This window comes from Triticum urartu, chromosome 5 (genome assembly GCF_003073215.2).
Source record: "Triticum urartu cultivar G1812 chromosome 5, Tu2.1, whole genome shotgun sequence".
NCBI lineage: Eukaryota > Viridiplantae > Streptophyta > Magnoliopsida > Poales > Poaceae > Triticum > Triticum urartu.
Window position 1 is genome coordinate 585,875,936 of NC_053026.1, and position 71,903 is coordinate 585,947,838.

Here is a 71,903-nt window from a genome sequence, read left to right on the forward strand (position 1 = left end):
GTGTTTCATTGATGATCAAATGATGGGCTGTGGGGGTGGTGATGTCCTGGCTCACTGGCTGAAGCAATAGCGATTTGACCAAGGTCTGCATTTTGCTCTGTCAGAAGGCTACCAGCGAAGTGATGATTCTGGTTTCAGATTGTCTGATGGTGGTGAACAAGCTACAGGCCGCAGCTAGTTGCTGATTCGACTTCCATTGCTCTTCAGATTCTGAGTTGTTTCATCTCTCATGTTAATCCTATCTGCAGTGAGAATGTACGAGAATGTGTCGTGTTACTCCAAGCCCTCAGCGCATTTGAAACCATAGGTGCAGAACTTGAAAGTGGCCCTTCACTCTATGATCTCTATGGACTCTGTTCAGGAGGTTTAGGGCAAGCACCGTATCTTCGGAATTCACCTTGGCAGTGAGATCCAGTGGTTCCGAGGTATGCCCTTTCACGACGATGGTGATCAGGCAGGGCTTTGAAGTGCTCAGAGTCTCGCTCCTGAGTCGCCTGCATATGCCGGGGGCGTCATCGATGCCAAAGGCCACCAGCATATCCATTAAAACTAGGTGGACATTGGCGTTGCTGAGCACTTTTGACGCAAGAGCCTGGGATACTGCAAGGTTCTTTTCGGTGCAGTCTGCACTCTCTTCGGTGTGCTTATACTTTTGAAGATGATCTTTGAAGGTGCACCTGTTGCAATTCCAACAAAATTACTTCCAACATATATAGTCGATAGATAAAACTCATGAAGCCTAATTGCTTGTTGGTAAAATGGTCAAGCAACTGATTCAGCAAGCATGGAATGAAAGAAACAACAAATAAAATTCATACATCATTTTCTGATGTTATGAGCAGAATTACATGAGTTTATGATATTGTAGGCTCAGGTTATGCAACAACAACAACAACAACAACAAACAAGTTGGGGTAGGCTAGTGGTGAAACCCATAACATCTCGCGACCAACTCATGGCTCTGGCACATGGATAACAAGCTTCCATGCATCCCTGTCCATAGCTAGTTCTTTGGTGATACTCCAACCCTTCAGGTCTCTCTTAACGGACTCCTCCCATGTCAAATTCGGTCTACCCCGACCTCTCTTGACATTCTCCGCACGCATTAGCCGCCCACTATGCACTGGAGCTTCTGGAGGCCTGCACTGGATATGCCCAAACCATCTCAGACGATGTTGGACAAGCTTGTCTTCAATTGGTGCTACCCCAACTCTATCTCGTATATCATCATTTCGGACTCGATTCTTCCTCGTGTGGCCACACATCTATCTCAACATACGCATCTCCGCCACACCTAGCTGTTGAACGTGTCACCCTTTAGTCGGCCAACACTCAACGCCATACAACATTGCGGGTCGAATCGCCATCCTATAGAACTTTCCTTTTAGCTTTTGTGGCACTCTTTTGTCACAGAGAATGCCAGAAGCTTGGCGTCACTTCATCCATCCGGTTTTGATTCGATGGTTCACATCTTCATCAATACCCCCATCCTCCTGCAGCATTGCTCCAAATATCGAAAGGTGTCCTTCTGAGGCACCACCCGCCCATCAAGGCTAACCTCCTCCTCACACCTAGTTGCACTGAAACCGCACATCATGTACTCGGTTTTAGTTCTACTAAGCCTAACCCTTTTGATTCCACCACCAGGTATTCTTATCTTCGCTTCTCCTTGCCCTGGACACTTCAAACTCCTCCGAGGCCACTTTACGAATGCAAGTCGCCATCTTCATCCACACATTTCCGCATCCCCTCCTTCCTCCCAAGGGCCCTCCTTAATGACCCTCTCCTTGAATGCCTGAGCTACCTCTCCCTTGAGTTTCCACCACTTCGTTCTAGCGACTTTGGCACACTTATCCCGCTGGACACGAATCCGAAAGCGGAAGTCAGCAACCACCAGCTTATGCTGAGGTACAACACTCTCTCCAGGTATCACCTTACAATCTAGGCACGCACGCCTATCTTCTCTTCTCGAGAGGATGAAATCAATCTGGCTAGAGTGTTGGCCACTACTAACAGTCACCAGATGTAATTCTCCCTTTCTAAAGAGGGTGTTAGCTACAATCATGTCGTAGGCTAGAGCAAAGCTTAAGACATATTCTCCTTGATTCCTGATGCCATAGCCAAAGCCCCCATGCACCCCTTCAAAACCTGTGTTAGATGTACTCCCTCTTGGTGTTCTCATTGTGGCCTACTTGCGGGGCATACGCGCTGATAACATTGAGAACTAAGTCCCCGACTACCAGCTTGACCAGGATAATCCGGTTCCCACGTCTCTTGACGTCTACCAATCCATAATTGAGGCTCTTGTTGATCAAGATGCATATGCCATTTCTCTTTGCAGCCATCCCCGTGTACCACAACTTGAAGCGGGTATCCTCCTCCGCCTTCTGTCCCCTCCATTTGGTTTCTTGGACGCAAAGGATATCAACACCTCTCCTCACCGTTGCATCAACTAGCTCCCAAAGCTTCCCTGTTAGAGACCCTACGTTCCAGCAACCTAAGTGAATCCTCCTAGGTTCGGCTAGCTTCCTTAACCTTCGCACTCGTCGAGTCAAATGCGAAGACCCTTCCTCATTTTCCAATACATCCGGGCGCCGATGTAGTGCGCCACTAAGGATGCGACGACCCGATCCTCGCCCACTTGCCACCGTATCCAGACAAGATACGGCACGCCACCAAGGGGGTGACGGCCCGGCCCTTGCCCATTTGACACCACACCCGGGTTCTGATGTGACGCGTCGCTGAGAGGGTTACGCCCAACGAAAATCTTTTTGGTTTCATCTCCATAAGATTGGCTGAGTTTTTACGTTGGCTCACGAAGCCTATCACAACCCTCCTCCTTTATCCGTGCTTGGGATCGGCTATGTTGAGACAACATAGGCGGAGTTATTCATCATGAGGATGCACAATCAGATAATCTACTGCACATGAAAATAATCTTAATTCCTTGCTTAAAAAACTTAATTTAGATTTACATTCATATGCATGGTGCAAACTGCAAAATAAGTACCATGTGCATTACTTTCAGTCTGACGGCACTCATCAAATGCAAACCAAATTGCCTAAAATGTTACTTATCTGTTAGCAAGATGAAACTTGCTGGGCACTCATCAAATGCAAACCAAATTGCCTAAAATGTTACTTATCTGTTAGCAAGATGAAACTTGCTGGCAGATTAGAAGTCCTGATTTTTTTTTTGTGTGAGTGGTTGTACTAAAATAGAATTGAGAACATATTCCTAGTTTCTTACTCCAATTTTTCTGGGCACTATCAATTGGAAACATCATGAAGATATTCTTTTTGATAGTATGATATGTTAGAAACACTGCTCTTTGCTGCAGTTCCTCTCAACTTCTTTTGGTGTTATTAGTGACCAGTGACCACAAAAATGATTTGTTTTGTTACTGTATCTATTTACTTTGCTGAGATCATGAACAAAATCCTCACTTTTAAAAGATAGCACAGTGAACCTTTAGCAAAGTAGCCAGGAGATTTTCTGTAGTTATAACTATCTCAAATTACTTTTGTATTGATCAAATATACATATGATACTGCTCATGAGGGAGGCTGCAACATCACTGCATCATGCTATCAAGTTCAGTAGAGATAAGATGAAGCAAAACAAAGAAGCTGTTGATTCTGACTTGTATATACCTATTTATATTTCTTCATTAGTTACTATAAAAGTTGTTTCTTTAGTTCTAAAACCTGTCTTGGCCTCTTCTCCAATGCGATTTGCTACAAGTCAACGGTTTTCAATGGCTTGGGCTATGTAGCAACATATACATGGGCCTTTGACGTTGGCTCTGCTTTTCATTTATATCAATGAGCATTTTACCGCTGCCAATATGTCACTTACACTTACGAAGCCTTTTATCCCAAACAAGTTGGGGTAGGCTAGATATGAAACCCTTTCACAAGGACTTCCCAGGAGGTCGCCCATCCTAGTACTACTCTCGCTCAAATGGGTTTCATACCTATGGGACTGGCTAGTTTTTACGTTGGCTCGCCAAGCCTATCACAACCCTCCTCCTTTACCCGGGCTTGGGACCGGCTATGCCTAGAAGACATAGGCGGAGTAATGCACATGCTACTTATTTACCTCAGAAGTTTGCCAATATGTCGTTTTAGTTATTTACTCTCTTTCTCAAACTTGTTTGTATCCTATCTATGCAAAGGCCGAGTGTCGCTCAATGTGATTGTATCTGCTTGATGAAACATTTTGAGTTAATAAAAGCGCCCCCCTCCCCTCCCCCGACCATACCATCAAGGCCGTCTTGGTCGGATCCTCGGAGTGCACTTGGAACTTTTGGATCTCCTGGTCGGCAGGAATGACATCGACTTGGTGCGCTTGGTGAGTATAATGTCGTCCTTGGACCGCATGTCGGCAAGCTCCTCAACTGTCAGGGCTCCAGCAACTGCCTCGGCTGCCTAGGGCCAACTGGTCTGCTCAGTCTTCAAAGACCGCTCGATGTTCCCGTAGATGGTGATGACACTATTAGGGCCCGACATCTTGAGATTCAAGCAAGCATAGTGTGGTACAAAGCTGAATTGAGGTCCGACCTAGGAGGGCGTGGTAGCCGCTTCTGAAGGGTGACCCTTTCGATGCAACGGGCCTCCATGCCTAGGATGATACCCTTGAACTGGGTCGTGATTGTCTCAATGCGCCACTCGTCGAACTGCATCTTCTTCAATATTTCGGCATAGATGAGGTTCAAGCTGCCGCCGCCGTCCATCAGGACCTTGGTAAGGTGGAAACCATCAACAATTGGGTCCAGAATGAGTGCGGCAGTTCCACCATAGGGGATGATGGTCCGATGGTCACGTAGATCAAAGGTGATCAGAATTTCCGAAAAAGGGTTGTGCTTCGGCTCAGCGAACTCCACGGCATATACCTCGCGGAGGGCGCACTTTCACTCTTTTTTTGAGGTGTGAGATGGATAAATCATATTCAGATACTTTATTGCAGTGGGAACTGCTTCTGACCGCCCGTTGCCTTTTCCGGGCTGCGGGTTGTCCTCGTCATCATTATTGCAAGGATTTGGCTTGTCGGCATTGCCCTTGCTGGACTGCACGGCCTTCTTGTGGACCCAACGGTTCTGGTTTGTGTGGGTTGCAGGAGGGTCACCGTCCTTCGGACCATGGGTGTTGCAGGGTCGATCTAGGATCTTATCCAGGGTCGAGTTGCTGCCCTCGCCTTTCTTTCCTTGAAACAACCTCTCCACCGCCAGCCTGACACTTGTTCCTGCGGTTGTGCCTAGACTTCCCGTTCCCGTCCTTCGTATCGGACGGCCCGGGGGTCTTCTCCACGACCATTTTTTTGGCGAGCCATGTGTCCTCACCAGCGCAAAATCTAGTCATCATCTCCATGAGATCTAGCATGATCTTGGCTTTGAAGTGACAGAAGTCCCAGGAGAGGAACTCATCATTGGAGCCGTGCTTAAAAGTAGCGGTGGCCTCGACATCGTTGCAGTCAACGATCTCGTTTTTCTTTTCCAAGAATCAGTCTAGCAGCTACGTACTGACTCATTCTTCCCTTGCTTCATGATGCTCAGGTCGCTGGCATCAGCAGGCTGGACATATGTACCTCAGAAGTTTGCCATGAACTCAACCCGAAGGTCCTCCGAGCTTCTGATCAACCCGAAGGGAGGGTGGGAAGCCAAGCTCGTGCTAGTCCTTTCAGCATGACGGGAAGATGCTTCACTACATGGTAGTCATCGCCGTTAGCAACCTGGATTGCAAAGATGCAATCCGAGATCCAAATCGCGGGATCCGTGTCACCATCGTACTTGTCACCATTGGTGATCTTGAAGTTTGACAGGAAGGGACGAACAATGATCTTATCCGAGAAGCAGGGCGGATACATCATAGATGGACCCGCCGTTGCTGATCAGATGGCTTCTATGGTATAACGTGCATCGTTTAGGCCGGCTGCCTGATCATTCTTGCTGAAGGCTGGCCGGTGTCTGTCCACAGCTTGGACACGCAGCCAAGTTGATATCTCTCTAAGGTCTCGTACGAGGCGAACCGTGTGGTACGTCGGGCCGTGTGGCGTGCCCCCAAGCATAATTGGGCTGGTAAATCGTCTGAGGAGCCCCCTCGCCGGTCAGAGGCCGATGGCAATCTTGGTGACGGGACTTGGACTTGTCAATACGCCGGGAGGCCGTGCTGGCCAGATCGCCAGAAGTTGTGATCTGGCTCGTGGACCAGGCATAAGTTTTTTGCCGGTGCGCCGCTGTGTCCTGGCACATAGATTGCGCTGGATTCATTTTGAACACCCATCAAGCCTCTGAGTTCACCTAGCAGGCTGGCATGGGCCACCACTATCGGAGACAATTTCCGCAGATTAGAGTATCCCGGCTAGGCGATTAGGCTGGGTAAGAGGAGGCGAGCTTTTACCCAGGTTCAGGCCTTCATGATCGAGGTAATACCCAACTCCTGCTCTTGTATATTGCGATTGGGGTGTGTACAAAGTACAAGTGAACACCAAGGGATTATATTGTGTTCTATCGATGAGCCCGGTCCTAGGGTTACAGATCCTAGTTGGCTACATCAGTGGAGGTAGGGGCCCCCGGGCTCTGGCATCTTCGGCTTGTACTACAAGTTTCTAGAGTCTTCCGTATAATAGTTATGGGCCGCCAACGTGGCCCCAGGCGGAACCTACCTAGGGGTCCTCAGCCAAGCCCACGAGGCCGGGAACCGACGTGGTGAGAGATCCCTAGGTTGGGACATCGTCACCCTTTATCATAAAAATATATGTGCTTTTTAACATCCATTTTGGTTGTTGAAGATTCTGTTTCATCTTTCATAATCCATCATGAAAATTGGTTCAAGATCACAATCACCTAACTAAATCCAAATTGTTCCAAGATTAATTAAAAAATTGTTTATCCACCAATATAATAATCATCATGCTCATCTACTAGACATAAATTCTCATAATCCATCGAACTTATTTGACCATCTCCTCAAGATAATAATCACATAACTAAATCCACCTAAAACCTCATAATCCATAGTGAAATTTGGTTCACCCTAACCAAATCCAAATTATTCCAAGATTAATTAATGATTATTTTATCCACCAATATAATAATCACCATACTCACCTACTAGACCGAAAATCTCATAATCCATCAAACAGCTTCAACTATCTCCTTAATAACAGAGGTACTCGATGATGCAGCTTCTGACATATAGCTTTAGCAAGGACAAGAAGTCGAGATCTCATGTAAGTTGGATAGGTGTGGGGGTCGACACCTCGGTGGTTGTCTTAGCAGAGGTCGGGTTTGATGAAATATTTGATTACCATAGCTTCTTGGGTATCTCCAAGGTCTGAAGGTAAACTCGGTACCTGTAACAACCTTCTTGAGAACTTCATGGAGAGTTAAAATCTGGAAGAGGTTGTTATCAGCCAGTCGGCTCGCAAATGTTTGGTGTGAAGTCTTAATGGGAGGATGACAAGCTTAGGCAAATGGTCAATTATGACCCAAATAGAATCATGGCCTTGACTTGACATTGGTAAGTAGGGGGGCTATATAAAACTCCATTCTGTCCAACCAAGAACTCCTTGAGGTCCTGGTATAACTTGGGTACTCCCTACGTGGATGGAATAAAGTGGTGCCACGAGTTTCTGGTAGATTCCACTTCTTCATACCTTTTTGGTTAGGTACGCAGATGCGACCTCCAAACCAAAGAACTCTGTGGCCGTCTTTTGAGAATCCAGGGCTCTGCCTTACTTGATCATTTTCTTGATTTCTTCTATTCTTCTTTATTCAAGTGGGTCTAATCTCGAAGTTTGCGAGATGGGCACTACTGACTAGCTCTACGCCAAATTTCTCGAAGCCTTAATGTAGCACTGGTTGCTTTGCTTGGTCAAGGTATAGCAGGGACATGGCTTCCTGCTGATGGTATCCATGGCGACATTAGCCTTATCAAGATGGTAATAGATACCAAAGTCATAGTGGTCAAGTCCATCTGGCAGAAGACAAACGTAAAGCTATTGCATTCCGTGTAGATCTTGAAGAGATTACCTATGAAGTACTAATGCCATGTCTTAAGAGCATGCACTACTGCTACTAGACCCAAATCATTGTTAGGGTAGTTCTCATCATGAGGACGATGTTGCCTTGATAGATAGGCTACGACTCTTCCTTCTTACATCAAGACAAAAAGAAGTCCATGCTTAGATGCCTCACAGTAACTTCAAAACTCCGGCGGTGGCTACGAACGAAGCGGCAGTTAACCTTTTCTTGAACTCTCGAAAGCTCTCTTGACACTTGGACGTCCATTCAAACTTCTTACTCCCTCAGTTCCATAATGTAGTGCGTATAGATTTTTTTCAAAAGTCAAAACTTTTGCAAAAGAAGAGCCAGGTTTGGTGTTTACAGGACGACGTGTGGAGCTTGGTGAGCATGCTCCGCTCCCACCCCCACCTAGCTCTCTCCCACCTCTAGCCCCGTTGTCATTGAATCCTCGTCGGCGGCCCTTCACCCAACCCCGAGCCCCTTCCCCAGCCTCCTCCTCAGCCCCCGCCATGGCGTCTTCCGGTGTTGACCCTGCTGGGCGCCGAGCGACCCTCTCCGACGGCGACTGCGTGTCCTCTGGTGGCAGCGTGTTCGACTTGGAGAGCGAGCCCTCGCCGCGTTCCTACAGCAACGTCGCCCGGACCCCGCCGGCCCCGGCGCCCCCTCGGCACCCCGCCTCGACCCGCCTCGGCCCCCGTTCCGAGGTGCACCGCGTCTCCGGCAGGGTTCACGTCGATGCCGACGGCTTCCAGCAGCCACGATGCAGGCACCGCAGTAGCCGCCCGCGCACTCCGGCCGAGCCAAGCCCTCGCCGCTGCGCTGGTGCAGCCCATCGCCAGAGAAGGTCATGGGGCTCTGCTTCCGCTGCCTTGACCATCGTCATTGGGTTCGGGACTGCCCCAACGACATCCGCTGCCGCCGATGCCTCGAGTCTGGCCACGACTCACGCTCCTGCGGAAGCAGGCGCCACGACGCCGCTGGACGTGCCCGCACCACCAACAACCGCGTTGGCCCCTCTGCCATGGACGCCGCCATGCACCAGGCCGCACCTCCGCCGCCACCCCCGCCGCAGGCGATCGCCCTGGTCGTTGCCCCCCCCCCTCGCACGCCGGAGCCCGAGCCCATGCGGGTGATCATGGCACACTCCGTCGAGATGGAGGAGGCTGAGGAGGTCCTAAGCCGCGAAATGGTCGCCTCCATCATCGGCAACCGACCACGTGTATCCAGCGCAGAGGTCTCCGACGTGCTCATCAACACGTTCGAGCTGGACGACGACGACTTCACCGTGCACGAACACCATCCCGAGGATTTCTTGATCCTCTTCAGCTCCCACACCACCAAGCGCCGCCTCGACGGAGAGCACTTCATCAACTTGCCGCGGCTCTCGCTCTCCCTCAGACCATGGAGTAAGCTCGCCCACGCTGGCTCCGGCGAGCTCGAGTACTGCGTTGAGCTGGAGCTCCGCAGCGTTCCGGCACAGGCTTGGCACCTGTCCAGCGCCGAGCATGTCCTGGGTACGAGCTGCTGGATCGAACGCCTCCATCCCAGGACGTGCTCCAGGGCCAATCTTGCGACGTTCAAGCTGGTTGCGCGCACACACCACCTCGACAACATCCATCACGCCGCCGTTCTGGAGATTGTTGAGCAGATCCCTGCACGCCTGAGCTCCGACAAGCCCACCATCAGGACCCTCACCTACCCTATCGCCGAGAGGATTGGCTGCGAAAACAGCTCAAGATCTCATACTTGGGGCTGGCTTCTATCGAGCGCACGATCGCGAGGCAGCGAGCGCGGATCACCACGCTCAAGGACGGTGACGCTAACACGACCTTCTTCCATCGACAATGCTCATTCCGCCGACAGAAGAACCACATATTCAGCCTCGTGGTCGAAGGACACGCGATCACTGACCAGGAGGGAATGGCCCAAGCGGCCTTCACGCACTTTGACGAGCTACTTGGCTCCTCCGTCGCCCGCAACCACGCGCTGGACCTATCGCAGCTCATCGAGCCGCATGACCTGACCGACCTCGAGGCACCATTTAGCCCGGAGGAGATTTGGGATGCCGTCAAGCGCCTCTCGGCCCGTAAAGCGCCGGGACCAGATGGCTTTACCGCGGAATTCCTACGGGCCTGCTGGAGCATTGTTAAACACGACTTCATCGACGTCTTCCAGCAACTTTTTGAGTTGCGCGGTCGCGGCTTCAGCAAGCTCAACCAAGCCCTCTTGACATTGCTCCCGAAGCGTGCAGACGCCTGCCAGCTCCGCGACTACCGGCCAATATGCCTCATTCACCTCGTGGCGAAGATCTTCGAGAAGGTGCTATTGCTCCGCCTCGCGCCCAGATTGGGAGATATGGTTAGCCGCAACCAAAACGCTTTCATCCCGGGACGAAGCCTGCACGACAACTTTGCCCTCGTCAAGCAATCGATGAAGCTGCTGCACCAACTAGGAGTCCTGAGAGTGATGCTCAAGCTTGACCTAACGCGAGCCTTCGACTCCCTATCTTGGCCCTTCCTCTTTGAGGTTCTTGGCCAGTACGGATTCAGGCCTCGCTTCAAGGAATGGCTTGTGATCTTGCTATCATCGTCGAGCACTCGGATCATGATCAATGGTGAGCCGGAACCGCCAATTTGGCACCGCTGCGGGCTGCGTCAGGGCGACTCCGTATCATCGCAGCTCTTCGTGCTCGCCGTGGACATCCTTGGGCGCCTGATCAGCCGCGCCCACGACGCCGGCATCCTAGAGCGGCTGCACCCCCGACGTGACATTCCGGCCATACCTTTGTACGCCGATGACGTGATGCTCTTCTGCCATACCACGCAAGGCGACGTGGAGGCCGTCCGTGGGATCCTGAACCTGTTTAGTGAAGCAAGCGACCTCCGAGTGAACTATACCAAGAGTTCTGCTACTACCCTCAATGGTGACCCCGAGGCGGATGCTATAATTGCTCAGGTGGGATGTGCGAAAGCGAAGCTGCCCATTACTTATCTCGGGATCCCGCTCACGCTACGCCGCCTCTCTGCCGCCCAACTACAACCCCTCGTCGACTCGGTGGCCGCCCAGCTCCCCGCTTGGAAAGCTTGGCTCATGAACAAAACCGGGCGGCTGGTTTTGGTCAAATCGGTGCTCGCCGCGATCCCGATACATAAACTGCCCGCGTTTGCGCCACCCAAGAAGACCGTGAGGCAGCTCGAAAAGATCCAGTGCGGCTTCTTGTGGGATGGGCGCGTTGCTGCTAACGGCGGACACTGTCACGTGAACTGGCGCCGTGTGTGCCGTCCGTTTGAGTACGGCGGGCTGGGGGTCCAGGACCTGGAGCGCGCTGGCCTCGCGTTGCGCCTGCGCTGGCTGTGGTTCTCCCACACGGACGCCTACCGCGCATGGCATGGGCTCGACCTCCAATTTTCCCGCGAGAAGCGCGCGTTGTTCTTCGCATCAACGACCATGGCGCTTGGCGATGGATTGACGACACTGCTTTGGGATGACAGATGGCTCAACGGTCAGTCCGTGCGTGAACTCGCACCGACACTCTACCAGTGCATACCCAAACGGCGACGCAAATCAAGAACGGTGGCCGCAGGCCTTGCGTGCAACGCTTGGGCTCGTGACATTCAAGGAGTGCTCGGGATTCATGAGATTGGCCAATACCTGATGCTATGGCAGGCCGTGCAGCAGATCAGCTTAACACACATGCCTGACCGAATGATATGGAGATGGACTACAAGTGGCACCTACATGGCATAGTCCTGCTACGCTGCAACCTTCCACGGGTCCATGAAATGCCCCTCCTGGAAGCTTACCTGGAAGAGCTGGGCGCCGCGCCGTGTCCGATTCTTTCACTGGGTGGCTAGCCAGAAACCGATGTTGGACGGCAGAACGACTCGCCCGTCGTGGCCTACAGCACCACCCACGATGCCTCCTTTGCGATCAGGCCCTAGAGACAATGTGGCACGATGTCCTTGGCTGGGCGAGGATACCTTCACAGCCGCCGAACAACGAGCCCAACCTTACGGACTGGTGGTAGCGAACGAAAGGGCAGACCCCACATGCGCTACGGAAAGGCCTGCAATCTATCGCCATGCTAGTTCCTTGGATGATCTGGAAGCAGTGGAATGAGTATGTCTTCGAGAACGCTCGACCCTCGGTTAACACACTCGTAAATAGGATTAAGGCCGAAGCCAAATGTTGGGCACAAGCCAGCGCTATGGGCCTCAGGGTAGTCCTTCCCACTGACCGGGATGTTCACTGATAGGGTGCTAGCCCATGTAACCCCCACCTCCTAGGAGGACTGTACCTTCTCTTCTTTTCAATGAAATGAAACGCAAAGACTATTTTGCGTTTTCTCGAAAAAAAAAGTTTGCAAAATTTGACCATAATTAAAGAAAAAAACATTTATATTTAGAATACCAAATACATATCATCGTATACATCGTGAGTTAAAATTTCATATTATACATGTTTAGTATTGTAGATATAGATAGTTTTTTTCTTAAACTTGGTCAAAGTTTGCTAAGTTTGACTTTTCAGAAAATTTATATGCACTACATTATGAAACAAAGGGAGTATCTTTCTTCATAACTCAAGTAATCGGTAATGCTCGAAATCCATCCATAAATAATATCCACCAATATAATCCATCGCACATTTTTTTACTATATCCTTTTCTTAAACTCAAAGACTGGTAACTTTTCATAAACCTTTTCTTCAACTCTCTAAAGCGCTCATACTCCATCGAACATGTTTGACTATCTCTTCAAGATCACAGTCACCTAACCAAATCAAATTGTTCCAAAATAAATTAAAGATCTGTTTATCCACCAATACAATAATCATCATGCTCATCAACTAGACCTAAAATCTCATAATCCACCGAACAACTTTTGACTACCTCCTCAAGATCACACTCTTCTAACTAAATCTACCTAAAATCTCATAATCCACCATGAAATTCGGTTCAATGTCACAATCACCTAACTAAATCCAAATTGTTCCAAGATAAATTTAAAATATGTTTATCCACCAATATAAGAACCATCTAAAATCTTATAATCCCCCGAATATCCACCTACAATCTCATAATTCACCGTGAAATTTAGTTTAAAGTCACAATCACCTAACTAAATCCAAATAGTTCCAAGATTAATTAATGATTGTGTATCAATCAATATAATAATCATCATGAACACCAACAGACCTAAAATCTCATAATCCATCGAGCATCTTAGACTATCTTCTCAAGATCACAACCACCTAACAAAATCCATCTAAAATTACATAATCCACCATGAAATTTGGGTCAAGATCACAATCACCTAACTACATCCAAATTTTCCAAGATAAATTAAAGATATGTTTATCCACCAATATAATAATCATCATGCTCATCAACTAGGCCTATAATCCATTAATCCACCAAACATCTTTGACTATCTCCTCAAGATCACAATCATCTAACTAAATTCACCAAAAATCTTCTAATCATAATCACCTAACTAAATCAAAATAGTTACAAGAAAAATTGAAAATCTATTTATCCACCAATATAATAATCATCATGCTCATCAACTAGACCTAAAATCTTATAATACACCAAACATATTTGATTATCTCTTCAAGATAACAATCACCTAATTAAATCCATGTAAAATCTCATAATCCACCATGAAATTTGGTTCAGAATGACAATCATCTAACTAAATCCAAATTGCTTCAAGATTAATTAATGATGTGCTTATCCACCAATATAATAATCATGATGATCACCGACCCGACCTAGAATGTTATAATCCATCGAGCACATTTGACTATCACCTCAAGATTACAATCACCTAACTAAATCCACCTAAAATCTCATCTACCGTGAAATTTACTTCAAGATGATCACCAATCACACCTAAAATCTCCTAATCCACCGAGCATATTTGACTTTCTCCTTATAATCACAATCACCTAACTAAATCGGACTAAAATGTTATAATCCACCAAGCATCTTAGACTATCTTCTCAAGATCATAACCACCTAACTAATCCATCTTAAATCTCATAATCCACCATGAAATTTGGGTCAAGATCACAATCACCTAATTAAATCCAAATTTTCCAAGATATGTTTATCCATCAATATAATAATCATCATGCTCATCAACTAGGTCTATAATCTCATAATCCACCGGACATCTCTAACTATCTCCTCAATATCACAATCACCTAACTAAATCCACCTAAAATCTTATAACCACCAGCCTAAATCCAAATTGTTCCAAATAAATTAAAATCTATTTTCCCACCAATATAACAATCATCATGCTCATCAGATGGGCCTAAAATCTTATAACCGACTGAACATATTTGACTATCTTTTCAAGATCACAATCACCTAACTAAATCCATCAAAATCTCATAATCAATCATGAAATTTGGTTCAAAATAAGACTCGCCCAACTAAATCCAAATTGTTTCAGGCCCTGTTCAAGAATTCGTCCAATTAACCAGTTAACTGACCGATTAATCCCTACTCGTAGGGTCCCCAAGTAGCCAATTAACTTGTCGATTAGCCTATTAATCCCGTACTCGCCAGCCAACCGGGCAGCTACCAGTTAACGATTTTCTCAACATTGGTTTCAAGATTAATTAATGATGTGCTTATCCACCAATATAATAATCATCATGATCACCTATCAGACCAAGAATGTCATAATCCACCAAGCATATTTGACTATTTCCTCAAGATCACAATCACCTAACTAAGTCCATCTAAAATCTCATCTACCATATGAAATTTGCTTCAACGAGATCACCAATAAGACCTAAAATATTATAATCCACCAAGAATCTTTGACTATCTTCTTAAAATCACAATCACCTAACCAATCCATCTAAAATCCCATAGTCCAACGTGAAATTTGGGTAATGATCATAATCACCTAACTAAATCCAAATTGTTCCAAAATAAATTAAAGATCAAGTTATCCACCGATACAATAATCATCATGCTCATCAACTAGATCTAAAATCTCGTAATCCACCGAACTTTGACTACTCCTCAATATCACAACTAAATCCATTTAAAATATCATAATCCACCATAAAATTCGGTTCAATGTCACAATCACATAACTAAATCCAAATTGTTCCAACATAACTAAATTCAAGATTACAATCATATAGTTAAATCCACCTAGAATCTCAAAATCCATCGTTAAATATTGTTTAAAAGCACAATCACTTAACTAAATCCAAATAACTCCAATTAATGATTGTTTATCCACCAATATAATAATCATCATGATCACCAACAAACCTAAAATCTCATAATCCACCGAGCATCTTAGGCTATCTTCTCAAGATCATAACCACATAACTAAATCCATCTAAAATCTCATAATCCACCATAAAATTTGGGGCAAATCACAATCACCTAATCATATCCAAAATTTTCACAATAAATTAAAGATCAGTTTATCCACCAATATAATAATCATCATGCTCATCAACTAGGCCTATAATCTAATAATCCACCGAACATCTTTGACTATCTCCTCAAGATCACAATCACCTAACAAAATCCACCTAAAATCTTATAATCGCCTAACTAAATCCAAATTGATTGAAGATAATTAAAAATATGTTTACCCACCAATATAATAATCATCATGCTCATCAAATGGGACTAAAATCTTATAATCCACTAAACATACTAGACTATCTTTTCAAGGTCACAATCACCTAACTAAATCCACCAGAATTCTCATAATCAATCGTGAAATTTGATTCAAAATAAGAATCTCGTAACTAAATCCAAATTATTTTAGGCCCTATTCAAGAATTCATCAGATTAACCAGTTAACTGACCAATTAACCCCTACTCGTAGGGTCACCGAGTACCCGATAAACTAATAAATCGTCCGATTAATAGATTAACTTGCCGATTAGCCTATTAATCCCGTACTCGACAGTCAACCGAGCAGCTACCCCTTAACGATTTTCTCAACAAACGTTTCAAGATTAATTAATGATGTGCTTATCCACCAATATAATAATCATCTTGATCACCTACCAGACCTAGAATGTCATAATCCATCGAGCATATTTAACTATTTCCTCAAGATCGCAATCACCTAGCTAGATCCATCTAAAATCCCATCTACCATGAAATTTGCTTCAACATGTTCACCAATAAGACCTAAAACTTCATAATGCACCGAGCATCTTTGACAATCTCCTTAAAATCACAATCACCTAACTAAATCTGTCTAAAATCTCATAATCCACCGTGAAATTTGGGTAAAGATCTCAATCACCTAACTAAATCCAAGTTGTTCCAAAATAAATTAAAGATCTATTATCCACCAATACAATAATCATCATGTTCATCAACTAGATCTAAAATCTCGTAATCCACCGAACAACTTTTGACTACTCCTCAAGATCACAATCATCTAACTAAATCCATCTAAAACATCATAGTTCAACATGAAATTCGATTCAACATCACAATCACGTAACTAAATCTGTTTATCCACCAATATAATAATCATCATGCACATCAACTACGCTTAAAATCTTATAATCCACTGAAATCTTTGACTATCTCTTCAAGATCACAATCACCTAACTAAATCCATCTATAATCTCATAATCCATCGTGAAATTTAGTTTAAAATCACAATCACCTAACTAAATCCAAATAACTCCTAAGATAAATTAATGATTGTTTATCCACAAATATAATAATCATCATGATCACCAACAAACCTAAAATCTCATAATCCACCGAGCATCTAGACTATCTCCTCATGATCATAACGACCTAACTAAATCCATCTAAAATATCATAATCGACCATAAAATTTGAGTCAAGATTATAATCACCTTACTAAATCCACCTATAATCTTATAATCATCTAATCAAATCCAAATTGTTCCAAGGTAAACTGAAAATCTATTTACCCACCAATATAATAATCATCATGCTCATCAAATAGGCCTAAAATCTTATAATCCACCGAGTATATTTGACTATCTCTTCAAGATCACAATCGCCTAACCAAATCCACAAAAATCTCATAATCTACCCTGAGATTTGGTTCAAAATCACAATCACCTTACTAAATCTAAATTGTTTCAGGCCCAGTTCAAGAATTCGCCGGATTAACCAGTTAACTGATCGATTAATCCCTACTCATAGGGTCACCGAGTAGCCGATAAACTAATAAATCGTCTGATTATGGATTAACTTGCCGACCAGCCTATTAATCCGCTACTCGCCAGCCAACCGAGCAACTACTAGTTAACAATTTTGTCAACAATGGTTTCAAGATTAATTAATGATGTGCTTATCCACCAATATAATAATCATCATGATCACCTACCAGACCTAGAATGTCATAATCCACTAAGCATATTTAAATATTTCCTCAAGATCACAGACAGCTAGCTAAATCCATCTAAAATCTCATCTACCATGAAATTTGCTTCAACATGATCACCAATCAGACCTAATACGTCATAATCCACCGAGCATCTTTGTCTATCTCCTTATAATCACAATCACCTAACTAAATCCATCTAAAATCACATAATCCACCGTGAAATTTGGGTAAAGATCACAATCACCTAACTAAATCCAAATTGTTCCAAAATAAATTAAAGATCAATTTATCCACCAATACAATAATCATCATCATGCTCATCAACTAGACCTAAAATCTCGTAATCCACCGAAAAATATAACTAAATCCATCTAAAATATCATAATCCACCATAAAATTCGGTTCAATATCACGATCACATAACTAAACCCAAATTGTTACAACAAAAATTAAAAATTTGTTTGTCCACCAATATAATAATCATCATGCACATCAACTACACCTAAAATTTTATATTCCACCAAAATCTTTGACTATCTCTTCAAGATCACAATCACCTAAGTAAATCCACCTAGAATTTCATAACCCATCATGAAATTTTGTTTAAATTCACAATCACCTAATTAAATCCAAATAGTTTCAAGATTAATTAATTATGGTTTATCCACCAATGTAATAATCATCATGATCACCAACAGATCTAAAATCTCATAATCCACCAATGTACTTCGTCTAGCCTCGTCCCATATAGGGTAATGTGCTTGCACATGTAAGGTTGATATGACTTGCAGCACTTGCGCACTATGCCTTTTTAAAAACATCTCCACTTCATCTCCATTTTGTAAAACCTTATTTTCATAATTATCCGATGGGCATTAGTGGCACCCTTAGGTTTTTGTAATACATTTATGAGTAACAAAGATTCTTCCCAAGCCTATGATTTATGTGACTAGCATGCCTAAGCATAACTATTAAATTTGCACCTATGACCACATTTATTGGTAACCAGTTGGTATTTGTAGTACTATTGTTAGAAAGTTGGGAATTGAGAATGTCAAAGAGGTGCGGCAATATCAGGAACATAGGGCACAGTTAAGCCCAAGCTAATTTACTTAGCATATCAATACTAGTAAACAATATTTTATGCATGAAAAATAATTCTAAGTGTGTGCAAATATGGATTGAGCATGATCAAAGTAGGTTGCTTGCCTCGCTCTGCAAAGTCTTCAATGCTTTTGGTCACTCGTCAAACGTCCTTGAATCTTCCAAAAAAAGTTTACTACTCATCGGAAAAAATTAACACACAATCAATAAACAATACATGCAAAGGGCTCCAAAATTTATAAAAATAGTATTATTGGAAGGAGGAAAATATTAGATGAATTTAGGAAAAAAAATCAAATGATATGAAATTGCAGTTTTTTAAATATAACTAGCAAAATGCCCATGTGTTGCAATGGAAAATAATAATAATCAATTAACACATACTACATCAGATTACGTAATTTCCTTATTAATAACTCCATGAAGTCCAGTTAACATTGCTTAGGCTCGACTTTTAGTTTAGTAACAATATACATTATGTTATGTCAAGAAGGTGTGAAGCAACACTAATGATCACATCCTAAAGTGGTCCTCAAAAACCAAGAGTGGACATCTACACTCAATCATAGGTGTCGTATTTTTCCAATGAATTAACATGCCTTTGTCAAAAGATGCTAATCATCAATGTGACCTTGTCTTACAGCATGCATGTATATTTAGTGAGCATAATAGATTGGGTCCAATAGGCGTGAGATACTGCCCAATTCTCTTTTTTTCTTGCGGGGCAGACACTACACTAACTCTAAATTTAACTCTTCTAAATTCATCATTCCTTCCCTTAAAAGCCCAAAAGATAAAAAAGAATTAGCCAAACATTCAAAAGGCCAGTAAATATATTAGTTCAATGAGAATAGACAGATGAAGCAGCAATGATCAATAATAAATACTTGGACGGGGAATGAATTACTCCTACTGAGTTAGCTATGGTGCAGCGCCGTAACCTTGCAATAGCAGCCCACATGGAGGTGATCCGGCTTGCATTCCCGGTCCACAACTGTTGTGGCCAGACGCTGCTCCTAGTGTAGGATTCTGCAATCAAATCCAGCCTTGGCAGTAGCACCTATATGAATGTAACTCAACTGTTCAACATCACAGTGTCTTCAGCAAAGGATGAATGGACAGTAATCCTCTGCTCGTGTTGCGATGTTAAAATGTGATGTCTATGAAAGAGAGACTAAGAAGAATTAGCTAATCTTAATAAGCAATCATCGATTTAAATCCACGTTGGTTGTAATGATTTTACTGATAGCACATCAGTTTCTCAATTCTAAATTCATATTGCGATCACCTACGCGTTACTGGACAATGGTTCAGACTTCAGACGGGGAGTGGCTTCTATAGCCTACCGCTCCAGTTAGTAATACTAAGGGGGAAGAATAGTAAGCGAAACGAAAATTGCTGGAGCCGAGGAAGTCGATGATGAACTGACCATGTGGTACACAGTAGGCAAAAGACGTAAATCCAAACATAGTCCATGCAGAACCGCCTCACTGGTGAGAAGGCGTTGTCTTCGTAAGTAATACTGAATGCCAGCAACTCAAAAGTACTGACAAAATCTACCTCTTGGCTAGTTAACAGAAAGGAGTACTGATAGCATCAAGGTAAAATACAACAGTTCTAATAACTTATGATTTCCAACTATGAGTTCATCAGTTAGGGGCGACAATAAAATGAAAGAGTCGTTAGTTGTTAAGTTTACCCAAACAATATCCAGACTTTTTAGTTTAAATTGTTAGACCCGGACCAGCAGCGCCGAACAGTCTCTACCACAGGTCCACGGTCGAATCAGAGCTATTAATTGTGTCATCTATGTCACTCATTAAATGTGAAATATCATCGGCCTTGCTACAACTACTCCAAAGTCAAACAATAAAGGAAAATAACATAATGCTCTTTCCAGACTACTCCATATTTGAAAACAGGAACTAAGCAGAATCTCATGAAGCAAGAACTACTTATCGACTGCACATACCACCATAACCAAGCCTACTCGAAGCAAACAAGAAACCGAGCTAAGTCCCGTGAGACGCCACCAAATCAAGTACACGCCAGCCTACCCAACTCACAGGTCACCTCAATGACCCGTCCCCGCCTCATCGAAATTCCCCAAGAAAAAACCCAGAAAGAGATTGGAGAGGGAAACAGACAGGGTGCCTCTCACCTTGGTATTCAGGTTCAGTTCAGAAAGTGTATAAGACTCGTCGATTCAGTTCAGAAAGGCTAGCATAATTCTGAGGTTATGAGCTTACTGACGCTCGTAAATTCTTTCTAGTTCAGTATGTGAGAACTGAGCTAGTGAGTTATATAATCCCAAAGCCATATATGCTACCTACATTATTGGACACAACATGCAAGCACGGTGCACTGGTTAGATCTTATCAGGTAAGCTATCTTTACCATCTCACCCTAACGAATACTCAGTAGTTAGCCATAGCCACGGACAGCGCCATCAGCCTCCCGTGCACATGCACGCGCACGCGCACACACACACAAAGCAAAGCAAAGCTGGCCGCTCGTTGCACTATACTGGGACAGGCGCAGTTTCTTCACTAGAGAAACAATGCATATGGTTGAGACTTTTTCAGACAACTCAATTGCAACATCACATTCTAATTTCTAACCTACAAGTGCAGAACATCAAGTCTGTTCAGGTAGGAGTAGAACCAGGATTACCAACAGCCAAGATTTAATTTTGTCAGAGTTTTGCACTCCATGCACTACGCTGAACGCGGACGGAAGTTTTTAACCGGAGAAGGATTGTACACGTTTCAGACTGCCTCGGACAAAATAGTTTGCCTGATTGCAACTAATTAGCTTCGATCTGTCTCAACTCACAGGGAAGAAATTGCAGACGAATCTATTTGGATTTGGCAGCGACCTATCACAAGGCAGAGCGAGGGAGAAGTGCAGATGAGGGCGGGGGGCTGAGCTTACCTCCCGGCGTAGTGGAGCAGGTAGAGCCGTAGAAGAGACGAGCTTCTTCAGCTCAAGCGACTGCGCCACCACGTTCTTGACTGCCTGCGCCGCAAGCACACACGCAATTCAGTCGCCGGAATCGGCCGGGTGAGATGGACGAGACGAGAGGAGGGGGACGCTAGTCGGACCTGCGGGGAGAGGTGGGCGACGTCGACGCCCTGAGAGATGAGGGCGAGGAGGTGGTTGAGCGCGTCGAACTTGTCGCCGTGGAAGCGGGAGCGGAGGAGCGTCGGGATGGCGGCGTCGTTCGGGTCGCCGTAGAGGTGCGCGTCCGTGGCTCCGTGCCCATCCGCGATAGAGATGCTACCGCGGTGCTCGCCCGCATTCCTAACATCCCCGACCCCTCTCTGCCCCGGCTCTCCGCGGCAGCGAGGCTGAGGCTGGGCGCCGCCGCCGCCGCGGATCTCGGCTGCCGTCGCCCGTTACAAGAGGGACGCGGTCCTGGTCCGTCTCGTTCACGGTCACGGGCTCACGCGAGCACACATGATATGTAACCTGGGCCGTCAATGGGAGGACCCGGCCCGTATTTTCTATGGGCCCATATCCATCCACCTGCACGGCCGTGTTATAGAGTGCGGAGGTGCATCGACCTCAAAAAAAAAAAGTGCATCAATCTCAACTCCGGCCGTCTCCTCTCCCAAATCCCTCGCCGAAGTGCAGCCTCCTCCGCCGCATTCCTTCCTTCTTCCTCCCTTCCAGCCTCGCCGCGCCATCCCGCGAGTGTAGGATAGGATCACTTCGAGTCGAGGCCAGTGAGCAGGGGAGGGGACGACCGCCGGCGGCCACCGTGGGAGGAGGAGGAGGAGGAGCGCGGGGCTCCCGCATCGGCGCGTCGCCGTCGTTCCCCACGCCGGACACGAGTTCCTCGACGGCGGACGGAAGCGGGACTCGCGGTTGAGTGGGAGCAGACGCCGGCCGGCTGCTACGGGTAAGCTCTACCTGGAAAGTGGAAACTTTAGTCCCACATCGCGAATTTAGTGGGATTTCCACGGATTTATAAGCGTTTTCCTCAGCCAGGGTATCACCAAGCAGCAATACAAGGAAGTAGTAGAGTATACTGTCTGGTATAGGGTATAGTGCGGTAGTGGGTGTAGGCAGATATGGTCTAGGGTTGCAGGGGCGCAGGTATAGGTGGGAGGTATGCCCGGCGGGGGACGGGTGGGGCGGTGGGGTATAGTGGGGAGGTATGTCCGGCGGGACGGGTGGCGGTGGGGAGATGGTCTGGCAGCGGGGGAGGGGGTATAGGGGGTAGCTATGCCTCTCAGGAAAAATGCCAGAAAGAGGGGGGGTTTGGGGGGGTTCAAAATTCCTAATCTGGGTTTGATTAGAGAAAATAAAGAAAAATGATATCAGGAAAAAAAATGGTAATTCAAACCCCATGCAGTCCTGCGTTTTGTTAGCTTCGATGATCTGCAGAATTTTTTTATCTACTTGGCTGAGTGCTTGTCCTGAAAACTTGAATAATACTTTCCCTGTAATATGTTTTTTGTAAGCTGCTTGAGATTTGCAAGGACAAGAACTTGTTCACATTTATTTTCCAGTAAAAAATATTTTGAACTGAGTGTAGCGCTGCATCTCTATAGCATACATGTATTCCGGAAAAAATTCCAAGACATCCCAGTAGCCCAATGGTTCATTAACCCTTTGTGTGATCCTACATGGATGAATCAAATTCTGCAGCTGATTGGATAGGTTGATAAAATTGTGTTGTTGTGTATCCAGTTGAGTACTATGTTGTGTGTTGCTTTCTAGATTTTCTTACCCTTCAGACTTTGCAATCCTGTGTGTTCATGTAACATGGACTGTATTATTTTGATATCTTTTGTTGTTTCCATGTGAGAACATTTGTGTTTTCTCATAAATGATGAAGCTGCTACAGTTCAAATGCTGTATTATGCTTGAAGCTCTGTTTGCTGTTAGGTTACCAATCCTGTTGCTGAGGGATTAGAAAGGATTCACATTCTTCTGTAATATGTATGTAAGAATTCATCTTTTTTGTCATATATATGGGAGAACTTAATTCCTTGGGTCAAGGGATGAGAGCATCAATTTAGCTTGGAACAAATCATTTCTGGTAAACGAATTGACATACTTTATTTGCCAGAGAGTAAAGGAGAAATAAACTCAGAACATAGTGCTTTGCTCCGTTCCTGGATACGGCAGTCGTGCTTAGAGTAGAGGGGTATTTTCATCATTTCATGTATTTACCCCCTGGGTAGGATAAATGGTGTATGTCCTAAAGACATAAAGCATGTGTCTTGTACTTCTTGTCACATTTCTTTTAGTACAGTTGATAATTTGGTTGTATCGGTATGTCTAGTGCACTGTATTTGTGCTAACAGAGGTTTTGCTCTATTGCTTATATTCTCCATGAATCTAAATGTAGCAGCATGGTATTTTTATTATAATGGCTATTATTTGAGTGTCTTTCATATGCTGTATGGTGACAGATTCTGATTATCATTTGCATACAGGCAATTTTAGGATGGGTACTGAAGACTCTAAAGATATGCTGAAGAATGCAGACTGGAAGACTGTGAGTGGTGCAGTTACTGAGTCAAGTCAGCCGGTTGTTAGGAAGCGCCTTCCGAAGAAAATAAGACAAGTTCCTGAGTGTTACTTTCTCCCTCGACGATCTTTGCCTTCTGCACTGGCAATCTATGGTGCTGTTTGCGCCGCTGGAGTTGGTGCAGGGATGTTGCTCGAGGTTTGGATCAACAAAAAGATCAAAGGTAAATCCTATCTTTCATGGCCGGAGCCTGGAGGAACCACTTACCTTAAGAAAACTAATCTATCTGGAAATCCAAGATCTTGGACTGTACCACGGAAATCATTAATTGCGTTATGCATATCTATTTTGCTTCATCGATTGTGTTTTCTTGCATCCTCTTACTTTTTTTGTTAAATTGCTGCATGCAGAGGATGGCGGCGTTGTCTGGGAAATGGGCAAATGATGTTCAGGCCCTTCTGTTGCTGTTAAGTTGTATCACAGAGATAAGCATGTTTTTGTTGTTTTGGAATATCTTTTAACTTGCTGACAAAAGCAAACAATGTTTCCCAGTGTAAACTTGTCCCTTTGTTCCTGGTTTGGTTGTAGAAGCTGTTTGATGCTTCAACTTTATATTAGGCAAGCAAGGTGAAAACACCAGGCAGCAACACATCTCTACTTGTCATCTTATAAGAATTATCTGAATATGTGTAACCGTGCTAAGCTGGAAGGGCCTTTGATTTATCTTGGTTACACATGCGTGAACGTTCATCGTCAAGGTGGAAACACAATGTGCTGATTTTGTGGAATTGCCATGGGCATACTTTTTTTTGTGTGGAAATGAAGTCACAAAGATTACAGCACAGGAGGCACATGGTATACGATGTACAGAATTCAACACTTGGTGTACAAAAATGTGCCTGCTTAGGGTTCGATACCACAAAACAATGATCATTTCAGACACAAAACCATTTGGTCATACAATGAAAGGGCTCATGAGGACGAGGCATTGTGTCAACAAAAACAGAGGATAAGGAACATTGTTGATATTAGGCATGGACTCTGATCATCAGAATTCAGACACTAGAGGATCGTTACTCTGAAATGTGCACCCTATGGGGTTACACCAGGTTTGTGTGCTTGAAGAACGTGTAGAACAGTATTGCCGATGTCACGAAGAGGCTCAAGAATACCAGCCAAATTTGCCAAACTGCAATGGGGAAAGCGTACACCGGAAAATCTTGGTAAATACTTTATCCAATACTTATGTGCAACATACAAGAACGCCATCTACAGCAACATGCATGTATGTACCTCTCCAGTCAGCAGGGACGTTGAGCTTCGTAATCTCTGCTCCCCATTGGTGCGAGGTGGATATCACAATCCTGCAACAACAGCAAACAAGAGGCCATTCAGTTCTTTCATTCAAGCTTGGACCATCAACCAGTGAGGATTCTTCCAAGTGAATAGCTGAATAAACTCTGACTTCACTATGAACAAATACTGAACTAGTTGCTACTTCACTAGTTTGGCAGTGCTTCAGGAAGACAGGTTATCTCTAAAAACTTCTGTTCTGGATACAGTCAGCGATTATTTCAGGTTTGTCTCGCTTCTTGTTACAGGAAATACCAGTAGTTACCATTTACCTTTCAGTAGGGCAAAATTCAATGGAGGAAATTGGGGAGCCAAGATGGACCTTCTTCATCAAGTGAGAAACTTGCATCTTCTGTACATCGGCAACACAACAGTCTCCATCACGGCTTCCTCTAGATAAAGATGAAAAATGTATCCATGTCAGTACCACTTCACAGCCAAAAGAAGGATGTCGCGTCGACGCGGAAGGCTCAGCAGATCTAGACAAGCACATTAAGTCGGACGATGAACAAGTAGTATGACATGCAGACAAGCTCTTTTTGTTACGAAATGTACGCAGAATAGCAGGTAAGTGGTTTCTTCCAGTAAAATGATTATCTCAGAGGTGACCAACCAACATGATGTTCAGTCAACTGGACACACTTCAGGTACTAATGCTGCATATTTTGAAATGTACAACTAGATGGATTGTAGCTGAGAAGTGTGAGAAAAGACGATTCAGAAATTGTTTGAATTCTGGAAAGGAAAAACTATCCTGAATACCTCAGACTTCGGCGATGCAGGTATGCCTAGGAATGCTAAATATAGAAGTACTGTCACAGCCAGTATTACATGAGATGCACCACCACATCCACTTACAGTGCGAGATACTTCCCATCCAAGCTAACTGAAAGTGTGGAAATGGGCTTTCGCAGGAGTCTTTTGTATCCAATTCTCTTCCAGTTACTTATGTTCAAAACCATAGTCACGATATCATTTCCTATTTCATCAATAAAAATTCAATTAAGTCTGTTTGGTGTTGCATTTCTTGACTTTATCGACGTGATTACCTTTTACAAGTGTGCAAAACAGAAAAGGTTTCTTTCCATCCCTAGAAAAGCGGCAACACTCAATCCTCTCATCCTGTAAAGCATTTACAGGAAGAAATGTAAACAGTATGGTCAAATAAGCAATTCAGTTTCAGTTATTGTAAAGGGGAAAGTACATGGATTTTACCGAAGATCTAGTCAAATTTACGAGTGGAGCTCCCTCATCAATCTTCCATATTCTTGCAGAACCATCAGTTGAAGTTGATACTAAAAACGCTGAATCCAAGCTACATGAGAAAGAGGCATTTCAGGATTAAACATGCTACCAAAAAGAGCTTATTTTGTAATTTAATGAACAAATAGAAATTGGCTAACTGCCCTAATTAGTAATAAAGATCTCTTGTGCAAAAGTTTGTACTAAACTATCAAGACACACCCAGCAGCTTTGGTACTCGAGGGAGTATGTACAGTTCGTCAGATCCTATTGATCCACGAGGTAATAATCATTTGTTGATTAAAACAGGCGTCTACTTTTATAGTTTCATTCACCTGATGTCCATGTCCCGGAAGGATTTATGAGCTTTAGGTTCATCCAGAAGCACGCTGAGATTTGGCCAGTGAAATATTCTGAGATGTCCATTCTGTTTTAGTGGAATATAAATATAGCAAAATTTAGTTAAGAAATCAAATATGTGATTTGCAGAATGCAATCATAATTTTACAGTTCAGCAGATTACAACATGTCATAAATTACCCTTGAAGTTGCATAACTTTCCCTACAGAAAGAAGTTACTACAGAACTCTGAACAAAAGAGACTTACCAACTAGCAGAATCATTATATACATAGTAAATAAAAATGCATGAAAAGAAAAGCAAGGTGGAATGGGCTGATGATACCTCGCCGCCAATAGCAAACTTAGTACCATCAGTACTGAATGCCAAACATCGCTGAGGCCCAACTGATTGGAGGGGCGGCGAATCACTTGAAATAAGGTTGATACAAAAGTCATCATAGACCAGCTTGAACAGCCTAAAGGTGCGATAGAATGATGCCTTAGCCAGGTGAACTTAGAATATGAATGAAAGAGTTGATGTATAGCAAGGAGAAATATCAGAAGCCTGAAGAATGCCTATGATCTCCTACTGATTATTCTCTCCTATGATGTCCTACTGATTTCTTGAACTTGTACGTTAAGATATTGGAAGTATCATACTGACTGAGGCCGAGTAATTCGATCGGCACGACAAAGCGACGAGCACGCACGCACCTGCAGCCTTTGGCGGTGGCGCAGACGAACTCGTCGCCGGCGGGGTGCACGGCGATGGCGCGCGGCGTGTCCGCGTCGGCTCCCTTTTCGCCCATCACGACCCTCAGCTGCAAATTCATTAATCCCGCGGTCAGAGACACGGCCGTAGCAGCAGCAGGCGCCGAAACCCCGCCGCGCACGGGCCGCTCACCAGGGGTTCGGAGGCGAGCTCGCACGGCCTGGTGTCGAAGGCGAGGAGGTCGAGGAGCGGCGGGGACGAGGCGGTGGCGCCGCGGCCGTACACCACGAGGAGGCTGCGGCTGCTGGACACGGCCGGCCCGCCGCCCGGGCGCCGTATCCACGCCGCGCAGGTCACCTTCCCGGCCACCCCCGCTTGAGCCTCGTCGCCGTCGCTCGCCATCGGAACCAGCCAACAGCTGCCGAGAGCTTCGGTTCTCTCCAGCTCTGCCTGCTCCTAATTGGCGCTTGTAGTAGTATTAGCTTTGCCGTAGTGCCGCCGCGGTGCGCGTTGGAGCCTGGCGCGGGCTGGCGGGCGGAGAGCGCGACGGAAGGGAATCGTTTCGTCTGGGGACAGAAGCCGGGATATTCTCAGGCGGCAGCGCGCCCGCCCTGATGTCAGCGCTTTGCAACCTCCGCCCTGATCGAAGCTGGTATCCTTGCTGTCCCGCCGGCGCCGGCGCCCATTTCGGCTGGTGACTGGCATTGCTGGTGGAGTTGGAGACTGGAGTGGGCACCCGGATGCGGATTCCTGCGCTTACGATCGACACCAGCTAGCTGTTTTTTTAAGCTACACCACCTAGTTACTACACCACTGGTACATTTTCTTTTAGAGGTATACACATGAAAACATTTACAACGCGTGTCTCAAACCCATCTCAAATGGTCGGGCGAACTCCTTAAACCGAACCAAAACGGACTCCTCAAACGTCCGGACTAACCGACACCTCTAATATCCAGTCCAAATTCAGGACGGATATAGAGTGGACCTCGGGCACGTCCGGCACGTCGGAGAGAAAAATCTATCGATTTGAATCCCTTCCAATCTACAGTCGAATCCATTATGTCGATGCATGCCCCACGGAATTCGGCTTCAATGCAGAGCAAGCTGTACCTTACACTGTCAAAGATCTCTCCGTTTCCATGTGAAGCAAAATAAACCCCTGGTTGGCAGCTTCGCCACAACGTACGGAAGCCCATGGAGATAAACTAAGATCAGGTACTTCCCTTAATCCCTTTGTTGAAACATATTCACTTAGTGAAATTGTATTCACTTACTAAGCACTATATATGACCTGCATAAGATAGCAATCAAATCTAGAAAACTGGCACTCCCTCCGTTCCTAAATATATGTCTTTTTAGAGATTCTATAATATGGAGTACGTACGGAGCAAAATGAGTGAATCTATACTCTAAAATGCGTCTATACCATCTACATGTACAGTAGTTCATATAGAAATATCTAAAAGGACTTATACTTAGGAACGGAGCGAGTATTACATACCAACAGAAAAACATCCTTGATTACTGACAGGAAACTGATATTTCCCAAGGTAGTACAACCAAGTGACACACACATAAATCCTGTGTACGGGGTTCCACACTATTACAGACCAACGACATACAAGTAAGTTCGCCGTTCAAGATTCCACGGTACACACTATATAGGATTATAGGAAAATAAATAAACTCAGAAGTCACAAGTTGTAGCGCCACGACACATGTCGCATCCTCTGAAACGTATAATAGGACAAGTGTTACCAACCACACAAACCCAGATAGGCAATCCAGTTAAGCTTGTAGATTGGCTGGAAGGCTGGCGGATTGGAATGAACTCATAAACACCGTCTCCATTGTGTTGGGGCGCTTCAAGCATCAATGATGCAATGATGGAGACATAGCTTCAGCTCCCGCCTCAGCGTGTAGGCTGATATTTAACAGGATAACAAAATAGAATAATGAGCATAAAGGTTAATCATACCGACTCTTAATTAAGATGTGTCATAGAGCTACACAAAGGAACAAAGGAATTTGCAGATGTAGTACCTTCCAACCCATGCATGTTAAAAAGGCAAAATAAGTTTATCGGGAATGTGCTGAATCTTTTGCCAGTTTAGATGTCCAATTGTTACGCATGACCTCATGAACTCCTCGTTGCCGGCCGTGAGACAAAACTTCTCAAGGGAGGAGGGCAGTGTTGGAAGGGATTGGATATTCGGGCAACGATTAATGTCCAGTAACAGGAGTGACGCCAGCCGCTCCATATTATCGGGCAAGGCGTGCCAATTGCTGAACCCAAGCCTAAACCAACGAAGATGCACCAAGACCTCAAAAAGTTGAGGAGCCGGTTCAAGTCGGCTGCAGCTGTCGAGCCAAAGATTACGCAAATGCTTTGGGCCGCCATTCTGCTGACCCACCATCCAATCTGGGTACGTCCAACCATGGTAATCCCCAACTTCCAGTCTCTCAAGATATTTCGGTGGGCAAAGGCCCTCAAGCACCTCCGCTTCAACTTCTGGACTGCAACTCGTGTCATCCCAGGATAGTGCAAGTTTTTTCAGCCGCTCCTTGTGTGCAAGACTGGCTTCAATAGATTCTTCCTTGCTTTGGACATTCTCAAGACCCGTGATACTTAGCGTGCCTTCAAGCTTGTTTAGGTCCTTCACTTGTCGTAGCTCGTACCCCTGTGTCTTGCTTATACTGAAGCGTACTAGCTTTTGGAGCCATTTCAGCCTGCCAATGTCTGGAAAGTTTTCCATGCTGCGTATACACCGCAAGTTAATGAGCTGACTAATATTTTTACTACCAGTAAAAACCACACCCTTCCTTCCACATTAAAGTCAAAATACCTTAGATGCTTTAACAGACCAATACATGCTGGAAGTGAGAAGATATAGCCATCATCTGCGGAGAAACGCAGAACCAGCACCCGCAATTTCTTCAACCTCCTGAACATTCTCTCAAAGACTTTTTTATCTCTTGAACCAATATTTATATGGCAATCAATGATGAGAGTGCGCAAATTCTGCAATTCATATATATTCTCTGTAAGCATCTTTATATCACAACTCTCGACGAATAGATGACGAACATCTGGAGGAACTTCTTCTGTGACACCTTCCTCGATTCTGAAGCAATCTCCTCTAGCAGCCTCCTCTGCTAAATCATGCAGCAGGTCATGATCAGTGAAGTAATCAACCTCACATCCATGTTCCACTTGTCTCTCTCCTAATTGCAGAAATGAGACTGACAATAATTCATCAAAGTAATTCTGACCAACATCATACAGATCCTCTGCAGCATTAGTTGTCTCTATAAACGCTTGTGCCATCCACAACTGTACTAACTCATCACGTTTGAAATGATGTCTTTTGGAAAAAATACTGCAATAAGCAAAGCATTGCCTCACATGCTCATCAAATTGCTGGTAGCTCCACCAAAGAGCTCTAGTCGTCTCGTTCAAAAGGTCCCTAACTTTGACACTCCTCCAGAACCTAACATCTTTTCTTCTATGTAGCTGTCCTCCCACGGTTCTCGCCGCTAAAGGTAACCCCTTTAGCTTCTTCGCTATTTCAGCCCCAATATCTTCCAGTTTTCGACGCTCACTGTCATCGAGGTCTGATCTTCCCAATGCATAATGCATGAACATTTTATAGAAGTCATCATCATTCAAGTCAGGTATTGGAACAGAATTGCATGTCAGGCCAGGACTTAGATCGGCAAATGCATCTTTATTTCGACTTGTGGCTAGGATCTTGCTTCCTTCCAACCCAAATTGCAATGGAAACATCAACCGTTGCAGATTCTGCTCATGGGGATCTTTGTTGCACCAGATATCATCAAGTGCTAATAGAATTTTTTTTCCACTTAGTTCATTCTTTAGTTTTGTCTGCAGGACATCAAGGCTAGTATATTCAGCCTTTTTACCTGAAGCTGCTTCCAACATCTCACTGAAAATGGCATGCACGCTAAACTTCTGGGTGACGTGAATCCACATAAAAAGGTGGAAATTGCGTTTCCTTTCCTCTTTCTCTCCCTCTTCCTCTTTCATGGCGTTACAAACATATTGTGCAAGTGTTGTCTTCCCAGACCCCGCAATGCCATAAATGCCAACTACATCAGATTTTGAAGCATGAAGCATTGTTCTTATGTCCTGACAAATCTCATTTCTGCCAATTATCTTTCCCACTGGATATGCTGTAGTCTTCTGTCTATCTCCAGTAGTAACATCTGCAGTATGCGTGCCAAGTTCGTTTCTTCTTTGCTGGTTCGCCTGCCCAATAGTTTCTTGCACTTTGTTTTTTAATGCAAAAATTTCCTGTGTTTCATCAATGAGTTTTTCTAGCTTTTTCATATTTTTCTTTAGAAGAATATATAAAGGTCCCATGATAATGCAATTTGATTCCATAATGACGGCCTGCAAAAGCAATCAGTTTCCAAATCAAAACAGTATAGCAACTTTAACGGGTGTCGCAGAGCAGCCGCAATCACAACTGCCAGAGCTTACATCACTGCTAAGCACGGATCAACAATATGTCACGCCCCCTCTGCTACAGAAGACACCGACAAGCAGGACCCAGAGACCAGCGGCTCGCACGGCTCGCCAGCTGCCCAAAGGCTACCACGAACCAGACGGCCCAACCCGCGTAACACTGGGCCGGAGTGGACCCAATGAAGCCCAGGTGACGACTGCTACTTAAGCCATCTCCTCTGACTGGCTAGGCAAACGGCGGCGGCAGCTTACCCTAGTTCTTCTCTTCAGCTATTCCCATTTTGTAATCCGAATTCCACTGTAACCGAGACAACAAACTTGAATTCGTGAGCGAGATCAAGCTAGTTCGAGTGAATCCCATCCCGTACCTTACATCTGGTATCAGAGACCACTCCACCCCACTCCCTCTCCGCCACTCTGGCCCAAATTGTCGAGACGCGGCGCGTTCGGCAAGCGAGATCGCAGCTGATGGCCATGGATCCATCGATTGAGGCCTTCCTCGATCGCCTCGACAACACCCTGAAGGCCCAGAACAAGGTCATCGCCGAGATCCAGGCGTCCACAGCCAAGATCAACGAGCTCGTCAATTGGCGGCCTGATCTGGAGAAGCGCGTCGCCGATTTGGGCGATGCGGTGGCAGCACTCCAGCTCGCGCAACCAGCACCAACTAAGGAGGTCGAGGGAAACCGGGCGCCAGCACCTTCGTACACTCCGCCAGCGACGACCGGTGCCCACATCGGGGCCGGTACCGGCACGGTTGACGCTCCTCAAGGGCCCACAGGCCACGGCGTCTTCAACATACCTCGGGGGCCCCCGGCGGCGTCGTTCCAGACGCCGCCCCCGGCATCTGAGGGCCTGCGGAAGGATATCCGAGCGGTGGTGCTAGTTCAACGCCCGCCTGACTTGGATACAGCTTGTGCGCTGGCCCTGCTTCAGGAGGAAGTGGCCGACGGCGTGTTTGGCAGTTTCTCAAGACCACCTGAGGCCGCCCCGCGCGCGGGCACTCCCCTGCCTCTACCTCCACCACCAACACGTCCTGTTCCGGCTGCACCGGCGGCAGACCGTCGCGGCACTGATGCGGTGCGAGCAGATACAACCAAGATAAAAGCGCTGCGGGACTATCGACGTGCTCGCAGGCTATGCTTCAAGTGCGGCGAGCGGTGGGGGCAGGATCATGTCTGCCCCACCATTGTCCAACTGCACGTAGTCGAAGAGCTCCAGCTCTTCGGCGTCGAGACCAACTCCGACACCGAAGAGGGCGTACAACAAGTGCACGCCATCTCGCGCCCAGCATTGGATGGTGGCGTGTCGCCAAAGGCATTTCAACTGCTGGCTACTATGCAAGATCAAGAGGTGCTCATACTTGTGGATAGTGGGAGTTCTACGTCTTTCATCAATCAGAATCTGGCGGCGCGCTTGTCAGGTGTGCAAGAGCTGCGCCGGTCTTGCAAAGTGAAGGTGGCTGACGGGGGTGAGCTCATTTGCTCTTCCTCCATTCCGAGCTGTCGTTGGTCATCTCAAGGGTTGGAATTTGTGACGGATATGAAGATCTTACCGCTGGGAGTATATGATGCTATTCTGGGAATGGACTGGCTTGAGCAACACCCGGTGACTGTCGATTGGCGAAACAAGCACCTGCGCATTCCGACAGCGCTGGGCACAGCCAGTTTGTTTGGGCATGAAGCGCAGTCAACACAATGCCATGTGATCAACAGCGCGCAATTGCAACAACTGCATCGCCAAGGGGCATTGCTGCATCTGTGTTTACTCTACCCAATCAGCGAGAAGCAAGAGACTCCGGTGCAGGATCCCCCAGAGCTGCAAGCACTGCTGTCAGAGTTCGAGGATGTTTTTGGATAACCCAAAGGCCTACCCCCGCGGCGAGCCTGCGATCACACAATCCCACTCATGCCGGGGGCGCAGCCTGTCAACATCAAACCTTACTGTCACAAGCCGGAGCACAAGTCTGAGATCGAACGACAGGTGCAAGAATTATTACAACCTTGGGTGATTCAACGCAGCCACAGTACATTCTCGTCACCGGTCATTTTGGTCAAGAAAAAAGACGGGACCTGGCGATTGTGCGTGGATTACAGGCATCTTAATGCCATGACACGTGTCAGTAAATTTCCGGTGCCAATCATTGAAGAGCTGCTTGATGAATTGCACGGCGCAGTCTGGTTCTCGAAGTTGGACTTAAGAGCGGGCTATCATCAGATCCGTTTAGCAGAGGGGGAGGAATTCAAAACCGCATTCCATACGCACTCAGGACAGTACGAGTTCAAGGTCCTCTCATTCGGACTGGCAGGGGGACCAGGCACATTCAACGGAGCGATCACAGAGACAATGCACCCTCTCCCGCGACACTGTGTGCTGCTCTTCTTTGACGATATTCTGGTATTTAGCAAGACCTGGACAGACCATTTGGCACATTTGAGGCAGGTCCTTGAGCTCCTGCGTCGTGATCAATGGATGGTGAAGAGGTCCAAGTGCGAGTTTGGCCAGCAGCAGCTATCGTATCTGGGGCACGTCATCAGCAGCCAAGGAGTGGCCACGGACCCAACAAAAATCCGAGCGGTAGAGGCGTGGCCGACACCAGTCGACGCCAAGGAAGTGCGCCGATTCTTGGGACTCGCCGGATACTACCGCAGATTTGTTCGGGGGTTTGGGATTACTGCACGGCCCCTGTTCAACCTCTTGAAGAAAGGCGTTCCTTTCGTCTGGACAGAGAACACCAAGCAAGCTTTTGAGAATCACAGGGAGAACATCAGTGGTGCCCCAAGCAATTTTTTTATTAAACTGTCATTATGTTTTTTTCATGTGGGGAGGACGTTTTGGTAGACGATGCAATGCAAACCTCTTCTATCAGCTTCTTCTAGTCTCCTAGCCAGACGAACACTTGGATCGACCGGTTCGTCGTCACTGTCGCTGCTCGATGAGTCTGAGCTATCATCCGCTGCCCACTTTCCTTTTGCAGCTGATAGTTTCTTATCATTACCATTTCTTCCGTAGTCGCAAGCTGGCCCCTGCCCCCCTTGCCTTTGCTCAGACAACATGCTATGCTCCTGGATGGCAGTAATTTTTCCGGAGTCATAATCTGGCTCCTGTCCCCTTTGCTCTTGGACGGACACCATTGCATCCTGTTGGCTGGCAGCAATGAGTTCCAGAGCTGATCGGAGCGCAGCTACTTATTCTGTTTGTGAAACAAGAAACAGAGCATGTCTGTGAGAATATATTTTTGTTTTTTCATGCATTTTTCCCATTTTTGCATCAGATATCTGACCCCGCCCCTTTTACTAAATTGATGTACCTGGTTGTTGTAGGAATCCACCATACTCTCCGACTACACCGTGCCAAACATCATCGAGCGGGTTGAACGCATCATAAGGCTTTGTCTGCAAATTTTCAAGCAACATTTGTAAGTTAGTTAGTTCTACTGATAACATATGTAACTGTTGCTCATGAACAGGGCACTCTCTTACAGTGAATATATTTGGATACTCCCTTATAAGGTAGATTAGCCTCCTGCATATCTGCCCCGTGTAAACACTGATGCGGGGGACAGTGTGCGGCTCGACATTATTTGCTCCAAAATCAATCCAATCGAGGAACCACGGCTGCAAGTATTTAAGCAAAACAGAGAGAAAAAAGCAAGAAGCATGTTAGAGCTGCAACAACTTCATTTTGCACATAGCTTAGATGTGTTCAGATACATTGAAAAGCAATCACTTACAATGAGTGCCAAATGGCTGCCGCCTACTATTAGTGTTCTCACCCCAGCCTCCAAATCTTTTTGCAATTTCTTTACAGCTGCTCTGATGATTTCAAATGCCCACTCGGCGAGATCATACTCACCAGTTCCACCGTTACAAAGGACACAGGCAAACATCTCCTAGGGGATCGACGAGTATGATTGCTTGGGGCCAACACATGTACCAGCTGCTAAGAGGGAGTAGGCCATCTCAAAGGCCCTGGGGTGGTAGTTGCCAATTCCTGAAGCCATCATTCGTGTGATGGCATCATGCACAGCTCCGATTGTTAACCCACCGTCCCTGGCGTGACTTCTAGTCTCGATCCCTAGTATGGTTCTGATGCGCAGGGTTAAATTCTGCCTATGTTTTGCGGGTAATTTTACCATACTCACTTGGCGCCCACTGTTTTTCAGACCCAAAGTCCTAACGATGGATCGGGGGCTGAAATATCTATATTCCCCGTCAGGGAACGTGAATCTCATGTCTTCCCAACTAAATCTACTAAGCAGCCAAGCATAAAACCTCCTATCGGCCTCACCAGTCCATGCAGCTGTTAACAAACTCGCCATGCCAGTTCTATCCACCAATCCGTAGGATCTTAATCCTAGATGGAGGATTTGATGACAGCTCCAAGTACATTTCACCACCCTACCACGTAATACGGCAGACTCTGCTAGGAGACTCGGGGGTTGAGCTGGGACGACCTGACCTGCAACAGCAAGGTATTCGGGCACAAGAACTAGTGTACGGCGAGATCTACGCATGCTCGGCCCCCCTCCGCTGCAATCGTTGGCTAGAACTCGCTTTCTTTTTCGCTTGGCATATGGCGGCATCTCACTGTCTTCGGAAGCCACGCCCTAAAAAATGCATTTTCAGAGATTCGCATCCATCTGGATTTATCAATCGCACCAAGTCGTATAGCCGCATTGGAATCAAGAAAAGAAACAAAACCGAAACATCACTGGCTCGATAGGAGCTGGGCGATGACTTTTCACCATGAAAGCAAGCACTCACCAATGGAGCAGCTGCGCCGGGAGCAGTGCGATGGCCTTGTGAGCCGTCGCCTTCATCGGATTCGCCGCCTCGTGTGCTGGATCTAGCTTTTTTGTTCTTTCCGCTGCCATCACCTTCCTCACATGGCAGTGTCCTTTTCCGCGGTGGATCCGGTGGTTCCATGGTCATGTGTCTACGGAGGGAAACAAGGATTGGAGTAAGAGAAGACCAGCAGCACCAACAAAAAGGGAGCAGCAACCTCAAAAGTGCAGCCCATAGAAAAAGAGCAAAAAAGGGAAGATAGGAAAGCGGAGCCGCCTCCTAGGCTGCTACCAAATCGGGAAAGCTTACCGTCGCAACTATCGGCGCCGGCTCTGCCGTTGTAGTCGCCGTCCCAACCTTCGGCCACCGGATCTTGGTTCTTTCAACAGTGGTTTGGTGGGGGGAGGGAGGTGGATGGAGCAGTGGAAGAGGATGAAGTGAGCAGTGGTGTGGGAGAAACTACAAGTCTATATGTGCGAGGTAGGCTTTTGTAAATGAGGCTGCTAGCTGTCTCCCCCCCGTGACCCAGTGTCTTGTCAAGTCACCTCTACTCCTCGCTGCCCTCGCCACCCAAAAATTCCAACGCTTGCAAATTATTTTTTTAGCACTAAATCTAGCAATGGTTCGGCGCGTACCAAAATTACGTTCCAGTCTGGGGGAGAACTCACCGCACGCCGCACGTTGACGTAGCCCTTTACTTGATGATCATGAGCCCGTTGCAGAAAAAACTTGTCACGGAGAGTATATGATCACTTTTTAAAATTTATTATAGTTGTTAAACGCGCGGAGCAGCTGAGCTGGTTACTAAAAATGGTCAACTGGGCAATCCTCCAGGTGTGACCATGCCTAGACAAGAGGACACAGCAGTTGTACCCACATCCTTTTTCGCGGAACCAGAATGGAACTCCCTGATATGCTCACCCGGTCGGAACAGTACATTAACTGTTCATTCTTTTGCGGTCCATGCCAGCGACTGCGAATAATGGGAAGCAGGGGTCCTGCTTGGCGTTGCATGCATGCAAAACGCCCACTAACCCATGCATTTATTAATTCTTCCCCACCCGGCATGCTATCTCTACCGTACTAATGACACACCAACTCTAGACCTAATCGATCACGCACACATACACCAGCCCAATACGCTGATCGTTGCGAGTGGTTTGTTTCAAAATTTTCAGTCATCACCGTCACATGGTGGAGGCCTTGATTTGTTGTTGTTACTTGTCCCAAGTTAACGTCACGAAGACCCAAAGCACAAGAGAAAATACGCTTATTTAACTAATGTAGAAACCCGGGCGCTAAGCTATTCAGACTTGTCAACTCAAGCCACAGCTCATACATGCAAAGATGCAACCAGGTACTACATGCAGCGCAGTCACGGACGAATGCGTGGAGCGTACTAATGAACATAGCTACGGTAGCTACAAAGGAGTCGATTAGCTTTCATAAATCGCGCCATCTAATCTAGAATCCGGCGGCGTTTGGGTGGTACGCTGGTAATTTCATCATCATCTTCAGAATCTTCTTCGTCGCCATAGCCTACCACACCAGACTCGTTGTCCGCGGTGGAGCTACCAGTGCTACGAGGTGAGCCTGGGTCAGCAGCTGGATCGAAATCACCAAAACCTTCCTCCCATGAAACCTGCTCCACCACGCAGCCTAATTCTTGCGTTTCAGACTCTTGCTCCTGTACGACCTCGCCCTGAAATATGATAACATCAAGACATTAGAGCGACACTCTACAGGTATGCATCTGCCACCTGCCCGAGAGTGATTTGCCGATTTGGCATTCTTACCTCCTCATTGGCGTCGCCACCCTCGGCCGGCAGATCCGTCGTGCTCCATGCGCTACTTGTGGAAATCAATCGCGAGGGAGGCGAAGGCTGCAATACGAAATGGTTTTCATGTTGGTTCAGAATAGATTTGCCACTGAATAATACACAGACATCACACTGGGAGTGTATGAAAAAGCAAGGGACAACTCACAGGAAGATTCATGCCGTCGAACTCATCTCTAGCCGCTCCCATGGTTGCGCCACTGGTCGCTGAATCAGCTACAGAAACCTCCATCAGATGCAGGACACCGTTTTTCAAAGAAATTCGAATCAGTATGGCAATGGTGATTCTCAAGGGGAGGATGCAGACCACACCCCCAACCCACTTACTCTTACTTATACCTGTGGCGTTGCCAACCCAAAGGGCCGTCTCCACATGCATTAAATCTGGTTTTTTCAAATTTCAAATATCGCCCACGCGTGCGGGGTTGGGGTGATGGGTCAGGACGCAGGGGTTCGTGGTGTGTGTGTGGTCGCGGTCTTGGGTCGCAGTGCTGTGTGGCGGGATCCACGTGGATGTGCATGCAAGCTGACTAGGTGTGTACATGTAGTAAGTAAAACGATCCAAGCAGGGAAACCAATGTGCCTTTTTTCAGGTCAGACGCTGCAAATCATAGACAAAACCGCCATTTTTTTTAGCTCCATGCAATGCGGAAAATAGTCTAAGTCTAATAGAAAATTAGATTTGTCCTCCCGTCTCGATACAAGCAGAAAACTCAGCAGAACTAGCATGCAGCAAGCAGCACTGCTATATTTGAACATAAATCTAACTCATACACCCCTCCCAGGGAAACACATACATGTTTGGAAAAATGAAACACCTACATCAGTTATCAGCAAACCCAATCGGCCTTTTGCATGTAGTACGCCGATGTCCTTCTAACCCACAGTTTTTACATTTGCCTGGTTTCCTTGGCTTCCTGGGCTCATCACCCTTTTTAGGGCATGTGGTCCTTTTATGACCTCCGCGCCGACACAGGCTGCAGAACCGGGTTCTCTTACTAAGACCTTCATACGGCGCCTTATCCCTGCTGTTTGTTGGCCTGCCTGGACCCTTCCTTTTCTCCGGCGCTGCGAGACACTGTAGGGCATTCGTGCTGAAAGAATTGGCAGCACTCTGGTTGCGATCACCCTGAACACCAGCTAATGCGTTCTCGCCATTGGCAGAGTGCCTGGCATCTGCATTTGCTATGACACGTTCCTCAAAACCCAGACCATTGTTGGGGAACGTAGTAATTTCAAAAAAATTCCTACGCACACTCAAGATCATGGTGATGCATAGCAACAAGAGGGGAGAGTGTGTCCACGTACCCTCGTAGACCGAAAGCGGAAGCGTTATAACAACGCGGTTGATGTAGTCGTACGTCTTCACGGCCCGACCGATCAAGCACCGAAACTACGGCACCTCCGAGTTCTAGCACACGTTCAGCTCCATGACGATCCCCGGACTCCGATCCAGCAGAATGTCGGGGAAGAGTTCCGTCAGCACGACGGCGTGGTGACGATCTTGATGTTCTACCGTCGTAGGGCTTCGCCTGAGCACCACTACAATATTATCGAGGATTATGATGGAGGGGGGCACCGCACACGGCTAAGAGATCAATGATCAATTGTTGTGTCTATGGGGTGCCCCCTGCCCCCGTATATAAAGGAGCAAGGGGGGAGGCGGCCGGCCTAGGAGGAGGGCGCGCCAAGGGGGGAGTCCTCCTTCCCTTGTTGGAGTAGGAGAGAAGGAAAGAGGGGGAGAGGAACAAGGAAAAGGGGGCTGCACCCCTTGTCCAATTCGGACCAGAGGGGGGGCGCGCGCCTCCTTTCTTTCGGCCTCTCTCCTCTATTCCCGTATGGCCCAATAAGGCCCATATACTTCCTGGCGAATTCCCGTAACTCTCTGGTACTCCGAAAAATACCCGAATCACTCGGAACCTTTCCGATGTCCGAATATAGTCGTCCAATATATCGATCTTTACATCTCGACCATTTCGAGACTCCTCATCATGTCCCCGATCTCATCCGGGACTCCGAACTCCTTCGGTACATCAAAACTCATAAACTCATAATATAACTGTCATCGAAACCTTAAGCGTGCGGACCCTACGGGTTCGAGAACAATGTAGACATGACCGAGACACGTCTCCGGTCAATAACCAATAGCGGAACCTGGATGCTCATATTGGCTCCCACATATTCTACGAAGATCTTTATCGGTCAAATCGCATAACAACATATGTTGTTCCCTTTGTCATCGGTATGTTACTTGCCCGAGATTCGATCGTCGGTATCTCAATACCTAGTTCAATCTCGTTACCGGCAAATCTTTTTACTCGTTCCTTAATACATCATCACACAACTAACTCATTAGTTGCAATGCTTGCAAGGCTTTAGGTGATGTGCATTACCGAGAGGGCCCAGAGATACCTCTCCGACAATCGGAGTGACAAATCCTAATCTCGAAATACGCCAACCCAACAAGTACCTTTGGAGACACCTGTAGAGCACCTTTATAATCACCTAGTTACGTTGTGACGTTTGGTAGCACACAAAGTGTTCCTCTGGTAAACGGGAGTTGCATAATCTCATAGTCATAGGAACATGTATAAGTCATGAAGAAAACAATAGCAACAAACTAAACGATCAAGTGCTATGCTAACGGAATGGGTCAAGTCAATCACATCATTCTCCTAATGATGTGATCCCGTTAATCAAATGACAACTCATGTCTATGGTTAGGAAACTTAACCATCTTTGATCAACGAGCTAGTCAAGTAGAGGCATACTTGTGACACTCTATTTCTCTATGTATTCACACATGTATTATGTTTCCAGTTAATACAATTCTAGCATGAATAATAAACATTTATCATGATATAAGGAAATAAATAATAACTTTATTATTGCCTCTAGGGCATATTTCCTTCAGCCATATGTCAACAATATGTCATTCACATATACTTATCAGAAATGCTGTAGTGCTCCCACTCACGTTCTTGTAAATACAGGCTTCACCGCAAGTCTGTATAAAACTATATGCTTTGATCAACTTATCAAAGTGTATATTCCAACTCCAAGATGCTTGCACCAGTCCATTTATGGATCGCTGGAGCTTGCATATTTTGTTAGCACCTTTAGGATTGACAAAACCTTCTGGTTGCATCATATACTACCCTCCTTTTATAAATCCATTAAGGAATGCAGTTTTGTTTATCCATTTGCCAGATTTCATAAAATGCGGCAATTACTAACATGATTCGGATAGACTTAAGCATAGATACGAGTGAGAAACTCTCATCGTAGTCAACACCTTGAACTTGTGGGAAACCTTTTTGCGATAATTCTAGCTTTGTAGATAGTAACATTACTATCTGCTTCCGTCTTCCTCTTAAAGATCCATTTAATCTCAATGGCTTGCCGATCAATGGGCAAGTCAATCAAAGTCCATACTTTGTTCTCATACATGGATCTCATCTCAGATTTCATGGCCTCAAGCCATTTCGCGAAATCTGGGCTCACCATCGCTTCCTCATAGTTCGTAGGCTCGTCATGGTCAAGTAACATGACCTCCAGAACAGGATTACCGTACCACTCTGGTGCGGATCTCACTCTGGTTTACCTACAGGTTCGATAGTAACTTGATCTAAAGTTACATGATCATCATCATTAGCTTCCTCACTAATTGGTGTAGTAGTCACAGGAACAGATTTCTGTGATGAACTACTTTTCAATAAGGGAGCAGGTATAGTTACCTCATCAAGTTCTACTTTCCTCTCACTCACTTCTTTCGAGAGAAACTCCTTCTCTAGAAAGGATGCATTCTCAGCAACGAATATCTTGCCTTCGGATTTGTGATAGAAGGTGTACCCAACAATTTCTTTTGGGTATCCTATGAAGACACACTCCTCCGATTTGTGTTTGAGCTTATCAGGTTGAAACTTTTTCACATAAGCATTGCAACCTCAAACTTTAAGAAATGACAGCTTAGGTTTCTTGCCAAACCATAGTTCATACGGTGTCGTCTCAACGGATTAAGATGGTGCCCTATTTAACATGAATGTAGCTGTCTCTAATGCATAACCTCAAAACGATAGCGGTAAATCAGTAAGAGACATCATAGATCGCACCATATCTAATAAAGTACGATTATGATGTTCGGACACACCATTACACTGTGGTGTTCCAGGTGGCGTGAGTAGTGAAACTATTTCACATTGTTTTAACTGAAGGCCAAACTCGTAACTCAAATATTTTACTTCTGTGATCATATCGTAGAAACTTTTATTTTTGTTACGATGATTCTCCACTTCACTCTAAAATTCTTTGAACTTTTCAAATGTTTCAGACTTGTGTTTCATCAAGTAGATATACTCATATCTGCTCAAATCATCTGTGAAGATCAAAAAATAATGATACCTGCCGTGAGCCTTAATATTCGTCGGACCACATACATCAGTATGTATGATTTCCAACAAATCTATTGCTCGCTCCATTGTTCCGGAGAACGGAGTCTTAGTCATCTTGCCCATGAGGCATGATTTGCAAGCATCAACTGATTCATAATCAAGTGATTCCAAAAACCCATCAGCATGAATTTTCTTCATGCGCTTTACACCAATATGACCTAAACAGCAGTGCCACAAATAAGTTGCACTATCATTATTAACTTTGCATCTTTTGGCTTCAATATTATAAAAATGTGTATCACCACGATCGAGATCCAACAAAACATTTTCATTGGGTGTATGACCATACAAGGTTTTATTCATGTAAACAGAACACCAATTATTCTCTAACTTACATGAATAACCGTATTGCAATGTAACAATGTAACATCCCAAATTTTCAATTTGGAATGTTATACATTAGGTCATCATGCATATCATATTTTATTTTGCTTTTGGTTTTGATCCTAGAAAATCCTAAGCAACTCAAGGACCCACGGAGAGAGTTGGGGATTTCGTTATTTACATATTTGAGTTTTCTCAAATTATGTAAACAGGATCATTTGATTTTATTTATTTTATCTCAATTATTTCTATTACAAAAATATGAGAGCGGGAATAAAATGACTTTCCCAAAATATAGAAATATTGAAGATTTAATAAAAAAATCAAATAAGATTTATTTCGGAGTTTTTCGGTATTTTTATTTGAATTTAGGAAAAATGCGCGTTTTTCAAAGTTGTAGTTTGGGCCCAGATAAATGTTCACTTTATCGGGCTTGATTTTAGAAACCCGGGAAAATTTATTTCGTGATTTTTGGAGTCCGTTTAGTATTTCTTTTTATTTTTCTTCCGAGCGGAATTATTTAAAAAAAACGCGGAACCGACTTTGGGCCGTACTCGGCCAGGACACCGCCGGCCGAGGCTTTATAAGCCGCCGCCCCGGGGCCCGAAAGCCCAGCCGCCCAGCCACCCTAACCCTAACCCTAGCTAGCCGCCCGCCGCCGCCGGAGGCGCGCCGCCCGAGGTTCGCCGCCGCCTCGTTTTCCGTGCCTTTAAAAAAAATTCTGTTCGTCGTTTTTCTTTTTCGTCGGATTTTTCCGCGGTTATTTTCTGATCGCGATTTCTGATCCGATTTTCGTTTTAGTATAACTTTTCGCTCGTTTATCGGAATCAGGCGATTCAAGCGCCTGGAGTTTCGTCTCGAAACCCTCTTTCCGAATAATCAACTTAAACAAGTTTTTGCTACTGTAAAATTTGCCCTAGATCCAGATTACTAGAATGAAGTTGTTTTCTTTCGCCGTTTGATTTCTTTTGCTTCGTTCGATTTGATTCTTTTTGCCAACCAGGGTTCTTAAGTTGAACTTTCTGGTTAGATCTTCTATTTGAGTTTTACCTGTGCATTAGATGAGTACTTATTGTATGCTTGATTAGATGAGTACTTATTGTATGCTTGTTGTTTGTCTGCGATAGAATACCCGGAGTGCGCCGCCTGTTACTTCGAATCTCTAGGTTTCGCGGATCATCAGCAAGGCAAGTAACACTTTGATCATACCTTTTTCTACAACCCAGTTTTATTGCATTAGATCAATCCTCACACATTGCATGATTAGGATCTAATTAAATTGTGGGATGGGAAGTAGATGAGGTAGTACCTATTACCTGTTTATTATCAAACCTTTGGGAGTTACTTCTACGTTTGCTTATTATGCCATGCTATGCTAGTAGACGTGGATTGGGTGAGTGATATCCATGACAGTTGTGAGATTGATAATTAAGGGTTTATCTAAGGTGGCAACCTAACACACATCTGGGTGGATTGAGGCACCTGGGGTTTCCAGGACTTGCCTGTTTTCTTTTGGACCGCCACCCAGGCTCAAAGGGATCATGAGATTATTCATACTAGAAACTTACGTGTGCAGCCACAAGCCATTATGGGCTCTGGCATAGTTGACTAAGTTGTGCGAACTCTTATAGTGGTAGACTAGCAGATGTAGGGGATGTAGGTGGTACGGTCTTCCCGATCCTAAGGTGCTAGCGCTTCTGAAAGACTGTGTCTCGGTCATCCGTTTCTCAAACACCATGTAGTGCGAGAAATCCAACGGAGGCGATCGAGTCTTGTGGGGAAAAGTGCGCAAACCTCTGCAGAGTGTATAAACTAATCATGGTTAGCCGTGTCCCCGGTTATGGACATCTTGAGTATCTGGTACCTGGATTATCATGTGAATCTCAACATGTTACCCTAAAATTAATATTTTTGGGTTTTAATGATGTTACTTAATTGGGATTGAGAATGCTGTCAACCATTCTCAATGTTTCACAACCACCATGATAGTAATTAAATTTATTCCTTTGAAGTAGGGAAAATTGGCTTTACGCAAAAACTGTAACCATAGAGCTTTCCACCAGCCAAATATGCATATAGTATAGCTGTTGCATTTCCATTATTCTCTATGTGTTACCTTGCCAGCATATTCCATGTGCTGACCCATTTTCGGGATGCAACGTTAATGTTGCAGACTTTTCAGATGACGATTGAGGAGTTTTAGGTCGTGGTTCTATACTCAGTGATGCCGTTGGAGTTGATGGACTCACTTATCTTCCAAGCCTTCCGCTGTTATCGTTATTAGATGGCCTTAAGCCATACTTATTGTAATAAGTTCTCTTTTGAGACACTCGATGTAATAAGTGTGTGATTGCTACTCTGCTATAAATCCTCCGAGTACTGTGTGGTGTCAGCATTACTGATCCAGGGATGACACCGGAGCAAAGAGATCAGACTGTTTGAGGTCTGGTCGCTACAGAGATGGTATCAGAGCACACACTGACTGTAGGACACGACCACTAAGCTAAAGACCTAGATCACTACTCACTCTCTTCTCTTCTGACCTCTCATCTTCTCTACTCTTTAGGATGACGGATGCAAGGAACAAGTTCACCCAACCAGATGAAGATACACCCTTTGGACGCCACTTGAAGGAAGTCACTAGATACCTGAACATAGGAATACCAAGCTTCACGGGAACCTACAACGCCACTTTACCTGAAGAAGAGCGCTGGATGATACAAGTTCAAGTTCCAGGAAGGACGTTCATGCCAGTCACTGAGCCCATAGAGTTTTCTTTTGATGCACCAACTTGGAGTCTAGGAAAGAGTATGGCAGCTCACATCGCCATGGGACGCATTGGAGAAGTCTACCGCAAGGATCTCAAGGATACTATCTACCAGATTTGTGGGCGTCGAGATGAACACTGGGAGATGATCAACACCAGGAAAGATAGATCAATTGCAGCTTTTATTCAGGAGTTAAACCAGCACATTCGACGACAGGAGAATCAGATGTGCGCCGACATGATAGATCTGAAGAAGGCTAAGACTAGAATCAAGGAACTGGAGGAAGAACTCAAGGCTACACGTGAAGATTATGAAGAAGAAATTGAAGTATTGGTGGAGAAGAATGACGATCTGATCAAGAAGATTGGAATATTTATGGGAGGCCCGACACCAGTAGATGAAGACGAAGAACCCAAGGAGATTAGCCCGGAGGACTACATCATCATTGACGGCACCGACTCGGAACAAGATAGTAGCAATGATGACTATGTGGATGAAGCAGGAGCAGATATCATGGAGTCTACAACCGTAGAATATTTCTAGTAGACCACCTCATCAGTAGTAGTAGTCCACCATGTAAATATAGTAGTCTGAGCACTTTTGCAATAGCTAGATCGATTGTATGCCTTTGTTTGATTGATTGAAGTGAATTGTTTGTTTTTGCCTCATGTGCATATGGGTAGTGTTTTCCCTTTAGACCCCCCCTCTATTCTTATATCTCATCTTTTCTAAACCCTCAGATGCCTCCGAGACGTGACCCCGGATTTGCTTTTCCGCCGGAGCTCACCCAGTTGATCCAGCAGCAGAACACCTTGATGCAGTTGCTAGTTCAGAATCAGAATCAGGGGAACAACAACAACAACCCACAACCACCACCACCTGTTGACCACTTAGCCCATTTTCTTAGGCTGAATCCGCCGGTGTTTTCCAGTAGCACCGAGCCGATAGTAGCAGATGATTGGCTCCGCAAGATAGCTAGGGAGTTAACCACAGTAGGATGCACAGATGCGGAGAAGGTGAAGTTTGCCGCACATCAGTTAGAAGGACCCGCAGCATCCTGGTGGGAGAATTTCACAGCCACCTTCCCAGTCGAGACTGTCACCTGGGACCAGTTTCAGCAGGCTTTCCGTACTGCCCATGTTTCAGCAGGAGCAATGGCCATTGCAAGTGCAACTATCCCTAGGTGGTTTTGGTAATTCATAACAACATATAGCTCATTGAGCTAATGCTATTCCAAGATGATTATTTCAGGAAAGCTCAATGATTGGCATGGCATGGATGTGAAAGTGGAACCCTCAAAATGCTAAGGACAAAGGATTGGCTCAAGCTCAAAAGCTCAAGACTCTTCATTTTATATTTTAGTGATCCAAGATCACATTGAGTCTTTAGGAAAAGCCAATACTATTAAGGAGGGATGAGGTGTTGCTTAATGAGCCTCTTGCTTCATGTGCTTAGTGATATGCTCCAAAACCCTCAACTACTTTCCCATATCCACATATGACCTAAACCCTAAGCCAAACTCGGTCCTACCGATTCTTCCTATCCGGCGCCACCGAGTTTCACTTGTCATAAGCCACTGCCAAACCCTAGCAATTCGGTTCTACCGATAAGGATCTCGGTCTCACCGAGATGGGGTTGCAAACTCTCTGTTTCCCTTTCGTAACTTTTCGGTCTCACTGAAAGAGCGAATCGGTCACACCGAGATTGCAATGTAAACTCAGCGTTTCCCCTTTGTAACTTTTCGGTCTCACCGAGTTCCACTCGGTCTCACCGAAAGAGCAAATCGGTCCCACCGAGTTTGCCTGACCAACTCTCTGGTTAGCTAATTACCAAATTCGGTCTCACCGAGTTTGTGTAATCGGTCTCACCGAGATTACGTTATGCCCAAACCCTAACCATATCGGTCCTACCGAGTTGCATGTCAGTCCCACCGAAAATCTCTAACGGTCACTAGGTTTACATTTTCGGTCCGACCGAGTTTATTGATTCGGTCCCACCGAGATTGGAAAACTGTGTAACGGTTGGATTTTGTGTGGAGGCTATATATACCCCTCCACCTCCTTCTCATTCGTGGAGAGAGCCATCAGAACACACACACCATTCCAACTCATATGTTCTGAGAGAGAACCACCTACTCATGTGTTGAGACCAAGATATTCCATTCCTACCATATGAATCTTGATCTCTAGCCTTCCCAAGTTGCTTTCCACTCAAATCTTCTTTCCACCAAATCCAAATCCTATGAGAGAGAGTTGAGTGTTGGGGAGACTATCATTTGAAGCACAAGACCAAGGAGTTCATTACCTACACACCATTTGTTACTTCTTGGAGAGTGGTGTCTCCTAGATTGGCTAGGTGTCACTTGGGAGCCTCCAACAAGATTGTGGAGTTGAACCAAGGAGTTTGTAAGGGCAAGGAGATCGCCTACTTCGTGAAGATCTACCGCTAGTGAGGCAAGTCCTGTGTGGGCGATGGCCATGGTGGGATAGACAAGGTTGCTTCTTCGTGGACCCTTTGTGGGTGGTTGCTTCTTCGTGGACCCTTCGTGGGTGGAGCCCTGTGTGGACTCGCGCAACCGTTACCCTTGGGTGGAGCCCTGTGTGGACTCGCGCAACCGTTACCCTTCGTGGGTTGAAGTCTCCATCAACGTGGATGTAGGATAGCACCACCTATCCGAACCACGGGAAAAACATCCGTGTCTCCAATTGCGTTTGAATTCTCCAAACCCTTCCCTTTACATTCTTGCAAGTTGCATGCTTTACTTTCCGCTGCCAATATACTCTTTGCATGCTTGCTTGAATTATGTGATGATTGCTTAACTTGTCCTAAATTAGCTAAAATCTGCCAAGAACTAAAATTGGGAAAATGTTAAGTTTTTATTTGGTCAAGTAGTCTAATCAGCCCCCTCTAGACATACTTTCGATCCTACAGCCATGAAGAAGCGTGAGTTTCGTAACTTGCGCCAAGGAGGACGGACAGTTGGCCAGTATGTGGAGGAGTTTAGTAAGCTAGCACGATATGCCCCAGATGACGTTGCTACGGATGCAGCTAAGCAGGAGAAATTCCTGGAAGGACTGAATGATGAGTTGAGTATGCAGTTGATGGTAGCCACCTTCAACAACTACCAGGAGTTGGTAGATCGTGCTCTTATGATTGAAGGGAAGCAGCAGCAAATTGAGAACCGCAAGAGGAAGTATGGACAAGGAAAGTATAGTTCAGGAGCTCAGCAGAAGCCTCGTTTTACCCCTAGACCGGGAGGACATTTTCAGCATACCCATGGAGTAGGTAGCTCGCACAATCACAATGGTACCAAGAATGGTTATGGGAATGGAGGAAGCAATGGCCAGAACCGCAGCACCCCATCAACCCCAGCCAAGAAGGACTTGAGCCACGTCACTTGCTATAAGTGTGCGAAGCCAGGACATTATGCAAATGACTGTCCTGAAGGACAAAACGGCAATGGAAGATCTGGGAAAAAGCCGAACCCTTTCAACAGGACACAGGTGAACCACGTTAACGTGGAGGAGGTTGAAGCTCAGCCCGATGCAGTAATAGGTAAGTTTTTGGTTAAGTCATTTACTGCACTCGTTCTTTTTGATACTGGTGCATCACATTCATACATATCAAGGGGATTTGTGGAAAAGTATAGCCTGCCCACTAGGATTCTTAAAACACCTATGCTAGTAAGCTCACCAGGAGCAGAGTACATGGCCAGTCAAGGATGTTTTCAAGTGCCATTAAGTATAGGAAGGAATGTTTTCCCAACGGATTTAATTATTTTGGAATCCCAAGGTCTGGATGTGGTTCTTGGTATGGATTGGCTGTCGATGTATGGAGGAAACATAGATTGTGCTAGTAAGTCAATTTTGCTCACAACGCCAGAAGGAAGAAGGATCAAGTATGTGTCCCAGCATGCGCCAAACAGGACACAAGTAAATTCCTTATCAGGAGTTGTGCAGGAGGAAGTACCAGTGGTGAAGGATTTTCCTGATGTATTTCCCGAAGAGTTGCCAGGCATGCCACCGGATAGAGACATTGAGTTTTTGATTGAGCTTTTGCCAGGCACTGGGCCAATATCGAAGAGACCATATAGGATGCCAGCAAAAGATTTGGTGGAAATTAAGAAGCAGATTAAGGAGTTACTGGATAAGGGATATATTCGCCCAAGTTCTTCGCCTTGGGGATCACCAGTACTTCTAGTAGAGAAGAAGGATGGATCGTTAAGGATGGTTGTTGATTATCGAGGATTGGACGAAGTAACAATCAAGAACAAGTACCCGCTACCAATGATCAATGATCTGTTTGATCGGTTGCAAGGAGCTAAAGTGTTTTCCAAGATCTATTTGCGATCAGGGTACCATCAGTTGAAGATTCGAGAACAGGATATTCCTAAGATAGCATTCACCACAAGATATGGACTGTATGAGTATACCGTTATGTCATTTGGTCTGACTAACGCGCCTTCCTATTTTATGAACATGATGAACAAAGTGTTTATGGAGTTTTTGGATAAGTTCGTCGTAGTGTCCATTGATGATATCCTGGTATATTCGAAGAATGAAGAGGAGCATAAGGAGCATTTGTGTTTGGTACTTGGAAAGCTTAGAGAATACCAATTATACGCCAAGTTCAGCAAATGTGAGTTTTGGTTGAAGGAAGTAGGATTCCTCGGACACGTTATATCCGGAGAAGGTATAGCAGTAGATCCCGCTAAAGTAGAAACTGTGACCTAGTGGGAAGCTCCAACAACAGTTGGAGAGATCCGGAGTTTTCTTGGACTCGCAGGATACTACCGGAGATTTATTGAGAATTTCTCAAAGATTGCGAAGCCTATGACAAAGTTGTTGAAGAAGGATACTAAGTTCAAATGGACCGAGGAGTGTGAGGCAAGTTTTCAGGAGTTGAAGAAACGTTTGGTTACCTCACCAGTGTTGATTTTGCCAGATCAAACCAAGGATTATGAGGTGTATTGCGACGCTTCACGCCGAGGACTTGGAGCAGTGCTTATGCAGGAAGGGAGAGTTGTTTCGTATGCTTCACGACAACTGAAGCCCCACGAATTGAATTATGCTACGCATGATTTGGAGTTAGCAGCCGTAGTGCATGCATTGAAGACATGGAGACATTTCCTCATTGGAAATCATTGTGAGGTGTACACGGATCACAAGAGTTTGAAGTACATTTTCACGCAGAAGGAGTTGAACCTCAGACAAAGAAGATGGTTGGAGCTCATCAAGGATTATGATATGAGATTGCATTATCATCCCGGGAAGGCTAATGTAGTAGCTGATGCATTAAGCCGCAAGAGCCATGTCAATACGTTAATGACGGGAGAAATACCCAAGGAGTTAGCAGAAAATTTTCGTGAACTATGTTTGGAAATAGTTCCGAGATGCTATGTGGCAGCATTGAGATTCAGTCAACATTGATGGACAGAATCAGGGAAGCTCAGAAAACTGACAAGGAGATTGCTTCTATAAAGGAGAAAATGAAAGAAGGAAAAGCTAAAGGATTTCGCGAGGATGAGCACGACACCCTATGGTTTGAAGACCGTGTTTATGTACCCAATGACCCGGAGATCAGAAAGTTGATTCTGCAAGAGGCACATGTTCACCATATTCGATTCACCCAGGAAATACCAAGATGTATTTGGATTTGAAGGATATTTTCTGGTGGACCGGAATGAAGAAGGATATTGCGGAGTATGTAGCAGTTTGTGACGTATGTCAGAGAGTAAAGGCAGAGCATCAGAAGCCAGCAGGATTGTTGCAACCATTGCCGATACCCGAATGGAAGTGGGATAAGGTTAGGCATGGATTTTATCACGGGATTACCAAGGACTCGTTCAGGCTATGACTCGATTTGGGTTGTAGTTGATCGATTGACGAAGGTAGCACATTTTATCCCAGTAAAGACCACTTACACCAGTGCTAAATTAGCAAAGATATACATGACCAGGATCGTATGTTTGCATGGAGTTCCGAGGAGCATCGTATCAGATAGAGGAACCCAGTTTACCTCAAAGTTCTGGAAGCAGTTGCATGAGACTTTGGGTACTAGGCTAGAATTTAGTACAGCTTTTCACCCGCAGACAGATGGACAGACCGAGAGAGTCAATCAGATTTTGGAGGATATGCTGAGAGCTTGTGCGCTAGATTATGGATCTAGTTGGGACGATAATTTGCCATATGCAGAGTTTTCTTACAATAATAGCTATCAGACCAGTTTGAAGATGGCCCCTTTCAAAGCTTTGTACGGAAGGAGGTGCAGGACACCGTTGTCATGGGACGAAGTTGGAGACCGCCAGTTGTTTGGACCAGATCTAATTAAGGAGTCTGAACAGAAGGTGAAGTTGATTCGCGATAGGCTCAAGGTAGCCCAGTCCAGGCAGAAGAGCTACGCAGATTCTAAACGCAAGGAGACAGTTTACGAAGTTGGAGACAGAGCTTATCTTCGAGTATCCCCACTTCGAGGGATTAAGCGCTTTGGAGTTAAGGGGAAGTTAGCGCCACGATTTGTAGGGCCATATCGAGTTTTGGAGCGTATGGGAGAAGTGGCCTACAAGTTGGAATTGCCAGAAGGATTTGGACAGGAGTGCATGATGTGTTCCACGTTTCTCAGTTGAAGAAGTGTCACGCGGAGATGGCTGACATACCTTTGAGAGACACAGTGCCATTGGAAGCAATTCAGTTGGATAATAATTTGACCTATGAGGAGAAACCAGTCAAGATCCTCGAGTTTGCCAGTCGAGTCACTCGCAGCAAAGTTATCAAGTTTTGCAAAGTTCAGTGGAGCCACCACACGGAGGATGAAGCCACCTGGGAGCGAGAGGAAGATTTGCTCAAAGACCACCCTCACCTATTTTCTAGCCAACCCGAATCTTGAGGGCGAGATTCATCTTAAGGGGGGTAGGTTTGTAACATCCCAAATTTTCAATTTGGAATGTTATACATTAGTTCATCATGCATATCATATTTTATTTTGCTTTTGGTTTTGATCCTAGAAAATCCTAAGCAACTCAAGGACCCACGGAGAGAGTTGGGGATTTCGTTATTTACATATTTGAGTTTTCTCAAATTATGTAAACAGGATCATTTGATTTTATTTATTTTATCATCAATTATTTCTATTACAAAAATATGAGAGAGGGAATAAAATGACTTTCCCAAAATATAGAAATATTGAGGATTTAATAAAAAAAAATCAAATAAGATTATTTCGGAGTTTTTCGGTATTTTTATTTGAATTTAGGAAAAAAGCACGTTTTTCAAAATTGTAGTTTGGGCCCAGATAAAGGTTCACTTTATCGGGCTTGATTTTAGAAGCCCGGCAAAATTTATTTCGTGATTTTTGGAGTCCGTTTAGTATTTCTTTTTATTTTTCTTCCGAGCGGAATTATTTAAAAAAAACGCGGAACCGACTACGGGCCGTACCCGGCCAGGAAACCGCCGGCCGAGGCTATATAAGCCGCCGCCCCGGCCCGAGAGAGGGAGCCCAGCCGCCAGCCCTAACCCTAGCTAGCCGCCGCCCCAGCCGCCGCCGCCGCCACCCGCCGCCGCCGCCGCCGGAGTTGCGCGCCGCCCGAGGTTCGCCGCCGCCTCGCTTTCTGTGCCTTTGAAAAAAAAATTGTTCGTCGTTTTTCTTTTTCGTCGGATTTTTTGCGGTTATTTTCTGATCGCGATTTCTGATCCGATTTTCGTTTTAGTATAACTTTTCGCTCGTTTATCGGAATCAGGCGATTCAAGCGCTTGGAGTTTCGTCTCGAAACCCTCTTTCCGAATAATCAACTTAAACAAGTTTTTGCTACTGTAAAATTTGACTTAGATCCAGATTACTAGAACGAAGTTGTTTTCTTTCGCCGTTTGATTTCTTTTGCTTCGTTCGATTTGATTCTTTTTGCAAACCAGGGTTCTTAAGTTGAACTTTCTGGTTAGATCTTCTATTTGAGTTTTACCTGTGCATTAGATGAGTACTTATTGTATGCTTGTTGTTTGTCTGCGATAGAATACCCGGAGTGCGCCGCCTGTTACTTCGAATCTCTAGGTTTCGCAGATCATCAGCAAGGCAAGTAACACTTTGATCATACCTTTTTCTACAACCCAGTTTTATTGCATTAGATCAATCCTCACACATTGCATGATTAGGATCTAATTAAATTGTGGGATGGGAAGTAGATGAGGTAGTACCTATTACCTGTTTATTATCAAACCTTTGGGAGTTACTTCTACGTTTGCTTATTATGCCATGCTATGCTAGTAGACGTGGATTGGGTGAGTGATATCCATGACAGTTGTGAGATTGATAATTAAGGGTTTATCTAAGGTGGCAACCTAACACACATCTGGGTGGATTGAGGCACCTGGGGTTTCCAGGACTTGCCTGTTTTCTTTTGGACCGCCACCCAGGCTCAAAGGGATCATGAGATTATTCATACTAGAAACTTACGTGTGCAGCCACAAGCCATTATGGGCTCTGGCATAGTTGACTAAGTTGTGCGAACTCTTATAGTGGTAGACTAGCAGATGTAGGGGATGTAGGTGGTACGGTCTTCCCGATCCTAAGGTGCTAGCGCTTCTGAAAGACTGTGTCTCGGTCATCCGTTTCTCAAACACCATGTAGTGCGAGAAATCCAACGGAGGCGATCGAGTCTTGTGGGGAAAAGTGCGCAAACCTCTGCAGAGTGTATAAACTAATCATGGTTAGCCGTGTCCCCGGTTATGGACATCTTGAGTATCTGGTACCTGGATTATCATGTGAATCTCAACATGTTACCCTAAAATTAATATTTTTGGGTTTTAATGATGTTACTTAATTGGGATTGAGAATGCTGTCAACCATTCTCAATGTTTCACAACCACCATGATAGTAATTAAATTTATTCCTTTGAAGTAGGGAAAATTGGCTTTACGCAAAAACTGTAACCATAGAGCTTTCCACCAGCCAAATATGCATATAGTATAGCTGTTGCATTTCCATTATTCTCTATGTGTTACCTTGCCAGCATATTCCATGTGCTGACCCGTTTTCGGGATGCAACGTTAATGTTGCAGACTTTTCAGACGACGATTGAGGAGTTTTAGGTCGTGGTTCTATACTCAGTGATGCCGTTGGAGTTGATGGACTCACTTATCTTCCAAGCCTTCCGCTGTTATCGTTATTAGATGGCCTTAAGCCATACTTATTGTAATAAGTTCTCTTTTGAGACACTCGATGTAATAAGTGTGTGATTGCTACTCTGCTATAAATCCTCCGAGTACTGTGTGGTGTCAGCATTACTGATCCAGGGATGACACCGGAGCACAGAGATCAGACTGTTTGAGGTCTGGTCGCTACATGCAATAAACATGATCCAATCATATTCATGCTCAACGCAAACACTAAATAACATTTATTTTAGGTTTAACACTAATCCCGAAAGTATAGAGTGTGTGATGATGATCATATCAATCTTGGAACCATTTCCAATACACATCGTCACTTCACCCTTAACTAGTCTCTGTTCATTCTGCAACTCCCGGTTCGAGTTACTATTCTTAGCAACTGAACTAGTATCAAATACCGAGGGGTTGCTACGAACACTAGTAATATACACATCAATAATCTGTATATCAAATATACCTTTGTTCACTTTGCCATCCTTCTTATCCGCCAAATACTTGGGGTAGTTCCGCTTCCAGTGACCAGTTCCTTTGCAGTAGAAGCACTTAGTCTCAGGCTTAGGTCCAGACTTGGGCTTCTTCACTTGAGCAGCAACTTGCTTGCCGTTCTTCTTGAAATTCCCCTTCTTCCCTTTGCCCTTTTCTTGAAACTAGTGGTCTTGTTAACCATCAACACTTGATGTTTTTTTGATTTCTACCTTCGTCGATTTCAGCATCACGAAGAGCTTGAGAATCGTTTCCGTTATCCCTTGCATATTATAGTTCATCACAAAGTTCTAGCAACTTGGTGATAGTGACTAGAGAACTCTGTCAATCACTATCTTATCTGGAAGATTAACTCCCACTTGATTCAAGTGATTGTAGCACTCAGACATTCTGAGCACATGCTCACTAGCTGAGCAATTCTCCTCCATCTTGTAGGCAAAGTACTGTCAGAGGTCTCATACCTCTCGACACGGGCATGAGTATGAAATACCAACTTCAACTCTTAGAACATCATATATGCTCTGTGGCGTTCAAAACATTTTTGAAGTCCCGGTTCTAAGCCGTAAAGCATGGTGCACTAAACTATCAAGTAGTCATCATACCGAGCTTTTGTCAAACGTTTATAACGTCTGCATCTTCTCCTGCAATAGGTCTGTCACCTAGCGGTGCATCAAGGACATAATACTTCTATGCAGCAATAAGGTTAATCCTCAGATCACGGATCCAATCCGCATCATTGCTACTAACATTTTTCAACATAGTTTTCTCTAGGAATATATAAAAATTAAACGGGGAGCAACATCGTGAGCTATTGATCTACAATATAGATATGCTAATACTACCAGGACTAAATTCATGATAAATTAAAGTTCAATTAATCATATTACTTAAGAACTCCCACTTAGATAGACATCCCTCTAATCCTCTAAGTGATCACGTGATCCATATCAACTAAACCATGTCCGATCATCGCGTGAGATGGAGTAGTTTCAATGGTGAACATCACTATGTTGATCATATCTACTATATGATTCACGCTCGACCTTTCAGTCTCCATGTTTCGAGGCCATATCTGTTATATGCTAGGCTCGTCAAGTTTAACCTGAGTATTCTGCGTATGCAACTGTTTTGCACCCGTTGTATTTGAATGTAGAGCCTATCACACCCGATCATCACGTGGTGTCTCAGCACGAAGAACTTTCGCAACGGTGCATACTCAGGGAGAACACTTGTACCTTGAAATTTAGTGAGAGATCATCTTATAATGCTACCGCCGAACAAAGCAAAATAAGATGTATAAAAGATAAACATCACATGCAATCAAAATATGTGACATGATATGGCCATCATCATCTTGTGCCTTTGATCTCCATCTCCAACGCATCGTCATGATTTCCATCGTCACCGGCATGACACCATGATCTCCATCATCTTGATCTATATCAATGGGTCGTCACATGGTCGTCTCGTCAACTATTGCTCTTGCAACTATTGCTATCGAATAGCGATAAAGTAAAGCAATTATTTGGCTCTTGTATCTTATGCAATAAAGAGACAACCATAAGGCTTCTGCCAGTTGCCGATAACTTCAACAAAACATGATCATCTTATACAAAAACTTATATCTCATCACATCTTGACCATATCACATCACAACATGCCCTGTAAAAACAAGTTAGACGTCCTCTACTTTGTTGTTGCAAGTTTTACGTGGCTGCTATGGGCTGAGCAAGAACCGTCCTTACCTACGCATCAAAACCACAACAATAGTTTGTCAAGTTAGTGTTGTTTTAACCTTCTCAAGGACCGGGCGTAGCCACACTCGATTCAACTAAAGTTGGAGAAACTGACACCCGCTTGTCACCTGTGTGCATAGCACGGCGGTAAAACCAGTCTCGCGTAAGCGTACGCGTAATGTCGGTCCGGGCCGCTTCATCCAACAATACCGTTGAAGCAAAGTGTAACATGCTGGTAAGCAGTATGACTTATATCGCCCACAACTCACTTGTGTTCTACTCGTGCATATTACATCAATGCATAAAACCTGGCTCGGATGCCACTGTTGGGGAACGTAGTAATTTCAAAAAAAATCCTACGCACACTTAAGATCATGGTGATGCATAGCAACGAGAGGGGAGAGTGTGTCCATGTACCCTCATAGACCGAAAGCGGAAGCATTATAACAACGCGGTTGATGTAGTCGTACGTCTTCACGGCCCGACCGATCAAGCACCGAAACTACGGCACCTCCGAGTTCTAGCACACGTTCAGCTCGATGACGATCCCCGGACTCCGATCCAGCAGAATGTCGGGGAAGAATTCCTTCAGCACGACGGCGTGGTGACGATCTTGATGTTCTACCATCGTAGGGCTTCGCCTGAGCACCGCTACAATATTATCAAGGATTATGGTGGAGGGGGGCACCGCACACGGCTAAGAGATACAATGATCAATTGTTGTGTCTATGGGGTTCCCCCTGCCCCCGTATATAAAGGAGCAAGAGGGGAGGCGGCCGGCCTAGGAGGAGGGCGCGCCAAGGGGGGAGTCCTACTCCCACCAGGAGTAGGACTCCTCCTTCCCTTGTTGGAGTAGGAGAGAAGGAAAGAGGGGGAGAGGAGCAAGGAAAAGGGGGCTGCACCCCTTGTCCAATTCGGACCAGAGGGGGGGGGCGCCTCCTTCCTTTTGGCCTCTCTCCTCTATTCCCGTATGGCCCAATAAGGCCCATATACTCCCCGACGAATTCCCGTAACTCTCCGGTACTCCGAAAAATACCCGAATCACTCGGTACCTTTCCGATGTCCGAATATAGTCGTCCAATATATCGATCTTTACGTCTCGACCATTTCGAGACTCCTCGTCATGTCCCCGATCTCATCCGGGACTCCGAACTCCTTCGGTACATCAAAACTCATAAACTCATAATATAACTATCATCAAAACCTTAAGCGTGCGGACCCTACGGGTTCGAGAACAATGTAGACATGACCGAGATACGTCTCCGGTAAATAACCAATAGCGGAACCTGGATGCTCATATTGGCTCCCACATATTCTATGAAGATCTTTGCCGGTCAAACCGCATAACAACATACGTTGTTCCCTTTGTCATCGGTATGTTACTTGCCCGAGATTCGATCGTCGGTATCTCAATACCTAGTTCAATCTCGTTACCGGCAAGTCTCTTTACTCATTCCGTAATACATCATCTCACAACTAACTCATTAGTTGCAATGCTTGCAAGGCTTTAGGTGATGTTTATCATGATCTCAATACTTGCCCGAGATTCGATCGTCGGTATCTCAATACCTAGTTCAATCTCGTTACCGACAAGTCTCTTTACTCGTTCCGTAATACATCATCTCGCAACTAACTCATTAGTTGCAACTAACTCATCATCTCGCAACTAACTCATTAGGCATGAATAATAAACATTTATCATGATATAAGGAAATAAATAATAACTTTATTATTGCCTCTAGGGCATATTTCCTTCAGCCATCCCTTTCCTCTGCTAGAGGCGCTGCACTCTGAAGCAGTGAATCCAGGCTGGCATGGACGTGTTCGTAGCATGCAGCGCTAGCATCCCCCATCCTCACAACTTCCATGGCTTTGAAGTACAGCGTCGCATGCCTAAACGTAAATGACCAATTCTGTGAATTGTCCTTTTGGTATTGCACCAGGTGATCAGGGAGTATATCCCTTGCGTCTCTGGGCCCCGTTTTAGGATGTGGTGTTTTGGAATCTCTTCCAAATGAAGAATTTCCATAACCTGCAAGCCAAGAACAATAGGCTCAGCGTGGGTGTTTGCAGGAATTGAGTTTCATTTTTTCAAGATTTTCCATACTAGGTGTTTTCTGTTTGCTTCTTACCCTCAAAACATGGCTGCAAAGCATTCCAGTGTGATTAAACTGGCCGCACTCGCAGTTGAATATTGTTTTTTCTTCGTTCATGGTCACCTCGTACTTGACCCTACTCCACTTTTCCCTTTTTGCTGCATTATTGTGGGTTGTCCTGTATTTTCTCATCCTCTCCACTTCCGTAACATTGTAAGCAGTTCCTTCCATCAGTAAACGCCCAAATTCCTCAAACATGTTCCTGGTGTATACCTTGCTAGCATGTCGCTCTATTGCAAGATTAGTCCGCCTCACCGCACCGCCCTGCAAGTAATACAACAAGGAAAAGAGAGATTAAATCAAAATGAATTGATCAGTTCCATGTATTGTAAGAGGCTTTTTGTATTGCCTAAATACCACTAAGGACAGATGGTCAAAGTGCACTCACTATCATCGTCCTCTTTTCCTCGTAGCTTTCCTCGCGTTCGCGATCAAACTGTAGCTTCATGTATTGTCTGACGAAAACGTGCATTGGGCTGGCTGGGGGCATATAAGACTTCAACATGTGGTTTGCACTCTCACTCCTTTGCGTGCTTGTCAGTTTTGCGCAGAACACTCCTCTGAAATATGGTTTTGCCCACTTCCGCCTAGTCTCATATATTTGGGTCATGTAGCTATGGTTCATCAAGCTGTACTTATCTAGCAGCGCCTCCCAAGCTGTTTCAAATTCCTCCTCAGTTAGCATGTGGTTAACAACTTTGTGGAATTCTGCCTGAAAATCACTCTTCTTCGTGTATAAGGGCCCTAGTGTCTCCTTCGCCTTCTTCAGAACGTGCCATTTGCACCAACGGTGCACTGTGTCTGGATATGTCTTCTTGATTGCAATTTCCATAGCCCTGCATTGGTCTGCACAAGAAAAAGAAGCATTCCAAAATCAAATAAGTCCATCGATAATGAAGAAAAATTATGAAGACAGATTGAACAGAATCTTTCTTTTTCTGTTTTGCTGACCACTCTGACCTGTAAGTATTGTTTTTGGCGGAGGTCCACCCATAATACGTACAAATTCCTCGAACACCCATTCAAAGCTCTCTTCCTGCTCATCACGCATCAACACCCCCGCAAAGATAATACTCTGGTAGTGGTTGTTGACTCCGACAAATAGGCCAAATGGCATATCATATAAGTTTGTCCTATAGGTGGTGTCAAAAGTCACAATGTCGCCAAAGAATCTGTACTGCATCCTGCTGTTCCCGTTAGCCCATATCAGGTTCTTAACTTTGCTGTCTTTCTCGGCTAACACCACATAGGAGAATCCGGGGTCATTTGCTCAGATGTCAGCAAACGCCTGAAGTGTCTTCCGAACGTCGTCTTCAGCCTGTTCATGGCTAATCTTGCCACATATATTCCTGAGTGTCCTCTTCGTGAAGGGGACCTTTTCCACAGACCCAAAAAAGCTCCCAATGATGCTGTACACTTTTCCCAGATTAACATTGTTTTCCCTCAGCTGCTTTATCAAGTCTTTGGTGTAAACATCTATGTGCTTATGAGATGGCCAGCGCACTTTTTCTCCCATTGTCAGCGACATGGAATGGTTATGACTTGCTCGATGCTCTGTGATGTACCAGCTGTTGTCGGATGCACGCAATAGCCTTATCAGAGCTAGGCACTCACATCTACACGACCGACTGTTTCCAGTCTCCGGTTTTCCCTGCAGGCCATGAAGCAAACATGTAAGTACACGTGTTCTCTTATAATCCAAGAAACAGTATGCACTGAACCAACCAAATAAAATGTTACATCTGCAATTTGGTTCAGCTTATTTGTTGTATGAAAACTAGTACTCACCGAGCAACCACATACTATTTCCTGCATAGTTTTAGTCCTTTCGGCGTTCAGTCTTCTTTTTCCATATCTTATCCCAAAACCCACTTCCCACGAGTATAGGTTATAGAAATCATATGCCTCTCCCAACGAATCGAAACTAAGTCCCGGCTCTGGTTTAACGACGCTCTTATCAGGTTGCTCTGCATACTTCCGGATTGAAATTTCTAGTGCGCTCATCCTCGACGGGCAAGGCACCCAGTCAGGTGGTGCACTTCCGAGCCGGAGCCTGCATATTAAGGACCAAAAAGGGGGTAATGTAGTTAAATTCTGCAATTTGTTCAAAATCCAGCGGAATGATTTTACTGTCCATTTTCTTTTTGAAATTTCTACATTTCGATTGTTTTGTCAGTCCTACAGCATACAAGTAAACAATTGACACCGGGGTTGTTAACAAACCCCACAACCGTAGGCGATGGCCCATGTATTTACATTATATACCTTCATTTTTCTTCTTTGTGTTTAATTTTCTGTGTAAGTTTCACATTTCTTGGGGACGTAATCATAGTGCTTGTCATTTTATAATCTACACCTGAAGGCCATTGCATTATCACTATTGTTGGGAATGCCTTTTAAATTCACTTTCCCAGTAAGCATGTCGAAGTCATAGTAGGTTCCCTTTTGTGAATCATTTTTTTTGCATAGACAAAAATATGTATGGTACGCATTTAACAGTAATCTTCAGTTCGAAGTGCAAACAACAGAGTGCAGTTATCACCTTTTCGTCCAACCGGGGCTTGTGGATTCACTCTGCCTGTTGATTGAGCAGACCTTGTTGGAGATTCAGCTCGCAAAGAGTCGCCAACTTGTTGCGTTGCGGCTGCTGCTCCTACATCCTCCATTTGAGATTGCTCAGTGACGCCATTGCCCTCACCCATATCCTCAGTTGCACTCCCCTTCTCCAGCAGATAAAGTAGTGGAACTGGATCTGGGTTGTCTAGGTTGTCCGCAAATTCCTCACGCACCGGGAACCTACAAATACGGCCGGCGAGTCGTCGACAAAAGAATTAGAAACATATGATCTACCCACGCCGCCCGCACCTATGTACAACAGAAATCTTTGCACAGATGTCGTCGGGAACCCACCTGTCAACGACGTCCAATAGAAACTCCATATCCTCTCCCTCCATCACTGGTTTTTTTAGGAACTGAGACAGTGGGGGAGGCCCCCACTATCATATATTAATTATCACAACACATTTACATAGTGTGTTACATCATGTACATGGCACCCATCCCAATTTGTGGTGATGGGGTAAAGAGTAAAAGGGGGTGTGCTAATCAGAGGGCAATGAATCTAGAAGTAAGAAGATAAAGTCTTTCTTAATATCTTTAACCCTATACTGTAAAAGGCCAAAATCTTCCTTGAATCTGTTTAGCCAGGATTTGTATGTAGGTTGGATATTTCTGAACAGCTTGTTATTCCTCTCTTTCCATATACTCCAGGAAGCTTGTAGTATAATTTCCATGAATAGAGGTCGATTCCAGCTAATTTTTGCTTGTTCCATCCAGGACAATCTGTTGGCTTGTGGTCCAGGGTCCAAACCAAAAGTGGCCCAGCAGCTTCTACTGAATGGGCATGTGAGGATCATATGATCAATATCTTCTTCTTTTTGTCCACAGAGTAGGTAGTTAAGGTTAAACCAATATTGTAGTGTCTTCTTTTCAGCATGTTTCTTGTGTTTAATCTATCCGAAAGTACCAGCCAGCCAAAAACTTTGATTTTGGTCGTGACTTTTGATTTCCATAACCACTGGTACGATTTGTGGGCCCTCATGTCTCTGAAGTAGAAGCTATAATATTTTTTCGCAGAGAATTCTCTACTCCCCCAAGTGTAAGACCATACATCCTTTGCATTTTGACTGTTGTCAAAAGTTATTTGTGCCATAAGGCCTTGCATATCGTGTACCTCCTCTAGGGCTTGGCTGGAGAGTGGAAGATAGAACTGTTCCTCTAGGGAGTTGATGGTCAGGAAGTCTTTGACCGAACAATCTTCATTTCTTGCATATGAAAATGCCTTGGGATGTGTGTCTGTGAGAATTTCATCCAGCCAAAGATCTTTCCAGAATAGCACATTGTCTCCAACAAGCATCTGAACCCTTGAGATCCCTCTAAAGATAGGAGTTAGTTTAAGAATGTCTTTCCACCAAAATGATCCACATGGGTCAGAGGCATGTGGAATTTTGTCAGTGTAATAAGTGGACCAGATCAATTCATCCCAAGGGAGATCATATCTATTGTAGAATTTGTGTAAGTACTTTAATAGCAACGCATCACTTTGTATCCTGAGGTTTATTATCCCAAGCCCTCCACATTTTTTTGGTCTGCATACTCTGTCCCATGCAGCTAAAGAATTACATTTTTCACCTTGCTCTGTTTTTTTTGTCCATAAACATTTCCTTCTCAATTTATCCAACAGCTCAAGTATTTTTGGTGGAAATCGAAGTGTGCATAGTGTAAAAATTGTCAGGAAGGTAATTACTGTGTTGAGGAGAGATAATTTGGAGCCATATGACATCATTGACAGAGTGGACGTTAGCCTTCTTTCCATATTGCAAACGATTGGCATTAGGTCTTGTACAGAAGGTTTAGAGGTTCCAAGAGGTAAACCAAGGTATGTGAAGGGCATTTTCCCTATTTTGCATCCAAAGATTTGAGGAATGTCTTAGCTTAAATTCGCATCACAATTCATAGGAATCAAGGTCGATTTGTGGAAGTTTATTTTGAGGCCAATGGAGGTGGCATAGTCAGTGAGGATCCCTTTCATTAATTGCGCTTGGTCTTGACAAGCCGGCATTATGATTATGGTGTCATTCGCGTATTGTATGACAGGGTAATCCTTTTGATTTGGTCTTGGGAATGGTAGATGTAGGAGACCATGTCTGAAGGCATCATTAATGGCCGCTTGGAGAAGATCTGCAGCTAGAACGAATATAAATGGAGAGAGGGGGTCTCCTTGACGCACACCACTTTTGCAAAGAAATTGTCTGCCCGACACTCCATTGAGAAGAACTGAAGATTTCCCCATGGAAAATATTGTTTGAATCCATTGGATCCATTTATCATTGAAACCCATGTGCTTCATTATGTCTAACATTGCATCATGCTCAATGGTGTCGAAAGCTTTTGCAAAATCCAATTTAAGGAGGACAATTTTGTTCTTAGACATTTGGCATTGATGTATATATTCGAACGCCCATGCAAGGCAATCTTGTATTGCTCTGCCCTTGATGAAACCATATTGGTTTCTATGTATGATCTTTAGAATGAGTTTTTGGAGTCGGTTGGCAAGCAGTTTAGTGATGACCTTTAGGCAAAAATTGAGGAGTGTGATGGGTCTGAAATCATTGACTGTGGCCGGAGAGGAGATTTTAGGTATTAAGGTTATGTACCCATCATTGATGCTCTCAAGGTTTAAAGTCCCTTCATGGAACTGGTCGCACAATTTATAGAAATCCTCCTTGATAATGTGCCAGCAAGATTTAAGAAAAATTCCAGTAAAACCATCCGGCCCTGGTGCTCTATCCGTAGGTAATTCCTTAATGACAGCATCAATTTCTTCTTTAGTGAATGGTACTGTCAGCTGATCCAGGTCATTACGCTTTTTGATAATATTGGCTAGATCAAATTTCATTTGGAATTCTCTTGAAGTGCCCAATCTCTCTTTAAAGCTTTGGTAAATTAGTGCTTCTTTACCAATATGATCCTCAATTATGGTGCCATTATCTAGTTGTAGAGATGAAATACTGTTCCGTCGATATCGCTCAGAGGCCATTGCTTTGAAGAATTTTGGGTCCTCATCCCCAAAAGTGGCCCACCTTATGGTACATATTTTTCTCCAATATTGTTTTTGGTAATCAAGGAGTCTAAGCAGATGTTTGTTGAGAATTCTTCTGAAGTTACTTTCAGGTATTGTGAGGGCCCTTTTATTTTCCAACGCGTCCAGGTCAGAAAGTGCAGCATTGGAGTTAGCTATAACAGTGGCCAGTTTGGATATCTGTTTACTCCATCGTTTGAGTTCATATCTGAGAGCCTTAAATTTGCGGCAGATAATCGTGGCATAGTTATTTGAGGGGATTATTTTGTTCCATGATGATTCCACCACCTCCATGAAGCCAGGATGTTGAATCCAGTATGATTCAAATCGAAAGAGATTACTTTTAGGGATGTTAGTTTCGATGGAGATCACACAGGGAATATGATCAGAAACTGGTTTAGAAAGAGGTTTTACAGTGGTATTAGGGTAAGAGGTGGTCCAATTATTTGAGGTGAAGAACCAATCTAGTTGTTCAAGTAGAGGGTCCTCTTGCATGTTGCTCCATGTGTATGATCGCCCCTTAAGTGGTAGTTCAATCAGACCTTGTGTGCGAATGAAGTCATTAAATGTGATCATGTCATTAATATTACCACCTAGTTTATTTCTATTGTTAGGGCTGCGGATGTAATTAAAATCCCCAACAAGCAGCCAGTCTTCATTGTGAGGTATGTGAAGATTAAGCAGCCAGGTTGTGTGATCAACTCTTGTTTCACCCTAGCAAGGCCCATATATGTTTACCAAAGTCCACTCTTGGGAAGATTGATGTGATTTAAATTTAGTGACTAGGGCAAATTCTTCCTCAATTAACACAGTGCCAGAGAAGATAGCACTATTCCAAATGGTCACAATTCCCCCAGATGCACCTCTTGAAGGAATGAATGCAAACTTATCAAACCGTTTAGGGCAACAGGTTTTAATGTATGAGTTATCAAAAATAGGCTTTTTGGTTTCTTGTAAGCAAATAACTGAGTAACCACTAGCAGCAATAGCATTTGATAGAGCCAAAAGCTTGGGGTCAGAGTTCATACCCCGGATATTCCAACATAAAACGTTCCAGTTCGAGAGAACCATTAAGAAAATTAAACAAAAAGTAAATTAAGATGAGGAAGGGCCCTCCCCCTTGTCCGCAAGGAGCATTTCTTCAATCACTTCTTCAGGAGGGACAGCACACTTTTGCACAGCAATTTCCTGAATTTGGGCCACAGTCATCGGAGGAGGGAGTTCCTCCACTTCTATCTGGTCTTCAGTGAGCTCTGTAATGACTACAGCAGATGGAGTCACTCTGGGTTTGACCTTGGAAGCTTTCTGCTTGCTGTCGGCAATGGAATGCACTTTGAACCCATCGTATTTGTTGGATCGAGCGCTTCTACGCACACTGAGCACGGAGACCGGAGCTTTGTTCTTGCAATGCCTGCCAGAATGGCCCCCCACAGAGACCTCAGTTTGCACAGCAGGCATAATCTCATAAGTATCCATTTCCTGCACTTCAGAAAGTTCAGACACAACTGAACCAGTATCCATTTCCTGCACTTCAGAAGTTTCATATAATGTAACTGCACTCTGCTGAGCAACAGAACCAGCTAGATCGTCACTACTCATCGACCAGGTTTGAGCAGTTGAAGTGATAGAGCCATCAACCTCCCCTTGTGAGACAAAGGAGGTCACTTGGATAGAGCCATCCAAGAATTCAGAAAGAGCTAGATGAATGTCCAAATTGGTCGGCCGGATGCCATAGCCATGTGCCCAAGGACCATAAGTTGCCAAAGTTGGCATGATGGAGCTTGAGAGGAAGTTTGTAATGGGCACAAATGATAATGGTTTAGCAACTAGCATGGTGTTCATGAACTCATTATTAGCAGAAAAGTGTATGTTCATACCAGCATTTGTAACCGAAATTCTGATTTGTACTTGAGGGCTCTGCACCTGAAAGTTGTGTTGCATCATCAACTCATTTACTTGCACAGCTGGGTTACTTGGGGCAGTGGCTATGGTGTTGAGATCTCCATTCCTCTGTAGGGCCTGCAGAATGTTAACTGGCACAAGCACAAGTGCCTCAGAGTCTGAACTTGTGGCTGAACTGCTTTGGGAGATTGAGTCATTCCAAGCTGCAAAAGGACTGTCCTGTAGATTGTTGCTGGGTAGGATACCATCTTGGACTTGTAATCCTTCATTTGCCAGCCATTCTTGGAAGTTGTAGAGAGCAGGTGGGGCAGGAGGTGGAGATGGAGGACACTCTCCCCACTGAGGCTGAATCTCAATATCCACTTGTACTGCAGCATTCTCACCCACCTCTTCCACAACATTGTTTCCAGCTCCTTGCTGAGCCATCCAATTATTGAGCTGCATTTGGTAAAGCTGCTCAGCATTGAGGCCCTCACCATAAAGGGGGTGTGGAATTCCATCTTGAGGTGGTGGATCCTCCCCAGCAGGCGGGACTTCAGGCAGATGTGCATTCCAGTCAGAGCTGCGCAGCATTGTAACACACACAGTCCAGCAGCGATGATTGCCACCAAGTTGTCTGATAACTAGACTCTTTGGAACCAATCTGAGATGAATGACCTTAACCCTGATCAAAACATACTTCCTATCTCCTCTAGGGTTGTGCCAGTGAGTCAAACTACCAAAGCCATCAACAGATCTATGCAAATAGTGGTAAGTCTGGTAATCTTGCGGAAAACCAATATACAAAATCCACACATCTGGGCCATAGGTTGTGAGCCTCATATTGAGTGCCTCATCATGTGGAACAAAAGATACTATTGTGTTCATGTCACCATCCTCCTCAGCATCAATATCAAAAGTAGTACCGACGACATTGTCACGCATCAGAGGCGATGGAAAACCATAAATAGCAATGCCAAGCGGGTGGTCATCTACTTCAGTGGGGACAAAGTTGGAATCATGGAGAAGACCAGTGATGACTTGCCTTAGAGCAGCTTTATGATGGAACGGGACATGGCGATTCACCTCAGCAATGGCAAGGAAGTCGTGGTTGAGAGGAGGGACCGGGTGCACCGCCATGTCGCCACGCACAATCCGATCCTGCGGTCCGAGCTCGATGGTCATCCCCGTGGGGATGTAGGGAACGATGTTGACAGGGTAGTTCGCCATTGTTGCAAGGTCTGGAGCTCTCGAGGTGGGCAGGGGAGGGGAGGTAGAATGCGGAACGGCAGCGGAGATTGATTTAGGATTCCAAACTAATCTTTGTGCCTCTCTCTCTCCCTCCAACAGGTAAATGCCATGTGTCCATACCGGCCACAGATACTGCATCGGGTGGCTACAGATCCGTGTAGAGATTTATTGCAGTCAGGGAAGGTAATCGATGGTCTGGGGCAAGTGGATATCTGACTCTGATGTGATGGCGATTTGATAACACAATCGGTGACCGGTTGCCTTGTTACTAGTACTTGAGAAGGAATATAATCCCATTGGTTATCGTTAGCCAAGTGAGCAATATTTTCTGGTGTGTCTATTTTGGGTTGCCACCAAAGATACAAGCAATTCCTTGTTCCACAATTAGTAGGAAAGTGTCCTAAAAGATGGCAATGCTGACAATATAATTTGGAAGGACAAAGATCCGAAAAATGTTCCAAGGAGGAGCAAATGTTGCAAGGAAATCTTAACTTGTCCATCCCACGCCTGTCATCAGAAGCATCCGGTACTGTGGGGCTATCCTGGGCCAGGCCCGATTCCATATTTTCTAAAATTGGGCAGTTTGTACCCATATGGCCCAATTGATAATAATGGGAACATTTGTTGACTCTTCTGAAAATATAATCATCCGTCGGGACCGAGTCCAGGGCCCAAATTTTGGCAATGTGTGCATCATCATAACCCACATGTTAGAAATCCATAATGTGAAGAAGAGTAAAAGTAGGAATAGAATCCCAATAAGAGGACCGGTAATTACTGCCAATAAATGTGGATTGCTGTCCTTGAGAATCTGTTTTAATGACTGATTGGAAATTGCCAAAACGAATAGCATTGTTGCCTTCGTGATGCGTATGAACATTGGAATGAAAGCTACCAAACGAAATGGTTGAACAATGAACCAGAGTTTGATCATCATGAACCAATGAGTCCTGGTTATGAGTGGATCCTTGAGCCTTATTAGTGTTTACTTCATGAGATGCATCTTTAGTTGTAAAAGTATGCTATAAACCAAATTTTGTCAGTTCTTTCGAGGACCCAGCTTGTTGATAATCCCCTCTAGCTAAGAAGTTGAGTTTTGTTTTGATAGCCACAGGAGAATGAATAACCACTTCAGAAAGCTCTTGATCAAAATGCCAAGTATGATCATTACTAGTAGTGGACCAAACCGAATGATGATAGAGATTGAAATGGCAGACAAAATCGGGCCAAAAACGGTCCTTAAGGCCGTAAATGAAATGACCAACTTTATTTGAAGCCACAGAGAAACGAAATTGACGACCAACCAGGTGTTTGACATTGAAACCAGAGGCTGATCCACCAATACAGCATTGAAGCGCAAGACCCACCGATTCAACCGAGAGAAGAAAAGAGGCAGAAGAGAAAGCCACAATAAGGAAGAATTCCTTTGTACCTCCATGGGGGGGAAAATGGACCGTGGAACCAAACCTTTTGCGCACCTGTGTTTCCACCGCGAGGCCAGGGGAGAAATCCCAGTGTAGAAGGCCTTCCATCGTCCTAGTCTAGAGATGTCCATTGTTGGTGGTGGGAGAGGTGGGTGGGAGAGGTGGGAGAGACTCCATTGATCCATCACTGGTTAGGCCGCAGTCGGAGCACAATCGCCGCTGCAACCAGTTCCGCCTCCCCCGCCCCCGGTACGCTCTGCCCCTTCTCCAGTGACGAGGCTCCAGGTTATGGTGGCGGCGAGGGGACAGTGTAGGACGAACCAGATGGTAGTGGAGGACAAATCTACCTTTTTTCCATTTCTTCCCGCACGAGGGGAGGTCACGGCACCCAACAGGCGGCGTAAATGCCGACCGGCCACAAGGTCACACTATCTGAAACCTTGGCTCGGAATAAACAGACAAACGTCCTGACTCCTGAGCCACGGCCTACATTATTAACTCCACTTCCTTGTCCACGGCCTAGTTCGGAAGCCGACGACCTGGTCCACGGCCCAGACCCATCCACCGAGACGTCCGTCGTGCCGCGGCCCGCCGTCCCCCTTGTTGCTCACTGTTTTCTACCGTATGTCTGGATTTCTTCTGTTTCTCCTCGCTCGTATCTAACATGCCAGCTGGATTTGTTCACATCCCAAGACCCAAACGAACGAGCCAGATTATGGGAGCAACTGAGCTCGGGCTCCAAATCGCCCCTCCCACAAGTTACACTCTACTTTCTCAAAAAATAAGGAGTTGCCCTCTAGTTTGCGCCACCACAATGAACTCACTGTAAACTTCCATTCTTCACCGCCGCCAAGATTTGCCTACAAGTCTGTAACGCTGTGTTTTATCACTATTCACGCGGTTAGAGATGTTGAAGACTAGTACTGAACCAGAACGACTCAACCGAAAGCCAAATGAACTATAGTTACCCCTTCTTAGGGGGTGTTTGGTTCCAGGGACTTTTTTGTGTTGGGACTAGAAAAGGTCCCTAGCAAACCAAACAGGGTGGGACTTTTTGCTAAAAGTCCTTAAAAGCACCTCCTTGAGAGTCTTTTTTCAAAAAGTCGCAGGGACTAAAAAAAGTCCTAGGACTAGAGAACCAAACACCACCTTAGACACGCAACCCATACTATTTAGTTTAGCATATTACCGAAAATAAAATAAAATTTTGACGGTTCCCAGCCTAGCTTCTAGTATTGCACTATGGTCCTTTTTATAACACGAGACGGGTCTGAAAGACCCCAAAGCAGCTTCATGAAAATATTGCAAAGGGTTACAACTGTCCCATGGACCCTCAAAGAAAGCTAAATTGCAACAAGGACTTCATAGAAAACACCTTGAACTGAAAAAGTAAACTATAATGTGGCCCTCCATCTCCTTGGCTTCCATCTCGAACCAAAGGAGCCATGGCCAAGGACGAAACCACATGGCATGGTGGCCTCATCGTCGCCTCGTCGCTGACATAAGCAGTTGGAAGAGGAAACAAATGCCAAGTCTTGCCAACTGCCTCCCAATCAACATCGTAGCTAGCGAGGAGGAAGACCAGGAGACGACGGCCGGCGTTGCAGGTTATCCATATGGTTGCCCTTTGAACATAATGATCAACAGCGGAGGGAGTCGCGGCAAGACGTCGTTGAGGATGAGCGCATCTCAGAGTGGTTCTACGCGGCCAGAGTCCAACACCGCAGCCCCATCTCCGATGTGAAGCCGGAGCTGAGATAGACTGCCACCATGAAGACCAAGAACGGTAGGAGAGGTCACCTCACACATTGCCAGATTTGACCTCAACACGAGCTTATTCGAAGAACAAACGTTAGATAAGCTACCGACCGT

The 71,903-nt window shown here is 45.0% G+C and overlaps 3 protein-coding genes, 2 long non-coding RNA genes and 1 pseudogene across 6 annotated transcripts; 2 read left to right on the top strand and 4 right to left on the bottom strand.

Annotated features, from left to right (window-relative positions):
• Positions 1–18,604: 18,604 nt before the first annotated feature.
• Positions 18,605–21,940, bottom strand: LOC125510979. The gene is made up of 4 exons (XR_007284845.1): positions 21,610–21,940; positions 21,440–21,523; positions 19,447–19,565; positions 18,605–18,680 (listed from the first exon to the last, which is right to left on the bottom strand). It is a non-coding gene; the product is annotated as an uncharacterized LOC125510979 (long non-coding RNA).
• Positions 21,941–22,097: 157 nt separating this feature from the next.
• On the top strand, positions 22,098–24,722 carry LOC125510977. The gene is made up of 3 exons (XM_048676264.1): positions 22,098–22,409; positions 23,956–24,213; positions 24,401–24,722. The coding sequence occupies exons 2-3, from the start codon at positions 23,967–23,969 to the stop codon at positions 24,433–24,435; spliced, it is 282 nt and encodes a 93-aa protein (XP_048532221.1). The 5' UTR covers positions 22,098–22,409; positions 23,956–23,966; the 3' UTR covers positions 24,436–24,722.
• A 105-nt stretch (positions 24,723–24,827) lies between these two features.
• On the bottom strand, positions 24,828–28,517 carry LOC125510975 (SEC12-like protein 1). The gene is made up of 10 exons (XM_048676261.1): positions 27,831–28,517; positions 27,641–27,747; positions 27,270–27,402; positions 26,921–27,012; positions 26,559–26,658; positions 26,393–26,465; positions 26,202–26,322; positions 25,616–25,735; positions 25,284–25,354; positions 24,828–25,179 (listed from the first exon to the last, which is right to left on the bottom strand). Exons 1-10 carry the CDS (start codon positions 28,038–28,040, stop codon positions 25,091–25,093), a joined length of 1,116 nt encoding a protein of 371 aa, XP_048532218.1. The 5' UTR covers positions 28,041–28,517; the 3' UTR covers positions 24,828–25,090.
• Positions 25,215–26,193, top strand: LOC125510980. Its single transcript, XR_007284846.1, has 3 exons — positions 25,215–25,520; positions 25,592–25,910; positions 26,026–26,193. It is a non-coding gene; the product is annotated as an uncharacterized LOC125510980 (long non-coding RNA).
• Positions 28,518–28,920: 403 nt separating the features above from the next.
• On the bottom strand, positions 28,921–32,606 carry LOC125507471 (annotated as a pseudogene).
• A 1,518-nt stretch (positions 32,607–34,124) lies between these two features.
• LOC125510976 lies at positions 34,125–37,407 on the bottom strand. Of its 2 annotated transcripts, none has more exons than XM_048676263.1 (5): positions 37,227–37,407; positions 35,864–37,068; positions 35,613–35,747; positions 35,441–35,525; positions 34,125–35,323 (listed from the first exon to the last, which is right to left on the bottom strand). In XM_048676263.1, the coding sequence occupies exons 2-5, from the start codon at positions 36,017–36,019 to the stop codon at positions 35,319–35,321; spliced, it is 381 nt and encodes a 126-aa protein (XP_048532220.1). In that variant the 5' UTR covers positions 36,020–37,068; positions 37,227–37,407; the 3' UTR covers positions 34,125–35,318. The 2 variants fall into 2 exon arrangements, with proteins under 2 accessions (XP_048532220.1, XP_048532219.1); XM_048676262.1 differs by having other exon boundaries at positions 34,144–35,323; positions 36,897–37,068.
• Between the last annotated feature and the right edge of the window lie 34,496 nt (positions 37,408–71,903).

Bases quoted from the DNA above. Each gene is read 5' to 3' on its own strand.
- LOC125510977 (XM_048676264.1), top strand. From the start codon at position 23,967: ATGGGTACTGAAGACTCTAAAGATATGCTGAAGAATGCAGACTGGAAG. The intron at 24,214-24,400 runs GTAAATCCTATC...TGCTGCATGCAG, and splicing joins GATCAACAAAAAGATCAAAG to AGGATGGCGGCGTTGTCTGG.
- LOC125510976 (XM_048676262.1), bottom strand. From the start codon at position 37,064: ATGACCATGGAACCACCGGATCCACCGCGGAAAAGGACACTGCCATGT. The intron at 35,748-36,896 runs GTGAGTGCTTGC...AAATACTTGCAG, and splicing joins CCGGCGCAGCTGCTCCATTG to CCGTGGTTCCTCGATTGGAT. The intron at 35,526-35,612 runs GTAAGAGAGTGC...GAAAATTTGCAG, and splicing joins AGTATCCAAATATATTCACT to ACAAAGCCTTATGATGCGTT.
- LOC125510975 (XM_048676261.1), bottom strand. From the start codon at position 28,040: ATGGCGAGCGACGGCGACGAGGCTCAAGCGGGGGTGGCCGGGAAGGTG. The intron at 25,736-26,201 runs GTAAGTGGATGT...ATCTTTATCTAG, and splicing joins GATGGGAAGTATCTCGCACT to AGGAAGCCGTGATGGAGACT. The intron at 25,180-25,283 runs GTACATACATGC...TCCCCATTGCAG, and splicing joins CGTCCCTGCTGACTGGAGAG to TTTGGCAAATTTGGCTGGTA.